Source organism: Humulus lupulus, chromosome 2, assembly GCF_963169125.1.
Source record: "Humulus lupulus chromosome 2, drHumLupu1.1, whole genome shotgun sequence".
NCBI lineage: Eukaryota > Viridiplantae > Streptophyta > Magnoliopsida > Rosales > Cannabaceae > Humulus > Humulus lupulus.
Window position 1 is genome coordinate 178983270 of NC_084794.1, and position 72089 is coordinate 179055358.

Sequence of the window (72089 nt, forward strand, 5' to 3'; positions counted from 1 at the left end):
CGTCCCCATACATCTTCAAGACCCTCGTAATTTCTAGTGGAACAATCTCTTCCACTGTATCTTCGAACACAGTGGGTACCGCTACATAAGTGGGCTCCGATTTCTTCACACCTTTCTTGAACTGTAAAGTTGATAGAAGCTTCACACCAGGGGGTGGTATCACCTTTGCAGGCACCATTGAAGGAGTCTCTCCCATTATGACAAACTCCTAGTAGCAGGAATCGGGATGGCACCTTTCTCGGTTACGAAGTCCATTCCCAAAACTACATCAAAGTCGTCCATATGGACCACCACTAAGTCAGTGTACCCCTCCCACGTGTCGATCTTAACTTTTACGCCCTTAGCCACTCCAGTTGTGGCCAAGGCCTTTGAGTTGACCGCTTTCATGCGGCCTACATCTTTCTCCAGCTTTTGTCCCAATCGCTTGGCTTCGAGTTCTGAGATGAAGTTGTGGGTGGCGCCAGTATAAATCATCACGCTCTTGGCCGGCTTGTCGTTGATGGTGGCATCCACGAACATTAGCCCCTTTCCCAGGTTCTTCTTCCCTTTTTCTCCATGCTTCTTGAGAGCATTCAACAGGCGGACAATACCCATGTGTTCGTACTCTTCATCCTCCTCTTCTCCTTCGCGCTATTCTTCTTGACCAATGAGGGCATTCAACTTTCCCCTGTAAGGGAAAATTGTCGACTTATGTGGTCCTTTGCAGAGCCAACAAGTTAGTGACTTCCTCCCTGCAGCAGCATCTATACCGCTGGAAGAGCTAGACTCTACTATCCTCTTCTCTCCCCCACTCTTGCCCTGCCATGACTTCCTAGACTTCTTACTCCCGACGCTACTTGAGCTAGGTTGAGGGGTAGCCCTCTTCGACAGGCTGCTCTCCGGAGTGTATTCTATCAAGTGTTCGGCAGTAGCATGAGCGGTGGCTAGGTCAGACACACGTTGTCTCTGAAGTTCTTATTTGGCCCACAGTTTAATCCCTCGAGGAAGCAGAAGAGCCTGTCTACTTCAGACATGTCCTTTATACCGAGCATCAGTCCTGAAAACTTCTTCACATATTCTCGGACTGTCCTGACTTGTTTAAGCTCTCTCAACTGGCGTCGAGCCATGTAGGCAACATTTTCTGGCAGAAATTGTGTCTTCAGTTCTCTCTTCAAGTCTCCCTATGATGTGATGGTGCATCTACCATTCTCAATGTCGTCATACTTTGTCCTCCACCACACCTTGGCATCCCCAGACAAGTACATGGTAGCCATGGCGACCTTTCCTTCTTCAGAATTGGCCTGCATGGCTCTAAAATAGTGTTTCATCTCGAAGAGAAAATTTTCCAAGTCCTTGGTGTCTCTAGCCCCGTTATAGGGCCTCGGCTCAAGCACTTTAACTCGACCATATTCCTTATCTATCGGCCCCGTTGCAGGTGCATTCCCAATCGCTCGCATGGTTAGGTTTACCTTTACAGTTAGCTCAGTCATTTCTTCTCTGAGCACACCAACTGCCTCCCTGTAGTCTTCCGTGGTGTCATTTATGGAGACTTGTTGTTCCTTCAGCGTGCGCTCCACCGTTGTAATGCGCTCTTCCCACCGAGGGGTAACAAAAGTTCTTGTTGGAGTGTTTCTTTGCTCCAAAGAAATTATTTTGGATAGCAGAACATCGGTTTCCTTCTCTAGCACAGCTATGCAATTGCTTGCATCTAACAATCCAGAGTTATGGCTTGCAGAGGAAAGATCCTTGACCCTCTCCTCCAGTCCATCTAGTTCCCCCACGCGCTTCTCAAGCTCTTCGATCCTCTAAGTGTTGCTCACCATTTGTGTGTTATGCCAAGCTTTCTCTAACCTGGCTCTGATACCAACTCTCACGGGCCGGCTATTTGGGTACTCCAAGTAGACGAAACGTGCGGCACTTGCAGACACTCCAAGCTAGCAAGTCAGCCTACAACATACACCTGCGGGCAAAAAAACTCAGTGGTTAGCCACAAACACGTCTCGGACATGCAACAGGCAATAACGAAGTATGAGCAAGCACAAAGCAAGTCATTCCTTGGAACGTCCACACAACACAAAGCACACAACAAGGAAAATGGCACGCGATAGCCCAACGAAGACGACAAACAAATAACACATAGGCAAAAAGGAAGCATACAAGGGCAAGTATGGATAAACATCGTTTTATTAATATATGGACTTGATAGGGCAAGGGAGTACACAACTTTGGCCCCTATATCCTGGTGGCCATGGTGCTTCCCTAAGTCACCAGGCACCTCCCCCTAAGGAGCCTTCTAGGGATACAAGGTCTTCCCAGTAACATATATGATTTTTGTCTGGGAGACATGCATAATTACAAAATTTCCACTACCCTACCTATGAGGTTGCTTCGTGCAAGACTTGACTAATGATCAAGCATCAAGGCATGCTCACTTAACAAATGGCCCCATGTTGGTGTGCCAAAGGAGCAGCACACCACACGTAGTAGCGCCCCATGCCAGGTCCGGCAGACACCACCTCGGCTGCGCAGCAGCGCTACGTGCCAAGTCCCATAGACCCAACCTCGGCCACACAGAGTCCTGTGGACCCACCACCTCAACCACGCAGCAGTGCCTCATGCCAGGTCCTGCGGACCCACCACCTCGGCCGCGCAGGTCCTACGGACCCACCACCTCATTCGCGCAGCAGCGCCTCGTGCCATGTCCTGTAGAACCACACCCTCTGTCGCATAGCAGCGCCTCGCGCTAGGTCCCGCGGACCCACCACCTCGGTCGCGCAGCAATGCCAGGTCCCGCGGACCCACCACCTCGACCGCGCAGCAGCGCCTCATGCCAGGTCCCGCGGACCCACCACCTCGGCTACGCAGCAGCGCCTCATGCCACCTCGCGCTAGGTCCCATGGACCCACCACCTCGGCTGCGCACTAGCGCCTTGCACCAGGTCCCGCGAACCCACCACCTCGGCCGTGCAACAGTGCCTCACGCCAGGTCCCGCGACAAGCCTCGCCATGTCTTCCATGACAACCCATAAGTTCTACAACACTAATCCAAATGTAAGAAATCCTAGTGAAAAGGTGTATCTTTGAAATAGGGAAAAGAACCATTAGGTACAAGGCATGCCCACGAGTACAAGATGTACGATCTTGAGGAGGACAGAGGCGCAACTCTGACATCTGTACCCAACAAGTAATGGAGGTACGACACGTTACCAAAGCAAGAGTACTTTTGCATACCCTTGACATATACTGGAGCTAACCACCACTCCTCCAACACCACTACTACCTACATCCTGAATATGCAGCTCCTTGTCTCTTCGGAACCACAATGTACAATGAGCCATTATAGCTCACCTATAAATAGGACCCCACTTCATCATTGAAGGGGGTTGGAAAATTCATTGTATACAGAGGTTATTAAACATTATACGGGTTTTTACTCCATTGTTGATCTGCATTTATCCTTCCTCAAGTCTATTCTAAATTCTCATTTAATTATTATCTTACTAAACTTTGTGTTTTCCGACCTAACATCATTGACGAGTTCTCCTCGTCAACAGTTTGGTGAAAATGTATATCTTTGAAATTGGAAAAAGAACCATCAGGTACAAGGCATGCCCACTAGTACGGGATGTACGACCTTGAGGAGGATAGAGGCGTGACTCTGACATCCGTACCCAACAAGAAGTGGAGGTACAACACGGTACCAAGGCATGAGTACTTTTGCAAACCCCTAACATATACTGGAGCCGACCACCACTCCTCCAACAACAGCCTGAATATGCAGCTCCTTGCCTCTTTGGTACCACAATGTACCAAGAGCCATTAGAGCTCACTTATAAATAGGGCCTCACTTCATCATTAAAGGGGCTTGGAAAATTCATTGTATACAGAGGTTATTAAACAATATAAGGGTTTTTACTCCATTCTTGATATGCATTTATCCTTCCTCAAGTCTATTCTAAATTCTCATTTAGTTATTATCTTACTAAACTTTGTGTTTTCCAACCTAACATCGTTGAAAAGTTCTCACCGTCAATAGTTTGGTGAAAAGGTGTATCTTTGAAATAGGAAAAAATACCATCAGGTACAAGGCATGCCCACGAGTATGGGATGTACGACCTTGAGGAGGACAAAGGCGCGACTTTGTCATCCGTACCCAATAGGTGGTGGAGGTACGACACGGTACCAAGGCATGAGTACTTTTGCAGACCCCTAACATATACTTGAGTTGACCACCACTCATCCAACACCACTACCACCTACAGCCTGAATATGCAGCTCCTTGTCTCTTCGGGGCCACAATGTACCAAGAGCCATTAAAGCTCACCTATAAATAGGGTCTCACTTCATCATTGAAGAGGGTTGGAAAATTCATTGTATACAGAGGTTATTAAACATTATATGGGTTTTTATTCCATTTTTGATCTGCATTTGTCCTTCCTTAAGTCTATTCTAAATTCTCATTTAGTTATTATCTTACTAAACTTTGTGTTTTCTTACCGTCAATAGTTTGGCGCCGTCTGTGGGAAGGATGACTATCAAACCGTTGTTCTTCCATCAATTTTGACAAGAAAAAATGCCAAGGCGTTCTAAACACCTACGGGGATCTCAGGATGCTAAGATCCATCTTGATGGAGGCCAACCGAAAGCCTCCAGAAGAGACCCTACACCACCTAAGAATGGAGACATGCTAGCAGAACATTCAACCCCTGAAGAGGAGAAGGAGGCAACACTCCTGGCAGTCCAACCTAGGGGACGTCATCGTGAACCATCTACGACCCGTGTGTGTGGCCTGAGTGCGCACCCTCCTCCTCAACCACCGATTACACCACACTCCGGCCAACGGGACCCTTGCCCCTATTTGCACAGCCTGACAACAGTTTATGGGTGCACTCTGTGAGTCCCAGCTCCAGAACTCACTTTTACAAGGATGAGATACGCAAATTACACATAAAAAATCGAAGGCTAGAATTCGCAATAAAGAACATGCAGAGATGTTGAATTACCTACTTCAAGGAAGGTCAAGCATACCCCTTCCCTAGCATAGGAGAGAAAATAATGCACGAGGAGAAACCACCATACCCGTGGACGATGACAAAATCCAGCTCTCCACTTGTTATACCCCTCGCCCAGAACGCGAGGAATATTATACACCAGTGGCGAAACCTAACGCTTACCCCGCCTACGGGAGGTGCAGACCCAAGGTTACCCCCACAAAAGCCTCACCTGACTTGAGGGGGAAATTTAACCAGAGAGGGTCTTGGGTAAAAACTACACCCCCCGCAGCTCCCCCGAGGGACACAACCAAAGCAAGGGTTCAGTCTGAGAACCCGCAAGATTCCTTAAGAAAAAAGAAGAAGGAACTAGACACCGAAATACAAAGCCCTCAAGGAAAGATTATCACTGCACCTGGGGGGCACAGAGATGATGAAGAATTTGACCATGATTCTCCCTTCACAAGGGATATCCAAGTTGAGCAACTCCCCACCAGCTTCAAAGAGCCTCACATGTCTCCGTACAAGGGCACTACAGATCCAAAGTATCTCTTAGACTCCTTCAATAACTTGATGAGGTTAACGGGGGTCAACAATAGAGTAAAGTGCCATTGCTTTGTCATTACACTTAAAAGAGTTGCGTACAAGTGGTTCAAGAGGTTAAGGCCAGGAACCATCAAGTCATGGTAGTAATTCTCTGGCGAATTTCTTCAACAACACCGTGCAGTCTATGATTATGTTATGCCAATTTCCAATCTCGCTAACATTAAACAAGGTGAGAATGATAGTCAAAGGAGCTATATCCATAGGTTCAATATGGATGTAATAATGTTGGGAAGTTCAACTAAAGAGGAGCTCAAGATGGCTATTGCAGCCGGAGTTCGTCCAAGAAGCAGGTTATGGGGTAACATGCTCAAGAGAGAGGTTACAAACTTAGATGACTTCTTCGAAAGAGCACGGAAGTATATACATGTGGAAGAGGGCCATAAGAACTTGCATGTTGAGGAAAGTTAATCTTCCTCCAATCACCCTTCTACCAATATGTCTGAAGATTCGTGTAGAAGAGAACATTGTGATAGAGGAGTCACTGATCAAGTTGAAAATTGGAAAAGGACTAGAAAAAGGCTTCAAAGAAGAAGCTAGTATGATTCATCAAATCATTGCAATCGGCCCCCATAAAGTTCCAAAGGAGGCGCCTAGCTGATTCCAGAGATCTGGAATCGTTAAAGCATATCAGAGAGAATGAGAAACAAAGTACTTGGTAAGAAAAATCTAACAAACCACTTACAAGGTATTGGACCCGACCTCAACATGAACCTAGCCATGTACAAAATAGGTGCCTGGCCTCGCAAGCCTCAACAGGCATCTCGCCTTGCGCAAATTAGGTGTCCAACCTCGTGAACCTCCACAAGCACTTACCCATGTGCAAAGAAAGCACCTAGTATCACGGACCCCAATAGGTGCTTGGCCAAGTGCGAAACAGGCGTCTAGCATTCCGACATACATATATATATAAGTATTTATAATACATATATGTGAGAGCGGTGAACCTTATGAGATAACATTTGAATCTATAAGGACTAGCTACCCTTATAGAATCTAAAAAAGTCAAAAGGTCCCTCAAAAGTGACCTCGTCATAGACAAACCCATCATGTAAAGGGACCATGTCGCAGAAGACGAAAGGGGAACCCAAAGAGATCACCAAGTCTAGATCAACTGAGTCACCTTACCAAGGGAAAAAGGGCCTTGAAAATAGGTGTTCACAAGATTTCACAAGGACCATCTCCCTACAAGGGTCCTGACTCGAGGAAAGATTACCTCAAAATCCAAAAAAGGGTCTCAAAGAAGACGCTTATGAAAAGGGTCTCAAAGAAGACGCTTGCGAAAAGGCTCTCAAAGAAGATGCTTATGAAAATGGTCTCAAAGAAGACGCTTGCGAAAAAGGGTCTCACAGAAGACGCTTACAAAAAGGGTCTTGAATAAGAGGCTTGCAAAAATAGTACTATGCATAATGATGAGAAGGACGCTTCACACACAAAATAAAACGCGCGCGCGAAAATATATATAAGGATAGCGAGAACCCAAAGAGTCAACATATCCTTATGAGTAAGCAAGGTGCACCAATGGACACGAATCACACGCAGAAGAGGGGTCCCAAAGGGAACCCTTTCAAAATAAAGATATTGACCATAAGGACTTGCGAAAGTCTGTCACACAAAAGAGAGAGAGAGAGAGAGAGAGAAAGAGAATGGCTTGTCAGAGTCCTAGACTAAGGAAAACAAGGCGACAAGACACCTCACACCTTGCAAGAGGATCTCGCATAGCAAGGGCACCCTCCCTCGGCAAGACTACCCTCGACTTTATAGCTCAATCGAGCTCCATTCATTCTTTGGACATCTATGTAAATGCCACCTTCAGACATAAATGATGAATGAAGTCAGGGAAACACAAAAGAAGGTTAAGAGGCCTCGCATAGCGAGACCAACTATAGCCTATTACTTCCAAACACTCTTGTTTAAATGTTTAAAGTGCCCCTAAGCCTCGTATAAGCCTTTTCCTTGGAAGTAAGGTCGATGAAGGCCCCAGGATGTCAACGAATTAAGCATGAAGAAAAGGAGTTAAGCCTCACCATGTGAGAGGGTCTCGCTGTGCGAGACTATCTCGCATAGCAAGGTCCTCATCACCCAATAGTGCTGAAAGACATCCTGTTAGGAGTATGTCCTAAAAGCATGTAAAAGACATTTATTATTTCAATAAATAACTAAATACAATGGTTTATTATTGTTATATTTAGATTATTAAATTATTGTTTGAATAATTTTGTAAATATTAGAAAAATTCCATATTCATTATTGAGGATGTGATCTTAAGATCACATTAATGAATAAAAATAGTCAACAACAACAAATTAAAGTTATGTAATTCTTTAATTGGGGTTCTAAGCACGGTTTGCTGAGTATCATGTTGACACAAATAATCTAGATTCGGATTATTGATGTGGTAAGACATCTCGGTAAAAGTGCTTTATATAATATGATTATATATGACATGGACCGATATGAATAAAAGTCTTTATCCAAAAAACCATTTAATAATAAAGACTTGTAATTCATATCATAACTGATGATCATTTATAGATCAACCTAAATCCTGAGTGTTCATGAACTCCTGTTCATGTTTATTAAATCTTTTGATTCATTCGTTAAGGTCTCTTCATAGAATGAGGCTAATGACTTTTGTTTTGGAGATTTAATATCATGGATGGCTGGGAACATGTGTCAACAGTACAGAATCTAATCTTTCCTAACAGATCGTATATTAGTTCCCTTAAGAGTTAATTTTCGAACTGAATAATTTTGAGCTCAAATCTATAATTAGATTATAGATTGATTATTCACTAGTGAATTAATGGTAGTTAAGGAATAAGAAGTAAATTAGAAAGGTAAAATGGTAATTATTCCATTCTAATTTATGAACTAATTAATTAGAGGGTTAAACTATTGTAAGATGGTTATATCAATGGACAGCTTAGAATAATATTTCTGTAAAAGTATATCTATAACATAAAAAGTTCAATTTTGAATTTATAGTGGAGAAATATCAGAATTAATAAATTAACTATTATAATTAAAGAGTTTAATTATTTAGTTTCAATTTATTGGAGCTTAATGTTATAGGTCCATGGTCCCCGAAATAGCTCAAACAAACACTGACAAAGATAAATACAAAAATGGGCAAAAGGACTTATTTGATAAGTAAAATATTTTTCTATTCACTAAACATAATTATTGTATAATTATGTCTAATTAATTAATTGAGAATTAATTAATAATTTGATTTAAAAAATATATAATTAATTTTGAATTAATTTATTTTTGGATTTTTTGTATTTAAATAATAAGAAAAATTGGGAAAAATCACATGCCTTCCTTGGCATGTGGTACACATGTAGTACAGTCACACAAGAAGCTTCTAGAAGTTTCTTTGATCCACAATTTTAGTTATTTAAATATTAAATAAATAATGAGATATTGTAATATGATTAAAATATTATTATTTAAACAAAATATGATAATTGATTAGTTATTTTCAAATTGTTTTAAATAACTAATATTTTATTTTTTTAATAAATTGGATATATTAAATATAAGAGATCAGTTTTTCAGAGCGATACTTTTAGTGATAGAAAATATATCGTGAAATCTCCTTGAGAGAAATAGAACAGTGATACAAGCATAGGTCATTGTTCTTCAAAAACTTAGGTCCAAACTTTATCAGATCTCATGTGTTGAGAACATCTGATAAATAGATTTTGCCTATTGTTTTGTATAGCGAGCCCACACTCGTTCTTTATGTGTTGAGAACATTTTGGAAGATCCTGGTGTGAGATCTCAATGATTTTTGTCATACAAAAAGATAGTAGCAAGGAAGGACTTGAAGTAATTTTCTATTTGTATCTTTGATTCAATATATATATTTATATGTATGTGAAGAAGTAGATCTAGAAATCTTGTGGGATTAAATTAACAATTTTGATTGTTGTTCCGCTGTGTATAATCTCTGATTTGATCTATAAAAACCAACAAATGGTACCAGAGCCATCTTCACATATATATATATATATTGAATTTGTGTGGGCTTAGTTTTATGCATTTATTTATTTTTGATGAATGAATGAATGGATGGCTTAATATGATTGAATGCATGGGAATGATGAATCATTAATCGTATGGTATTTTTAGGTTAGGATTTGTTTATGTTTAGATCATTGTGTAAGCCACTAAAGGGCATAGGATTTATGTAATTTTATTTGGTTTATGACACCATAAAATTGTAATTTCGATCACACAAAGTCAAAAAGGAGCCCGAGATTCATAATTCAGCCACCGTTCCTTTGAGGCCACCCTCTGAGCCGCTGCCGGGGACGTCGTACGGACGTATGGACCATACAGACGAGTCCGTACGGTTCCATACAAATGGGCCCCGGCAGCACCGTTTGGTGCCATGTGTCCCCGTCTTGCTGGTCAATAATTTTTTTTTTCTGAAATTATTCTGTTATTTTTTAAAATTTTAAAATGTTAAATATCATATTTATTAGAAATTTGATAGTTAAATAATGAGATAATTTTGCTATCCTAACAAACTTTTTTGAATATATTATTTAAAATTTTATTTTTCTAAATAATAGATTTTAATTAAATTTATTTCAGTTTTTAATTAAAATTTGTTTTAATTAAAAAGGAAAATAAAATAATGATTATTTAAAAGTTTTGTTTTAATTAATCAAGATAATTAGAAAATTATTTTCTTATTATTATTCTGGACCAACGACACATATCCTACCGAAAGTAAAGTAAAGAAGCCCGATGGAGATCAAGGCAGTTTTATTTTATTTTATTTTAATTTTATAAAGAGGTTGTAAAATTAGAAATACCCAAAAGCACCCGGTTCAATATTTATTGTTTATTTATTAAAATATTTGTTTTCATGTGATTGACAATTGTTCATGCATTTTGTGCCATACATAAAAAAACCCACACAGTCATTATCATGCATCTCATTGGTAGAAACATGATTATTAGGATTGTCCTATATGTTTATATAAGTTGTTTTGCGAAACCAATTGCATATAAATTACTTAGTTTTATTCTTTGAAAACTTGGTAAAATATCATACCTGTTTCAAGTCTTTATGACTTAATTTCTTTAAACCAACTTTATTTTAAAATTGTTTTTTAGTAAAGTTTAGATGAACATAATTGGTAATTTAAAATTGAATGTGGACCTAGAAACTCGTTCTCTCTTCTAATTTTGATTATGTTCATAAAGTTTAAAGAATCTTTAATTAATTAGGTTAAAAACACTTATTTTAAAATAGTGAGTGGGAGAGGGTTGATATCTCAAACATAACCCGTGGTCTCCATTATTAATATAACACCGTGAGATGTGAATAGCGCCTCGTGACGGCTTTGTTTTCGTCCCCCCAAGGAAGGTGTCTAGACATGTCAATAGCAAGGTTATATTTCTTACAAAGATAGGAACTAATGATGTATTTTTAGGTTTGACCGATCCTAAGGCGACATGTCCTAAGTTAAGTCATGAACTCCAAAATAATGGGTTACACTCACAAAGTTATGATTAAGCTTTTGCAGTGGATAATCATAACTTGACCAAACTAAGTGATACTTTAATGTTTAAAAGATTAAATAATGAGTTATTTTACGTTTTAAACAATAAAGATAAGAATGTCTTATAAATTCTCTAAGATTAATTTGACCGACCCTAAGGCGGCACTTTAATTGTTAGAAAGTTTTATCGTGGAAATTAAACTTTATTTTATGTGTTTTAATTGTGCTCATGCATAACGTTTAATTTCTGAAACTTTGATATTTATTTTTCTAAATATAATTATAATATTTGTATTTTTTTTATTCCCAGCAAAAATATCTATTGGGGAATTACACACCGATGCTTTTCTCAAATCCTTGGTTTTTGAACCTGAAAATATGCAACATTGGTTTCGAGGCATGTTGACCATTTTTTCTTATAAAAAGATGATGTCAACAGTCTGTGAAAAACCTCCAACAGAACCACCTTTGGCTACTAGCTATGAAGTAGAAGAAAAATATGCAAATTGGATTAAATCTGATCGCTTGGCACGTTATTGCATGCTTTCAACCATGCCTGACGAAACAAAGGAAAAATATATACACTATAACTCAGCACATGAGATGTGGCGAGCAATGACAGAGGAAGTCTTTGCTGAGTGTCATCGTTTATATCAAACGAAAAAGGTAAATAAGATTTACATATATTTTTCAACTTTGAATAGTAGATTCAAATACTATGAATATCAGATTCAAAAAATTTTGGGTAGTAGATTCAAAAATATATGCCACTAATCTATTTTTCTTTTGTTTTTCCTTTCGCAGAATCAGAACCCTGAAAATGAGGAAGAGACTGATGAGGATTTTGATAGCAAGTAAAGAGCTAGAGGAGTTGGAGAATAGTTTTATTTAGTAATTTCATTGTTATTTGAACAATTTAAATTTCTTTATTTTGTTTTTAGAAATTTTAGATTTCTTTAATCAAAGAAAATTACAGTCTAGAAATTTAGTTTATTGTTAGTAATTTTGATTATTAATGTTTAGAAACTTATTTCTATTTTTGCATAACATTTATTTCTTTATTAATAAAGTAGTTATTATTGAAAAAAATTATCTATTTACTTGTTATGCAAATGCTTTGGGATAAACAAAGTTTACATACTTATAATGAATGACAAATTTTTATAATTCTGAATTATTTAAAACAGCTAATCCTAGATCTATTAAACTGATTCTGATAGTGAAACATATCTGTAGCACTTGAGATTGGGCCATATTGGTCTAGACAGAATAAATAGGCTTGTAAAGGATAGTCCTTTAAGAGAACTATCTATTGAATCTCTCCCTATTTGTGAGTCCTTAGAAATTCTAGAGATTATATGCTTGTATATTCGGGTAGTGACCTTGAACCTACTGGATACACTGACTTAGATTTTCAATCTAACAAGGATAGTAGACAGTCTACTTCTGGGTTAGTATTCACTCTTGGTGGTGGAGCAGTTGTTTGGAGAAGCATTAAGCAATCCAGTATAGTTGATTCAACCATGGAAGCTGAATACATAGCAGCTTGTGAAGCAGTTAAAGAAGCTGTTTGGCTGAAAAAGTTCTACACGGATCTGGAAGAGGTTCCAGAAGTGGAGAAACCATTTGTTCTTTACTGTGACAACAGTGGAGCACTGGCTAATTCTAAAGAACCAAGAAGCCACAAGAGGGGAAAGCATATAGAGTGCAAATACCACTTAGTCAGAGAAATCGTACATAGAGGAGATGTGTCCATTCTGAAAATCGCATCAAAACACAACCTGATCGACCCGTTTACGAAGACGCTTCCTACCAAGCAATTTGAGGGTCATGTACGTAATAAGGGATTTAGAGAAATGCCTTACTTGCTTTAAGTACAAGTGGGAGATTGTTAGGAGTATGTCCTAAAAGCATGTAAAAGACATTTATTATTTCGATAAATAAATAAATACAATGGTTTATTATTGTTATATTTAGATTATTAAATTATTGTTTGAATAATTTTGTAAATATCAAAAAAAATCCATATTCATTATTGAGGATGTGATCTTGTATTAGTACAAGAGAATTAAGATCACATGAATGAATAAAAATTGTCAACAACAACAAATTGAAGTTATGGAATTCTTCAATTGGGGTTGTAAGTACGGTTTGTTGAGTATCATGTTGATACAAATAATCTAGATTCGGATTATTGATGTGGTAAGACATCTCGTTAAAGGTGCTTTATATAATATGATTATATATGACATGGACCGATATGAATAAAAGTCTTTATCCAAAAAACCATTTAATAATAAAGACTTGTAATACATATCATAATTGATGACCATTTATAGATCAACCTAAATCTTGAGTGTTCATGAACTCCTGTTCATGTTTATTAACACTTTTGATTCATTCGTTAAGGTCTCTTTATAGAATGAGGCTAATGACTTTTGTTTTGGAGATTTAATATCATGGATGGCTGGGAACATGTATCAATTGAGAATTAATTAATTAATTATTTGATTTAACAAAAATATAATTAATTTTGAATTAATTTATTATTTTTATTTTTTGTATTTAAATAATAAGAAAAATTGGGAAAAATCACATGCCTTCCTTGGCATGTGGTACACGTGTAGCACAGTCACACAAGAAGCTTCAAGAAGTTTCTTTGTTCCATAATTTTAGTTATTTAAATATTAAATAAATAATGAGTTATTGTAATATGATTAAAATATTATTATTTAAACAAAATCTGATAACTGATTAGTTATTTTCAAATTGTTTAAAATAACTAATATTTTATTTTTTTTATTAAATTGGATATATTAAATATAGGAGATCAGTTTTTCAGAGCGATACTTTTAGTGATAGAAAATATATCGTGAAATCTCCCTAAGAGAAATAGAACAGTGATACAAGCATTCACTGATCTTCAAAAACTTTGGTCCAAACTTTATCAGATCTCATGTGTTGAGAACATCGGATAAATAGATTTTTCCTATTGTTTTGTATAGCGAGCCCACACTCGTTCTTTGTGTGTTGAGAATATTTTGGAAGATTCTGGTGTGAGATCTCAAGGATATTTTCCATACAAAAAGATAGCAGCAAGGAAGGACTTGAGGTAATTTTCTATTCGTATCTTTGATTCAATATATATATGTATGTGAAGAAGTAGATCTAGAAATCTTGTGGGGTTAAATTAACAATTTTGATTGTTGTTCCGCTGCGTATAATCTCTGATTCGATATATAAAAACCAACACATCCTTTGCTGCTTTATATGCCTCCAAGAATAATGCAAGTATTGCACTCATGAAAAATAAGTATAACATCATAATATGTCTATAAGGACGTCTAAGGACCTCCTCATAGATTGGGGGGCAAGTGTGGATGCCAAAAATCCACTAAGGAAAAAATCTCTGATCCCTGGTTGAAATACGTGGCTAATGGTCACTTAGTCATGCTATCGGGCTAGGGCCTATAGGTCTCATGAGACCACGTTCTACCCAACACTCCCAAGTGTGCCACAGGTCTCTGCCTTCCTGAAGATTCGACGGCTCACGACACCCTTGTGTGTCTCACGCCCCTGGGCCTTGCGAGGCCCCTCCTCGCGCCCATGTGTCAGGCGTCCATGTGCCTCGCAAGACCCTTGCATGGTTGGAGACCCAAGTGCCAAGCTATTAGGAGTCATGCTCCCATGCGGCTCACGAGGCCTCCGCCTCGCTGAAGACTAGAAACCCTCGCACCCAGGTGCCACGAACCCTAGTGCCAAGTTCGGCGGACCCCACCTCGACCACGCAGTAGCGCCTCGCGCCAGGTCCCGCGGACCCACCACCTCAGTCGCGTAGCAGCACTTCGCGCCAGGTCCCGTGGACCCAATACCTTGGTCGTGTAGTAGCACCTCGCGCCAGGTCCAACAAACCCACCACCTCGGCCGCACAGCAGCGCCTCGCGCCAGGTCCCGTGGACAAACCACCTAGGTCGTGCAGTAGCACCTCGCGCCAGGTCCTGTGAACCCACCACCTCGGTTGCGTAGCAGCGCCTCGCGCTAGGTCCTGCGGACCCACCACCTCGACCACGCAATAGCGCCTCGTGCCAGGTCCCGCGGAACCAACATCTCGGTTGCACAGCAATGCCTTGCGCCAAGTCCCACGGACCCACCACCTTGGTCGTGCAGCAATGCCTCGCGGGACCTAGCACCTCGGCCTCACAGCAGTGCCTCGCGCCAGGTCCTGCGGACTCACCACCTCGGTCGCGCAGCAATGCCTCATGCCAGATCCCACGGACGCACTACCTCGGCCGCACAGCAGCGCCTCACGTCAAGTCTTGCGGACACCACCTCAGCCGCAAGCAATACCCCGCGCCAGGTCCCGCAGACCCACCACCTCGGGCGCGCAGCAACACCTCGTACCAGGTCTTGCGACATGCCTCGCCATATCTTCCATGACAACCCATAAGTTCTACAACACTTAACCAAATGTAAGAAATCCTGGTGAAAAGGTTTATCTTTGAAATATGAAAAAGAACCATTAGGTACAAGGCATGCCCACGAGTACGGGATGTACGACCTTAAGGAGGACAGAGGCGCGACTCTGACATCCGTACCCAACAAGTAGTGAAGGTATGACATGGTACCAAGACAGGAGTACTTTTTGCAGACCCCATACATATACTAGAGTCAACCACCACTCCTCCGACACCACTATCACCTACAGCCTAAATATGCAGCTCCTTGTCTTTTCGGGACCACGATGTACTAAGAGCCATTAGAGCTCACCTATAAATAGGGCCTCACTTCATCATTGAAGGGGGTTGAAAAATTCATTGTATACAGAGGTTATTAAACAATATACGGGTTTTTACTCCATTGTTGATCTGCATTTGTCATTCCTCAAGTCTATTCTAAATTCTCATTTAGTTATTATCTTACTAAACTTTGTATTTTCTGACCTAACATCGTTGACGAGTTTTTACTGTCAACAATTATATTATTTAGGTAATTGGAAATTAATGGGATAAATAGTAATAATGGTAATTAAAGGTTTTGGTGAGATGACCATTTTACTTTTGGGGTTAGTATGGAGAGGAAATTAGTTGAATGATGTTTTAGTCTTTTGGGCGTATAGATAGTAATAATATGATCATTCCCTTATTCTTTGTTAATTTTTTTTACATTTCTCTCAAGAACACTCCCTGACAAAACTCTCTCAACCAAGCTCTTGAATTCCTCCAAATTATCTAGAGATTTGCAAGCATTAGAAGGGGATTTGAGGACACAATCACAAGAGAAACATAATAATTCTCTTCATGTTCTTCATTTTTGTTCTTGATGGAATTTGAGGACTTTAGTTGATTTTTTAAATTTGATGATGCTAGATTGTTTCTAAGGGTAGCTTGAGATAAGAAACTTATTTATGAACTATTTTAATGTCTGTATTTGAATTGAAAGCCATGACTTTGTTTAGTTTTAAAGATTGGGGAAATTGGGGATTTTAGCCATAATTCTTGAGTTTATGACTTAGAACTTGTACTTTGATGTTTGGTTGATGTTATATGATATATATTAAGTTGTATACTTGTTTTGGTGTCATTATTGTACTTAGAATTTGTTGGAAACAAGTTTGAGGTCGGATTTGTTAGGTTTGAGGAAATTGAAAAATGCAAAAAACTGGGCTTTGTGTAGAGTCGGTCAACCAGCCTATGCAAACCGGTCGATCAGCCTACTATATGTCTGCATGATACATATTTTGGGGTAGCTGGTGGACCAGCCTTGGGCAACTGGTCGACCAACCCATGCTGTTGACTTGGTTTCGGGTCCGATTTTGATGGTTTTTTATGGGTAGCCTTAGGGGAACTAAGGCTAAGGTTCCTAGGACGTAAATGTAGCGACTAAAAACTCCTAATAAGGATTAGTTTGTTGATTAGTGTGTCTAGAGGGCATAATTGGAAATTATGTGTTTATAATTATATATGTTATTGATTGTGTGAGTTATGTGATTTATTATTATGATTTGACTTGTTATTCATGTTTATGTGTATTAAATGTGCTTAAAGACCAGTTTTTGTTAAAAAAAAATGCATTTATGTAATTTTGACCCATTGAGGGTATAACTGTAATTTTATACGTTATGTGCTGGAGACCACATTATTATGTGGATATTTTTGTGATATTCAACAGGAGTCGATCCTTTCGAGCAATTTAGCGAAAAAGTCATACAGGGGATAAATACCCGGCTCGGGCTGAGTCTTGGTATTTTGGTAATTTTTCACTTTTTGGGATTTGTTGTTAAATGAGAGTATTTGATGGGAATTAAATTGTAGTTGATGAAATGGTTGATTAATTTGGAGATTAGGGGTATAATTTGAGGTTTGGTGGGAAATTAGGCTAAAGGACCAAAATGCCCTTGGGAGTTAATTAGTGGGGTATTTGAGGCAGGGGTAAAATGGTTAATTGTCCAAAAGCTAGGAAAATTCAACTAAGTTCCTTGAGCAACCTATCATTCATGTTACTCTCTCTCTCTCTCTCCCTTTCATTTCATTTATCTTGGTTTCCAATATTGTCTAGAGAAAGATACTTGAAGTTGAAAGAGGTTCTTTGGGAAATTGAGGGAACTTGGAAGGATTGAACAGAGGAAAGAACTACCAAAAGCTAGGAAACTTACTTTTGGCACAAAAATTTGGATTTACCACTCAGAGGTAAGCTTCTTTGGAATTGTTTTTCATTTTCATGGTATGTTCTTGAACTTTAGAGGATTTGATTTTAGATTACTAGTTCAAGGGATTCTAGGATGTTCGTGTGTGCTTATTGCTAATTGAAACTGTTTAAACTCTTAATCTAAGGTATGTATTAAGTCTGGATGACGGATTTGACTATTGAAATTCATCATTGGAGCAAGTTTGGAGTCTTGGACCGTAAGTGTGAATTTTGGGTATGGTTGGGTAATTGGGGATGTTTAATGACGTTTTGGTGTTGTTTGATGCTTGGGTAGTCTATTTGTGGTCGAAAAATTGTGTTTGAACTGATAGGGGTAAATTTTTGGGTTTGGAATTCAATTTGAAATGTAGAGGAAAACACAATTTCTTAGTTTGCGTAGTGGCACCGCGGTGATGGGTTTCTTCGACGGTGGCTTGCCCTCAGACCTCCATGGCGCTACGGCCCTTTAAAGGAGGCACCACGGCTCTATATGGGAAAAAATTATAGAGAGTGCTCTATTTGTTTGAGCACCATAACCCTTTAGTGGGGGGCATCGCGTTTCAAAATTCACAAGTTTTAGAAAGGGGCTTCTCTGTTTGTTTTAAAGCAGCGACGCTACAGGGGTGCATCATGGCGCTAGTGTAGCTTTAGGGTGCATTTTATTTAGGGTTTTGGGAGTTATCTTGGGAGTCTTAGGGGATAATTCTGCTATCTCGTTTAGTGATATTCTAGGTCCCGAGAGCTAGGGTTTTGTCATGAAGCTCATCATTTGAATTAGTTCCTGATAGATGTACCGTCTATGTTATGACTAGGGTATTCGCAAGGCTCAAAAAAGGGATTGCACTCATGATCGTAATACTACTTACATGGGACTCGAGGTAAGAAAAATGGCACTTGCACTAAGTGAAGGGCATGGACCCTGATTATTGAACATGGTTATGATCGTGCCTTAAACCTATTTAAAGCTAAGTGTTTGCTCTGTATATGCATTTGTTGATATAATTGTTTGTGATTGATCGGCTGGGAGACATTATCGGCGATATACAATCGTAATGTAGGCTGTTATGGCATGGCCATTGCAGGGTTTTGTTATACATCTATTCAGCATGAGTCGCTATACAGGTTAAATAATAACTGTGAATCTAATTGTGGTTATAAGGCATGCATTAGATTGTAATGTCTTTCTGGATATCTATTTTACTTGTTTGGGGTTTTCTTGCTGAGCCTTGGCTCACGGTTTCTTTGTGGTGCAGTTAAGGGTAAAGGAAAGTTGGACTATCCATGAGTTGAAAAGTTGTAGGGGCGGCGTGTACATACTCAGTCGGCTCGGCTGCCACGGTCGAGACACTTTTGAGGGACACGGTTTATTAGCTCAATTTTTCAGCTTAGGTCGGGTAGTTCTGCAATTTTGTTGTAACTATATTTTGATTTAAAACCTTTGGGATCCCTTGTAAATATTCAAACCCTTTTTAATGAAAAGTTTTACTTCATTGACCAAAAATTTTAATGCCTAACTTGTTGTTTACTTTAATTACACTTTTAAGTCCAAATGACTCGCTTAACGAGGTAATCACTATTTTTAACACACGATGTAATGGTCCTAGTTTAGTAGGGTATTACAACTTGGTATCAGAGCTACCAATGTTAATGGTTCCTGATGATAGGCTGAGTGTGTACGCTTGCTGCTAAAGATAATCTTGACTTGCGATTTGGTAACTTATCGATTAAATATGTGTTTAACTATTTGATTGGAATATATATTTACGTTCTCTGCATGCTAGAATAAGAAGCATGAAATATACTTATTGGGCCTAGCCCATGACTTCTAGGTGTATATGAAAATGCATGCTTAGTAGCATTATTATTGTATGTGAAAGCTATTGAAATTCTTATTAGCACTGTGGTTGCATGTGTTTGCTTATTTGTTTGGTTTTGAATTGTGTGTTGGTTCTTGAAACACGTTATCATTGTCTGATAAGTCAAGTCGTTGATTACATAAATACTTTAGTAATTATGCCAAGGCGATCAAGATGACTAGTTAGCGCAAGTATTGAGGCTAGAGATGATGACCAGGGTCAGAACCCTCCACCCTACCCTCGGAATTGGTAGCAGGTGCTTGTTTATATGCCAGCGAGCCTATAGAGATAAGAAGATGAGATGTGATTATTGAGACAGCAGGTTCCACCAAGGAACACTGCACCGGTTCTGCCACCTGTTACGGTACCGATTCCAAGACAACCGAAAATTGAGAACAAGTGGGAACTGATTTATGAGAGGTTTAGGAAACAACACCCTCCAACCTTTGAGAATAATGATAGAGAGGTGGCTCAACTTGAGTACGCAAGTTAGTTAGGGAGTCTAATGTACGTCGCACATTGCACAAGAGAGGATATTGGATATGCGGTTAGTAAACTAAGTAGGTTTACTAGCAATCCAAGTATGGAACATTGGAAAGTTATTAAGAGAGTTATAGGGTACCTTAAGAGGACCAAGTAGCTAGGCCTCCAATATTCAAAGTTCCCGAAGATACTTGAAGGATATTCTGATGCAAGTTGGATATCAAGTGTAGGAGATAATCTCTCCACAAGTGGTTGGGTGTTTATGCTCGGAGGAGGAGCGGTTTCTTGGGGTTCCAAGAAACAGACATGTATTTCACACTCAACCATGGAAGCTGATTTTATAGCTCTAGCGGCAACTGACAAAGAGGTGAAGTGGCTTAGGGATCTCATGTTGGATATCCCAATTTCCGCACATGAGGTATCAATGATCTCTATACATTGTGATAGTCAAGCCACATTAGCTAGAGCCTATAATGGCATATATAATGGGAAGTTTAGACATATAATTCTAAGACATGAGTATGTGAGACAATTGATTCAAGATGGAATCATATCAATCTCATATGTTAAGACAAGTGGGAACTTGGTAGATCCATTTACAAAACCTTTTGCGAAGAGGTTAGTAAGTTCCACTTCGAAAGGGATGGGACTGAAACTCCTAGAATAATATATTCATAAATGATGGCAACCCAACTCCTAACTTGTATACATCAAGGGCAAGAGTTCAATGGGTAAGAACAAGTTATTGAGTGAATAGTTTCAACACTAACATAGTCATGAGTTCCATCCAAGGATGGTTAGTGTTGTTTGCTACCGAGTGAGGGTTAAGCCTAGGGCTTTTAATGAAGTTTAGTTGTGTGCAACAAGCTTCTCTAAAGGTATCAAAGATGCGGTAAGAACTTCACCTATGTGAACTTAGAGATGGCGCGCCTCTCATGGGAGTTGGAGTTTCTCCCCGAAAAGTTCATGAAAAGGATGAGCACATGACCATATGAGTGCTAAGCGAGAAAAATGGGAAAATCAATTGTCAAGTGGAGGTGCTACCCGTTTTATCACTAAGGAGTACTTGGTTCAATCTTTAAGACACCAATGACTTCGATAAGACTTTGTAGTATTTTCACTAAGATTAAGGTCAAATCGAAAGGCACTTTACTTTATGCACCAAAATTGTTTGAGCTAGAGGTTGAGGCTTGTATTTAACCAAGTTGGAGAATGTTATGATTGGTTAAATACAAAGTATAAGTATTAATATATAAGCTATGTATAAACACTTAGTGAATTTCAAAAGCCGTAGATGTGAAATTTGAGTTTCAATTGTAGCTTTAAAAATGTGTTTTTTGCTTCAAAGTGATACATGGGGGTATCTAATGATCCCCAAAATGTTTGGTAGCATTTGGAGCAATTTTATGACCATTGTAAGTGTCAAAAGTCAGAGGGGGTGGCGATGCATCGCCTCCTAAGAGGTGTTGAAAGCCCCAGCATGTGATACATCGCCTACATGCAGGCGACATATCACCTGACGTGTTCGTACAAACAAGTAAAATAAGCTCCAAATGACGAGTTAATTATCTCTAATCCTATTGGTTAGACCTAATGACGGTGCCTAGACTATAAAAGGGTCTTCATAGAGTCTTGGAAGACTTGATCACCCTCTCCAATCGCTCTCTAACCTTTCTCTCTCTCTCTCAAAGACCAAAGTTTTCTCCAAGAAACTCATCAAGCATTGCTTGACTTGCATGAGTTTTATGGCTTGTTCAATCCCAAATCTCATTCTACGTGGTTGAAGCTTCAAGCAATTAGGGAAGGCTTGGAATAGAGATTTTGGACAATAATATTTTTATTGTGTATAAGCCTTATAAGTTCCTCAAGTTTGAGTAACTTTTTTTTGTGTTACTCTATTGTGTTTTCATTGTTAGTATTAATGATTAAATATTTATCAGTTCATCTTATCATCATTTAATCACTTAGTTTCTTATTTGCAAGATTGTCATTTATACCATGAATATATTTCTTTGATTATCAATATTTTTAATCATACTTTGAACAAGGTTCTTGATTAGCATCTAGGGTTTCTATTATTGAACTATTCCCATTATTAATTGTTGATTTAGAAAGTGTAAAGCCATTTATTCCTAGCACTATGTGACTTCTCCAATAACCAACCAAGTTTGGGAGAACAATTTTAGCCACGTGGAGCCTATTTTAAACACTTACACTCAAGGAACAAGAGAGGAATACTTGTTGAATTTTCAAGAAATATCTTCAAGTGAGGAAACACAACTAAGTTCATTGGAAGATTTGATAAGAGACCACATGACAAATATGAATGCATGTATGATAAAAAGTGAGGTACTAATTAAAATCCATGCTACATCTTTTAGGAAACTAGACCATCAAGTTGAGGAATTGGCCAATGAGTTGTGTAATAGACCCCACTCTGTTGTGCATAGTGATATGAAAAATTCAAGTGGGTAAGAACAAAGTGAAGAGGTCATTTTGAGAAGTGGTGAAGATTTGGAGATGCTTTGGGAAAAATTTTAGAGGCAAAAGGAGCTCACTTCAATCCAAAGCAGCGAAGAAAATGGAGAGAAAATGCATTTCCAAAATAAATAGGTCTTTGGTCTCTAATATAATAAGTTGTTGGTCATGGAAGAGTATGCATATGAAGATCATTTCTGGCCACCACCCTCTCCACCACCATTGGCATTGTTCTTGGGCATCCATCACTCTCATTCTTCGAAAGAAAGTTGAACATTTATGCTCATCAATTCCTAATCTAGCCAAGCTTGAGGGAGTTCACAATATAAACCTAGATGTGAAGGCATATGTCATTCTCTATGGGCAAAAGCCGCTCTTCGATGAGCAATTTTCCCCAAAGTCAAGTCGATGACTTTAAATCAAGCGCTTCTTTGGAAGCAACCTAAGTTTCTAAATTTATTTTATTATTCTATTTAGTTTTAGTTCTTTTCTTTTATTGGGTCTTATTATGTTTATGTTTATCTTGATTTATGCTTTCACTTGGTTTGTCTTGGTCTTGTTTTTAAAGTTGTTGTTTCGGATTAGGTGAAGCAAAAGAAAGTGGATTTGGGGTTAAAAATTTGAGTTCTGGGTGCTCATGGATTGTTTGCTAAGAAAAAATGGAGTGAAAATCTTTATTGAGTTCGTAATTTTTATGCAGCAAAGGTGGGGTTGATGCTACAACAAAGTTTGTGGGTGGGGGGTGGGGGGGGGGGGGGGGGGACAAGTTTTATGTATTAATATTTGGAATAATACTCATATGGTACCCTTTAATTTGAAAAATAGTTAAAAATAGTACCCTTCTCTCCAATTTGGTTGACAAACCTTTTGAAAATGACTAAATTACCCTCCACGAATTAACTAATAATTAAATTATGTTAACTGCCTTTTTTCGCTATCAACCCAAAGATTAGAGATTAAAGAAAGGAACAAATAAGAGCACAACTATTTTTAAGTGGTTCAGGCTATAAAAGAGCCCTAGTCCATGAGTCTCTGGTACTAAGGAGATTAGAAGCTTGTTAGGGCAAGCTCCGATGGAGTTTTCTCAGGCATTGTTTATATTGCTCTGAATACAAGACTATCTCTCTCTCTAAAAAGCCAACCCCTTACCCTAGCCCTATTTATAGAGGTTGGGTCATCAATGCTAATCATCTCTCATTAATATTAGGGTATTAATGTTAACTTAATACATAAAGGGTTGTGTTACAATAAAGGCTATGGCCCACACGAATTTTACAGGGCCCAATGCAGAATTCCACACACCAACTTTATGGGGAACATATCTGCATCCGTCACGGTGCGACACACTTTTTCTCGTGTCAGGTGGCATTGTGGGAAATGTCAATTGTCGAGTGTACGAACTTGACACCACTAACCGAGGATCACCAAAAGCTGTCAGTTGATCCTCTCAAAACCCACACCTGCAATAGATCGATACCTGGCAATATTCCTTGGCCCGAGGACCGGAATCCTAACCTGAGGCAAGGTTAAGTTAGAAGGACCCCTCGGGGCATAACATCACTTGGAGACATCTTCTCCCCAAGGAGAGACCTCGAGTCACAAGCTCGTGTGGTTATTCACGCCTCAAAGGTTGGCTTGGAACAATGTCTCAATGGGAGACATTCTCGCCTGAGAGAGGGCCTCGGGATGTAACCTCACCTAGGGGCACTCTCGCCTCAGCCAAATTTTAAATACATGAACGAACTCGCATCCCAAGGAATCCATGGCCTATCGCTGATTACTCTCAATTTCCACGTGTCAGATGGTCAAAACACGGACAATATTTGCCCCACAAGTCTTCACTTGTCCTCAGATAGTGGAGACTTAGATCGAGGAGTAATTCAACAAGGTCTTCAGGAGGTGACGTTTGGGCTACTTCTAACTTCTCTAAATGTTTGTGCCAACTTGACTCCCTATTGCAGGTCTCTTCAATCCATGCTATTAATAAGAAGTTGATTCCTCTACTCAAAATGTCCACTCTATACTCTAGGCGTCTTTTCACTCCATACCCAAGATGTCATCTCCCAAGGCCAATGATCACGATCTGTGCCTTTTTGAATCTGGTCATTGGATCATTCTCGAGTTCTTACGTCGAAGGTAATCTGAGGATCGGGGTGTAGCTGCTTCCTCTCCAAGTCTTTAGTATAAAACTTGATAACCTCCTCTCCACAAACAAACTTTCCATTCGAAATTTGAAAACCCCCACACTATCTCTTCATCCTTAACTCCTCAGCCCCTCAAACGTTCTAGAATCCCTTCTGTAAGTCTGGATGATTGGCAAGAGTTATCGTACTTCTGGACGAACAGCAGGCAATTCTTTAGAGTCAAGACTCGCTTCAGCACTTATCGTTGCTTTGTAAGCATTTACTGGTTTCGTGTTTTTGCTAGATTTAATTTTGTGAGTTTTAGATGCATGCTTAGGAGGGGGATGCTTGCGATACATTGGGGGGAAGTTTTGGCCCCCTACCAATCTTTTTAGGCACATTTTGGCATTAAGATTGGCCAAAATGGCCTATTGCGCGCCTTGGGTAATTTTTGCCTTTCTGGGCACTCAACCAGAATCTGGAAAATTCCTAGATTGTGGAAGTGTTCATAAGTTCAAGTGGTGTTCTTCGGTGTTAAATTTTTGGCCCTAAGGACATCCCAAGCCTTTAGAGATTATTTCTTCTCTTTCCCAAGCAGTAGTCTTAGGGATTCTTGCTTTCACAGATCTTTCTTTGGGACAAGGTGTTGACTGCTTGGTTTGTTGTTTCAGATGTTTGAGGAGCTTCACCAACTACACCAACAGGGATTTTACTCCTTCGACGTCGAGATCCTCCAGATGGCCCGAGAAGCTGGTAGCAGCCAAACCCTTGTGGTACAAGAGAGCTCTGACCCAGTTGCGATGAGACCTCTCAGAGCTTGCCTCTCGGAGGAAGAGGCCAATGCAGGCCCTACGCCGTTGGACACCCCTACCCTACCAAAGGGTTCGAGGTAGTAGACATCCCGAGTAGACTATGGCACCGAGGTGCCTTGCAGAAGATCCTCGAAAACTACGGGGTGGATGATGGCAAGATAGTAGTATGCCTTTCTCGGGAGAATGAGAGGGCGCACGAGAGAATTCACGGGCTCAGGCACTAGAGTGCCTCTCATCTCCAAGCTGGTGCAACCCTTCCACTGCACCAGTACTATGTCGGCTTCCTCAAATTTGTCGGCATGGCTCCCTTCAAGTTGTCCCCAAATGGATATCGGGTACTGGCAGGGCTCTACATCTTGTATAAGAGGCAAAATTGGCAAACCCCATCCCCTGCTGAAATATTGTACATCTGTAGCTTTCAGCAATGCTCAAAGAAGGGGGAAAAGGGGGATATTATACCCTGATGAAGCACACGATCCCAAGGAGAGGCTACAAATCCCCAGCGGCAACGAGAATCATGCTCGGGCCTAAAAGGGCCAATTCTTTTGGGCGGATGGGTTCCCAACGAGGACCAATCCTACCCTACTCCTAGACTTTGCTACAATTGGTAAGTACTTTTTTCCTCGTGTAAGTTAGTATGATAGTATTTATCTCGCAACTTATCCCTATCCATGTCATCTTAATCAGGTCCATATTGTCGCACTCCCTTTGTTGACTCCTTTGACGAAAGGCTTCAAGCGATGGACTCCATTCGTAACAAGGAGTTAGAACTCCCCTTCCTCGTCACTAATGCCAATCTCTGAAAGTATGACTTGATGCAGGCGAGACAGAGTGTAAATTTGATGGTTCTAACCAAATTCCAAGACTCAAAGCAATCTTGGAGTAGGGCGAGGCTCCACACGGAGTATATGGTTGCCAAGGCGCATCTTCAATACACACAGCGCCTTCGTGAGGAGGACGCGGAGAGCGTCCTTGCCATCAAGGCAGCCGCAGAGGCGAAGGAAGATGAGGAGCTCGAGGTGGGGATTGAGTCATCTTCCATTCCTCAAGGTAAATCTCCAATCATTCTTTATTATGCTAGGCGTGTAGGGGATGGAACTAGTCCTGACCATTCATCATTTTCTCCCTCCTTCTTGAATGCGGCCAAATCTTGAGGCGTCATTGGTCTGAGGAGGAGTATCAAGATTACCAAGGCCTCATCAACATGTTCCTCCGCTATCTAAGGAGGAATAGGCATCCTCAAGGCTTCGTTCCTCTTGGCGAGATGACGGCCATGCATACCTCTTGGTTTTGTCAATACGAGACCAATCTAACATAGGAGATGTGTAATGCCCCGAATTCTCCGATGTATTTAACGGCGTGAACAGTAGGCCGGGAGGGCCATACTTGCTTAATTATGGTGTTAATTGATTAAATGCATGTATATGTTGATTATATTATGATATGATGTGAAATGCATGCATATGTGTCCATATTTCTTTATACAGGGGTGTGATGGTAATTTGACCCGTTGAGGGTAAATTGATTATTTGTTCACATGTTGGTGATATAATTTGACACCACATTATGATGTGGGTTTGTTCGAGCCATTTGGCATGAGACGATCAAGGAATGTTAAATATCGGTTTGGTCATAACGGGCTTAAGCTCGGGGCTCGGGGTGAGTCTCGGGGTGCTTTTAATGTTTAGAGTGTTACCGGGTATTAAAGGGTAACGGGAGGTGAAATATTGGTGTTTGAGAATATTGAGACTAGCGGGAATTGGGAAACGTTAATTATGATTAACGGTGTAGGTGGAAAATGTCAAAATTGCCCTTGAGTGGTTTTAGAAGCTTTATTATGCCTAGGGGTATAATGGTCTTTTGGTATTTGGATATATATGATGTATGGATGGCTGTGAAATAGAACCCAAAACAGAGTTTGCTTCATCTTCTCCTTCCCGTACCTTCCCTTCCCTTCACTTTCTTTGCTTCTCCTTTGGAGATTTTGGGCTCAAGGGGTGGAACTAAGCTAGGAAATCAAGGGGTTTAAGCTATAGACTTGGTTCAGCCATTGGAGAGGGTTCAATACCAAGTTTGAGGTAAGCTTTGATCATTACTTTTCTGGTTTTGCCCTGTTTTAATGATAAGTTTCAGTTTGTGTTTTTATGGAGGATTGTTGGAATTTATGGAGGTTTTAGGGGGTTGTCTTGAATTATGATGAGGGAGAGTTTTGAGTGTTGTTTAGGGGTTTAAATGGGTGTTTGAAAGAGGTTTGGGTGGTGTTTAAGTTGGGTTTGAAGGGTTGGTTCTAAGTGAAATCGTAGAGGAAGAAAAATAGGGGTTTTGGCTGAACTGGGCGTTGCGTCGCGGCATGGCCAGGGTGAGCCGCGGCCCTTGGTGAAGGCTGGGTTTAGGTGCCTCTGTTTGAGGGGCGGGCCGCGGCATGGCCAAGGAGGGCCGCGGCCCTTAAGGCATTGTTGGGCAAAGTGAGCTTTTAAGCATGGGGATTCAAGTCTAAGGCCTCGGGATTGAACCTACTACCCGGTTGAGTAGTGTTTGAGGTCCCGGAGGTTAGGTTTTGGTTTGGGAACCTTTTATTATTCATTTTATTGATGGAATCCCATAATCTGGTTATGACCAGGTAACCGCTAAAGGACCAAAAAGTCGATCGTTCTCAGGGTCACTCTTTTATTTGTTCTTGCTCGAACAGGAGGTAAGAAAACTGCACCCAAAGTGTGACATGCATGGATATTTGTGAGGCATGTTGATTGTATAAATATGGACATGGATTGAATACAGAATCGACAGAAGTGTTAGTATCAGCTGTGAGGCTGTGACTTATTTGTCAGGCTCGGCAGTGTTACTGGACACAGGTCAGGAAGCGCTGACTTACTTGTCAGAACGGCCTTAGTGTGAATCACGCAAGCCAACAGAGATTAGATCTAATCGACCATTAGCATTGAATGACTCAAGGAGCATTAATGCCTGACCGACCCTGAGGGTCGATGAACAAACAGAGCTTGAAGGCTAGTGGCTTACCTATCAGCCACTCTCTTGCTAGAAAACAGAGCTTGGAGGCTAGTGGCTTACTTAACAGCCACTCTCCCGCTTGAAAAGAGAGCTTGGAGGCTAGTGGCTTACTTAACAGCCACTCTCCCGCTAAAATCATGTGATGTTCATTTGCTTGTTGAAAGCTTTATGTTTAGTATGATTATAATGATAATCATTTGATAATGTTATTAAAAAGTGTTATGTTTTCTTGCTGGGCCTTGGCTCATGGGTGCTATGTGGTGCAGGTAAAGGGAAAGAGAAGCTCACCTAGCCTTGAGTGGAGAGCTGAAGTGGTGGTGTGTACATATGCGGCCGCTTGACCGCCACGGTCATGGTGTTCTCAGAGGAACTAGGGGGTTTACCCTATTTTTGCCGCTTAGGTCGGCGGGATTGTAAATTTGAAACTGTAATGACCATTTTGTACTGGGAACCACTTGTAAATGTTTTGTTTAGCTCTGCAGAGCAGTTTGTAATAAAATCTCCATTTCTTTTTTAATGGTTTTGTACCTTAACCTGTTAATCACACTTAGAGCACGTTTTTTACCAAAGGACTCAGGCAATGAGTAAAATTTCCGGTCCACCGTTCACCGTAACTGTTCTGGGGTAGCCAAGGCGTTACAAGATGGGTCAACTCATACGCGAATTTTCCCATTCTATCCTCCATTCCGAGGAGCCTAAAGGTGGTGGGGCCCCCGAGGAGTTTTATACTTGGTCTTACGTTTTTATCTATTTTGGTATCTCTTTCTTTCCTAGAGACTAACTAGTTTGTTTCCTTTGTGCAAAAATCATGGGCCTCTCTGATCTAGTTCGGTTGAAGCGTCATAGGGTATCGGGGCCTTCTGAGATAGGCACCTAGACAACTCCAACCGTAGTGCCCTCATCCATGTCTGTGGTGGCATCTGACCTAGTTGCCCAAGCATCCTCTGCGGCTGCTCCATCGGTCCTTGCCCCAAGCATGATGGCTACCGGTGAGGTCATTGACCTCAAGGCGTCCTCCCCCCAAGATGTGGGATTCTCAAGGAAGGGTAAGGAAATCCCTTCCAACTCACCCCAAGTTAGGGTACCTCAGTTGGTTATCTTCCCAGAACACTATAAAGGGGAGGAATCATAGGTGAACAGGGAGGTCATCGAGTACTACAACACCCGCATCGAGGAGGGCAACAAGGACTCTCGACTCCTTGCCGAATTTCTACACAAGGACTGGCCAAAGGACCTCGTCATCCCCCCTCACCGCGAAGAGCTGGAACCTCTCCTTACGGTGAGAACAGAATATAGGGCCATACCACTCGGCACGGAGCCCATGCAAGGACTAGCGACGTCCTTATGCAAGATGTGTGCCAGCAACATCGCCCGCTGTGGTAGCGACAACGAAGTTGCGCTAGTGGCTACCAGCCGTCACTCTTCCTTGAAGGAAAGTCTCCTAATTTCTGCCTAAGTTCAGTGTATATTTCTCTATCTTATTGGCTGGCTTGATATTATGATGTGACAGACTATGACCCTAAATCAACAGCTCAAGGACCTTATGCTAACGCGGTCCCTTGAGCTGAAGAAAACTCGGGAGGGGCTAGCTTGGGCCCAGGTAGAACTGGCTCAACTCCAGGAGACCGCCCCCTAGTGGAACATTTGTGGCTCCAGAAAGAAGTGGAGGACACGAGGGCCTGTGTCCTCAAGGTGGAGGACTTACTAGCCACCAAGCGGTCGAAGTTGTCTACTCTAGAGGAAACACCCTCTAAGTTACTGGAAGATGTTTTAAGCCGCAACCAGACCGTGGAGGAGGATCTGGCCAAAGCCCGGGAAGAGCTCTGGTTGAGTCGGGCGGAGTCCCTAGCCCATGCTGATGAGCTGGAGAAAACTAGGAGAATCGTCGAAGAACTGGAAAAGGGCCTCGATGTGATGGCTGAGGATATGCTCTTTGTTGCGTGACAGAGCAATGATGACATCGATCTCGCGTTCACAGAGGATCCTGACATGAAGTCAAAGCTCGAGGCACATCTCAAGGTAGAAACTATCCATCCAGCTTAAGAGATTGAGGCCTCAGTGTTGGGCCGCGTTCCTGAAGGTGATCCTATGATCGAGGTGGTGGTTGAGGAGCCTCTAGGCCTAGGGCCTCAAGAATCTAGTCTCGTATAAAAAAATTTCTTTTTAAACTAAGTAGACCTGCGTGCCATATTTTATTGGGGTATAGACAAACAACGCTCGAGCCCCTGAGCACAGTTGTAACTATTTTCCGTTTAAAACTATGCAGCTTGCACAACTTGCCATGACTACATCATTATTTCCAAATCCACTTTTTATCAACTTATTTGAGTACTTAGGCAATTTCCATGTGTTTAGTGTTGCCCAGTAGGTTCGTGGTCCTTGAGAGTAACTTTAACGTTGTCGAGGGGTCACTCGACACGGCCCTATCTCCCCAAGTTCCAATGACTCAGGATGAGGCCTGCCTGTCAATGTTCGGACATGCGCATCTAGTGTTGCCTTCTAGGCACAATGTCCATGAAAGTAATTTTAATGTTGTCGAGGGGTCACTCGACACGGCCCTATGTCTCTGAGCTCCAATGACTCATGATGAGGCATGCCTGTCAGTGTTTAGATGTGCGCATCTAGTGTTTCATCTTAGGCTCGAGGTCGTAATAGTTACTTTGACATGGTGTCAAGTGAGGGCACTCGACTATCCTACACCTTCGGGTTCCAATGACTCGGGCTTTAGGAGGTCTAGTACTATAGGTTTATGTGTTAGTGCTCGACGCTTAAGACATTTAGTGTTGCCTTCCATGATCAATGTCCTTGAGAATAACTTTAATGTCATCCTGTGTCCCCGAGACCTGATGACTCGGGGATTTAGGGGGGCCATCCACACTAAGCTATCTGCCCCCGAGAACGTAGTCTTTGGTTTATCAACTCATCATCCCAAGCTTAGGGAGATGAATTCACGTCCATGGACTAGGTATATGGTGACACCTCAATTTTGAGCGCTCGAGGTCTGGCCTCTAGTTTTAATGACTTGGGCTTACGTTCGCGTTTTGAGATTATAGGACTGAGTCCATGCTCCTCGAGCGCAGTGTCCTTGGGAGGTAACTTCAGTCCATACTCATGCTACTTGGGCTTTATCTTGCTCTTAGGGTCAATATCTCGTAGAACACTCTGCCCATGTCCTAAGGCGACTTAATGCTAGTGTCTAAGTCCTGGCAACTCGGTATTCCATTCACATATCGAGGATTGGGATTTGTTCACTGCCCCCCAGACGCACGTTGTCCTTGGGAGAGAGTTAAATCCAACCTCGTGTTACTTGGAACTTTTCGACACTACGTTTCTGTCAGGCCTTTTATTTATGGGATCCCACGACACTAGGGGTGCTTCACTCATCGACTAGCCAAGCTCCCAATGTCATGGATTATTAACGCTATAATATTGAAGGCTTTTGAAGGACTTGGGCATAACTCCTCGGGCACAGTGTCCACAGGAGGCATCGTAAGTCTGCCCTGGGACCAAGTACGGAGTACTCGGTGTTAGAGAATATATGTTATTGCCTCAATGGAAAAGGTAAGATCATACAACTCTATGCAAAATATTACAAATAAATAATGATTGATTAAAAAGAGTGTTACAACTCTATAACTGAAAATACAAACAAACAAAGAAAGGAAGAGGAAGAAGGAGAAGAAAAGAATGGTGAAAGATACAACTCTAAACAAAAGATTACAAGTAAAGGAAAGGTGTTTGAAACAAAAGAAAAGAAGATTACAACTCTAAACAAAAGTTACAAGTAAATAGAAAATGAAAATAAGAATAAAAGAAATAGAGAAAAAATGCAAGAACAAAACAATAGTAAACTCTCACTTACACAACCTGAGTGAAGAGGATTGGGGATAACCAACTTGAACAAAGTTTAAAACCTTTGTCCAAAAGCTTATTTCCCCCTAACTCAAGCACTAAGGGATCTCTCACAGATTTTTGAAAATGCTTTCTAGATTAATCAAGCCTCAAGGTGTATTTTCCAGCCAAGTGCTTTATGGATGGAAAAAGGTGTGTCATACAAGTGAGCATTAGCCTCCTATTTATAGAGTTTGAGATACTCCTTTGAATTTTAAATTCCACCAACACTCATGGCTGTTACCAATGTTTAATTGAATGTTTATGGAATAAAAATGAAGACTTAGGAGTTATTTGGGATGTTAGAAGCGTTCAATTTGGAAAAAACTGAAAAGCCATATAGGCTGCCAGCCTCACTGGCCACGGCCAGGGAAAGATAGTGGCCGCGGCCACAGCCTAGTTTCAGCACAAAAATTGTCATTTTCCAAATCGTTCCAAAACGTCCCAAATCCTTTCCCACATGATTTTGTAACCTCCAAACACCTACTGGGAGTTTAAAACATGTCTCCAACAGCCATATTTCATTATGGCTTTATGAAATCCAATCTCAAATGTGTAACATATAATATACACATTATTGGGTAATATTTTGGAGTTACAAATTTGTAACTGATTTTGTAACTCCAAAATATGTCACATTTGGGCACACACATGTGTCCAATTTTGTGACTCAATAATATGTTCCAAGGTGTGACAAATCACATTTTGTCACATTATTTAATCTAATATTATATTATATGAAATAATATAACATTCCCCCACTAGATTAAATAATCACTTTTTGTAACACTTATTTAATCAATCAAACATTATATTAAAATATAATATTCCCCCACTAGATTAAATAATCACTTTTTGTAACACTTATTTAATCAATCAAACATTATATTAAAATATAATATTCCCTCACTTGATTAAATAATCACTCTCTATAGAAACCTTTGCATTGGTGCATAAAGTAAAATGCCTTTCGACTTGAATTTTACCTTAGTATAACTATCACAAAGTTTGTTAAAATTTTGGTTGCCGAAGCATTGAACCACTATCCCTTGATAACAAACCGGTGATAACACACACACCTTTGTTGTGTTCACTTGAGACCTCAATGTCTCGCTTTTGCACCGTTAATGGCCATGTGCACATTCCATTCATAGACTTTTCTTGAGAATGACTCCCAATTCTCATGAGGGGCAGCACCACCCCTAGGTCTATATAGGTAGAACTCTTACAGTATTTTGTTACCCTAAAATACTTGTCTTTTCAAGACTGAGTTCTATTAAAAAAACCTTTCGGTTTTAACCCTCATTTTGGTAACACACTAGTACTCATATCTCATATGAGACAAAATTTAACCTAATACTAGTTTGGTGACTAGTATTAAGATAGGTTACCATCAACCGTGAATCTCTTTAGGGAGTCTAAGTCCCACCCCTTGAGATGTAGAAATGATTCCATTTGAATCATTTATTTTCTCATGTATGCATACTTAGACACTCTCATTATTTTATTTAAACTTTGTCGCTAGCCATAGTTTGATTAAAATAGTTACCCCTTTAAAATAGTGATTTGGACCATAGTCAACACCCCCACTATTTTATAGTTTTATATCCAAGATAAACATTTTCCTTGAATATTAATTCTAGAAACCTCTTTGTTTCTAAAATTCTCCTTTATGTTTTAAATTGATGCATTCTTGAATCAAAATATTACAAACAATGACTTTAGACACCAAACATGTCTAGATTTGTTCATTCTATACATATATAGCCAATGTGATTTAGAATGTGGAATTCCAAATCACCTATTTGATAGAATGACCAAATTAATCAATTAATTAACAACCAAATAAATTGATTAACTTTGAAACATCACCCCCACATTTCTCACATAGTGACAATAAAATATCACTTTAAAATAGAAATCTCTTCATTTCTAATAAGTCATTTATCGTCCAAGATAAATATAGACCTATGATTCTCAAAGGTCATCATGAGTCCTTAAGCTACATGATAAACACTCAATAGATCAAGATAAAAAAACCTCAATGTTTATCTTGATTCATTTACTTGCTAAAGCAAGACACACTTCTTTCAAAGCAACTTTTACTTAGTCTCTTTCTTTTATGTATTTCACAAAATAAAAATGTGAACACAAATATAATGTGAGAATTTCTCAAACAAATAATCACATTATGAAATATGTTGACGGTGAGAACTCGTCAACTAAGTTGAGTTGGAAAAATTATCAAGTTAGGGTCTCTAATGGAAAAGTTGTAGAAACTTAAGCAAACACTCAAGAACAATGATAGAACTATAATGGAGAATTCAATCTTTCATTCACACTCAAGCCTTTGCTACAGTAAAATTTCCAACCCCCTTTCAGGTGGTCTTAGAGTTCATTTTATAGTAGGCTCTAATGGCCTTAGGTACATAGTGGTCCAGGAGACCATGGGGTACATAAGTACTATGTCAGGGGAGTGGCTTCAGAGGTTGTGGTCGTACATCCAGTACAGGAGCAGGTGTCAGGAGAATGCCTCCACTACTTGTCTGTACCCATGTCTGATGAGTGGTGGCAGGTGTAGTGGCGCAGGAGGTAGTGGTGTCGGCTCTGACCTTTGGCCGTAGACGTACGGACCATGACTCTTACCCCAGCAGTCTCACTGGCACTGGTATCCGTACTCAATACTTGGTCATACGAGTATGTCCCATTCGACTCGTACTGGAACCTCTAAGCATGGAGGTCTCAAGGTGTAAGGAATGGGACCCTTGGTGCATGGCTCTACTCATGTGGCCACTAGGTGACGTAGCTCTCATTCCTTTGCGAGGCCCCCTCGGAAGGCTTATTGATGGTGCGGCTCTCTTGGCTGTTCACGGGACCAAATGTGTTCCGAATGTGACCCCTATGAGGCTATGTGCGAGGCCGCCACCATGGGGCCTATTTGGCGAGGCCACTCCGTGGGGGCCATGGGCGAGGCCACATTGAGCCTAAGTGGAGAGGCTACCTTGGGGCCGTGGGCGAGGCCACCTTGAGCCTAAGTGGCGAGGCCACCTTGGGGCCGTGGGCGAGGCCACTCGAGCCCTTGGAGATGTGCGCGCGGTGGCCGAGCGACGCCAGGGATGCACGTGCGCGGTGGCCGAGCGACGCCAGGGAGGCACGCGCGTGGTGGCCGAGTGACGTCAGGGAGTGCGCGCGCGAGGAGGGCTTTGCTCATGGGGCATGGCCGAGTGAGGCCATGGCGACGGGGCTGGGATCTCACATAAATCTCATATTTTGCCCTGGTGGAATTTGGGCGTCCACAAAATAATATGTCTACACTCTTACCTATTATTTTAACACGTTCATTTTGAAACTTTGTTAATGTCTCTCACAAATGTCTCATAGCAAAATAAAGAATTATCATAGGATAATACTTTAATTTTATTGATAGCTTTCAAGAGTACAAGATTTATTACAAAATAAAAAATTTCCCAACAAGGCACATAAACATGGTAATCATGCTAAGATCTCTTCTTCCTTTTATATAGCATTTACCTCATTCTCATGTGGGTCCTTTCGGTACCTACATACTCTAGCATAGTGCCCAGGTTTTCCACAAACAAAACAATGACCTCTCACGTCTTTGAATTGTCCATGATCTTTCTTTGGACCTAAAGGGTTCCCACTACCATTTTTGTTGTTGTTGTTGCCCTTTGGATGCTTGTGTGAAACCGCATTGGCCTTGGAAGTCTCATCTTTAGACTCATTCACACCCTTGTCTCTTATTCTTGATTCCTCTTCAATTCTAATGTATTTTTGGATCTCTTCCAAAGTGTAATCCTCATTCTTATGGAGGATTCTTTTCATATAGCTCCTCCAAGTTGGTGGTAATTTTGCCACTATTGCACCAACTTGGAAGGCCTCGGGAAGCTCAATCTTCAGAACTTTCAACTTGTTTACAATCACTTGTAACTCATGAATTTGAGGTAAAAGAGTTTTCTTATCAATGAAAGAAAATTCAAAACATTGAGAAATTAAGAACTTTCTTGTACCTTCTTCCTCTGCCTTGTACTTACTCTCCAAGGCATCCCAAATTTCCTTTGCAAATTTGGTATTGTTATAGAGGTCATATAGCCTATTGAATAGGGTATTAAGGATATGACCCCTATAAAGAAGGTTGTCCTCTTCTCTCTTCCTTCTTTTCTCCACTTCCTCGGGAGTATTTTTGTTGGATGGCTCGGCTAAAGGTGCCAAGGATGACTCAAGGATGTAGGCTATCTTGAGTGTTGTCAAAAGGAATTTCACCTTGTCTTGCCACCTAGTGAAATTGGATCCATCAAACCTATCCAATCTCACTAAGTCTTGGTTCATGATCTTGATGGTCTCCCCTTCCATTGAAACAAAAAAGGGATAAGCTTTTGATTGTTAGAGAATATATGTTATTGCCTCAATGGAAAAGGTAAGATCATACAACTCTATGCAAAATATTACAAATAAATAATGATTGATTAAAAAGAGTGTTACAACTCTATAACTGAAAATACAAACAAACAAAGAAAGGGAGAGGAAGAAGGAGAAGAAGAGAATGGTGAAAGATACAACTCTAAACAAAAGATTACAAGTAAAGGAAAGGTGTTTGAAACAAAAGAAAAGAAGATTACAACTCTAAACATAAGTTACAAGTAAATAGAAAATGAAAATAAGAATAAAAGAAATAGAGAAAAAATACAAGAACAAAACAATAGACTCTCACTTACACAACCTAAGTGAAGAGGGTTGGGGATCACCAACTTGAACAAAGTTTAAAACCTTTGTCCAAAAGCTTATTTCCCCCTAACTCAAGCACTAAGGGATCTCTCACAGATTTTTGGAAATGCCTTCTGGAATAATCAAGCCTCAAGGTGTATTTTCCAGCCAAGTGCTTTGTGGATGGAAAAAGGTGTGTCATACAAGTGAGCATTAGCCTCCTATTTATAGAGTTTGAGATACCCCTTTGAATTTCAAATTCCACCAACCCCCATGGCTGTTACCAATGTTTAACTGGATGTTTATGGAATTAAAATGAAGATTTGGGAGTTATTTGGGATGTTAGAACCATTCAATTTGGAAAAAACTGAAAAACCATATAGGTTGTCAGCCTCACTGGCCGCGGCCAGGATCATCAGTGGCCGTGGCCACTGGCCTCTGTCCCCCAGGCCGCGGCCAGGGAAAGATAGTGGCCGCAGCCACAGCCTAGTTTCAGCACAAAAATTGTCATTTTCCAAATCGTTCCAAAACATCCCAAATCCTTTCCCACATGATTTTGTAACCTCCAAACACTTATTGGGAGTTAAAAACATGTCTCCAACAACCATATTTCATTATGGCTTTATGAAATCCAATCTCAAATGTGTAACATATAATATACACATTATTGGGTAATATTTGGGAGTTACAAATGTGTAACTGATTTTGTAACTCCAAAATATGTCACATTTGGGCACACACATGTGTCCAATTTTGTGTCTCTCAATAATATGTTACAAGGTGTGACAAAACACATTTTTTCACATTATTTAATATAATATTATATTATATGAAATAATATAACACTCAGTCTTTCGTTCGCATCTTGAGATCAAAGACTTGATCAGAGCTCCTTGGGCACAATGTCCACAATAGGTGATGTATTTCTGTACTCACGCTACTAAAATTTTTCTAGTTTCTAGGTGCTAAGCCATCTTCTGCTTGGAACAACCGTAGTCTACTAGGCCAGACTCGATTAGTTCCCTAGGTTTTTCTATTCTTGTGGTGGCGACACTAGGCTTACTCAGCTTGACAAGCTTAGTTTCCTAGGTCGTTCCCTGTGAGGCATGACGCTTCCCTAACTCTATGCCCCCTAAGTGATTGGAAACTAGTCTGCGTTCACTTGTTCAGGCCAGCGAATGTGTTTCTTATACATAGCATTGATAGAATAAAGAAAACCAAATGTATATATAAGCAAACAATAAATTTCTTTCTAACCGTGTTTTATATACATAGTTTCCATTAAATATGCCCGAAGGATACAAGGGATACTATAGAAATTAACAAGGTTCACTACTCATGCTACTGGTAATACTAGCAAAGATGCTCGACATTCCAGGCGTGGGGAATCAACTCCCCACTTAGTTGGGCCAATTTGTATGTCCCCGGGCATACAATGTTCTTGACTTGGTATGGGCCTTCCCAATTAGGTCACAGCACTCCTGCACCGGGGTCTCGGATGGCTAAGAAGACTCTTTGCAACACCAAATCTTCGACCCCAAACTTTATATCCTTCACTTTAGAGTTGAAGTACCTGGCTTGCAGTAAAGCATGGTTCGGGGTCGGGTCATACGTATCCCTTCGGTGCGTGGAGATTGCTGCCTCAACTAGGAGCATAACTTCATATCCATAAGCCATGGAGAACGGGGAGTGGTCGGTGGAAGTCCTGGCAGTGGTGTGATTGCTCCACAATTCCCTAGGCAACTCATCGGGCCAAGCTTCTTTTGCATGTTCCAATCTTTTCTTCAAAGTGGACTTGAGTGTCTCGTTAGCTGCTTCGACTTGGTCGTTGGCCTACGAATAGGCCACGGAGGAAAAGCTTTTGATAATTCCTTGATGTTGACAGAAGTCCATGAATACTTCACTATCAAACTGCAACACATTGTCAGAGACTATCTTCCTCGGGAGCCCATATCGGCAAACGATGTTTTTAAAGACAAAGTCCAAGTCCTTTTTAGAGGTGATCGCTGTGAGTGGCTCAACCTCGACCCACTTCATGAAGTAGTCAACGGCCACTATGGCATATTTCACCCCTCCTTTTCCTGTAGGCAGAGACCCGATAAGGTCGATACCACAGACAGCTAAAGCCATGGACTAGTCATCTGCGTAAGCTCATTTGGAGGTGCTCGGGGGATATTAGCGAAGTACTGGCACTTGTCATACTTCTTGATATAATCCATCGCATCTCCATTCATGGTGGGCCAAAAGTACCCTTGCCTCAAGATCTTTTTGGAAATAATTTTTACCCTAGCGTGGTCCTCGCAAAAGCCCTAGTGTACCTCACGGAGTATTAGACTAGCTTATTTCTTGGACACACATCAGAGCGAAGGCAAAGAATAACCTTGCCGATATAGCTTACTATCCATGATTACGTACTAAGGTGCCTAATAGAGTAGTTTCTTAGCTGCCTTCTTATCTAGCGGCAGCTCCCCGAAGACAAGATATTTCACTATTGGCTCCATCCACCCATCTTGGGGTTGTATAGCCTCCACCTCGTCAGGAGCTCAGATGCTCAGAGTAGCCAAGTAGTCAATGGGGACCACATTGATCAACTCAGTGTCTTTGGTGGTGGGCAACTTATCCAAGTCGTCAGCATTGGAATTCTGCTCTAGCGGCACCTGCTGAATAGTGAATCTTCTAAAGTTATGCAGCATTTCTTGATCCTTTGCAAAATTCGCTGCCATTTTTGTTCCCCAGGCCTGGTACTCTCTGAGTACTTGGTTTACCATGAGTTGAGAAGCACTAAAAATCTCGAGGCCCTCGGCCTTAAGCTCAAGTGCCACTCAGAGCCCAACGATTAAGGCTTCATATTCAGCTTCATTGTTAGAAACATTGAAACCAAAACAGAGTGCACTGTACACCCTGTGCCCCTCGGGGGAAACCAAAATGAGTCAAGCTCCAGCACCATTTTCATTTGAAGACCCGTCCACATACAACTTCCAAGCTTGTCCGATCACTGGGATACTTTCAGGCTTCTCATGATTCCTCATGTACTCGGCAATGAAATCGACTAGTACCTGACCTTTTATAGTAGTCCTCAGATGGTAAGTGATGTCGAACTAACTTAACTCCATGAACCATTTCAAGAGTCTTCTTGATGACTCTGGCTTTTGGAGGACTTTCCTGAGGGGATGGTTTATGAGGACCTTAATTGGATGCACCTAGAAGTAGGGTCTTAGTATTTTAGAAGCCACCATTAGACAAAAAAGTTAACTTCTCTATCAGTGGGTACCTAGATTCTATAGGATCTCATTTATATAAGGCTATATGCATGCTCCCTATTGCACAAAATAACATACAATAGAAAAACACGAATACATGCATAGAAGTGATTTTCATATAGAGATTCGTAAATACAACAATAAAACCATTAGAGTACTTACGAGATGCATAGCGGAACAATGAATACACCCTTTGGATTCCCTAACCTCTTGTCCTTGTTGAGTGCTAGGTATTGCAAGGAATCCAAACCGCTTTGAAACAAGACCACAGTCTTCCAAGTCTTTCTCTAAAACAACCTAGTGTTTGTGTGGGCAAGTCTCAACACATGAGAAGAGAATTCCTAGAGAGAAAACTAAGAGACAGTGGACGGGTAGGAATAGAATATTAGTAGTAATTTTTATCTTGCCAAATTCATCTTACCTAATGCATTCTATAACATTAGTATATGTAGGCAATTAGTGTAACGACCCAAATCTACTAATAGGGCTTAAGGGCCTTGATTAGTGTGTCGGGAGGACATAACTGGATTATATGTGATTTAATGATTAAAATCATGTTTATATGACTATTTGAATATATGTGATGCATGACTATGTGTATTAGTATGCATGTAGGCCCTGATTAGGTTAGGATGGCATATTCATAATTTTGGCCAGTTCATGGCATAACTGTAAATATCTGTGATAAATTGTTGAGACCACATTATTATGTGGATATATTTGTAGCTTGTGACTTGAGGCGATCTTAATGAGCGGTTTAGCGAAAAAGTCACGACGGGGATTTATACCCAGTTCGGGACGAGCCTGAGGTTACTTCTGGGATCTTATGAAGTATATTGGAGTCTATTTTGATATTGAGGAATATAATTGGTAATTAGTTAGGTGTCGGGAAGTAAGCGGTAAATATTAGATACATTCGAGGAACTAGCGGGAATTGGGTGTAATGACTAAAATGCCCTTTGGAGGTTTAAAAGCTTAGTCTTAAATGGGAGGGCAAATTGGTCATTTGAGTTAAAAGCAAGGATAAGTATTATAATGATTTATGCCTAAGTGGAATGTGTAGAAGGCAGGGATAAGTATTGATAGACTTTGTAGACCTAGTGAGTATTGTACTTCAGGGTTTGGGACTATTTTGCCTACAGGAGAACTAATAGCTTCTAGGAGGTGGATTAGAAGCCAGTAATGGTTGATGGTAGGGAGTTTTTAGTAGACTTGATTGAGTTGAGTATGGAGGACTTTGATAAGATTTTAGGTATGGATTGGCTGGTTAGATATGGAGCTACTATTGACTGCAGGAAGAAGATGGTGACCTTTGAGCCGGAGGGCGAGGATCCCTTTGTTTTTGTGGGAGCAGTGCATGGACCCCGCATACCCAGGATTTCAGCGTTGAGAGCTAGGGACCTATTACAGGGAGGGTGAATAGGTTTCCTAGCTAGTGTGGTGGATACCATTAGGGTTTTCCCAAGAAGACCAGAGGAGACCAGGATGGTTTGCGAGTTCTTGGATGTGTTTCCCAAGGACTTGCCTAGGTTGCCACCACGTAGGGAGATTCAGTTTGTTATTGAGTTGGCGTCGGGGATAGATCCAGTGTCAAGGGCACCATATAGAATGGCACCAGAAGAACTAAAGGAATTGAAGATACAGTTACAGGAGCTTCTGGATCTGGGGTTCATCAGGCCTAGTTACTCGCCATGGGGTGCTCCAGTTTTGTTTGTGAAGAAGAAGGACGGGACTCTGAGAATGTGTATAGACTACTGGGAATTGAACAAGTTGACTATCAAGAATAAGTATCCCCTACCAAGGATTGACAATTTGTTCGATCAGTTGCAGGGTAAGACGGTGTTCTTGAAGATTGATCTTCAATTTGGTTATCACCAGCTGAGGATCAAGGACGAGGACATACCGAAGACGGCCTTCCGAACGAGGTATGGGCACTATGAGTTTTTGGTCATGTCGTTTGGTTTGACAAATGCCCCAGCAGCCTTTATGGACTTAATGAATAGAGTGTTCAAGGACTTTCTGGATCAGTTCGTTATTGTCTTCATCGACGACATCCTAGTGTACTCTAGTTTAGAGGTAGAGCACGAGATTCATCTTCGACAATTTTTGCAGAGGTTGAGGGAGCATCAGTTGTACGCCAAGTTTAAGAAATGTGAATTTTGGTTACCAGAAGTGACATTCCTTGGACATATTGTTGGTGCAGATGGGATTAAGGTGGATCCATCTAAGGTGGAGGCAGTTAGGGATTAGCCAAGGCCAAGGAACGCCTAGGAGGTGCAGTGTTTTCATGGCCTAGCAGGTTACTACTGACGATTTGTGGAAGGCTTCTCGAAGATAGCGGCACCGATGACAGAATTGACAAGGAAGAATTTGAAGTTTATCTAGTCAGACAAGTGTGAGAATAGTTTCCAAGAGTTGAAGCGGTGACTTATTACCGTGCCTGTGTTGAGCCTTCCTTCGGGGGAAGGGAAGTTTATTGTCTACTGCGATGCGTCGAGGTTGGGTTTAGGCTGTGTGTTGATGCAGAATGAGAAGGTTGTAGCTTATGCATCACGGCAGCTGAAGGGGTATGAGCAGCGGTATCCTACCCATGATTTGGATTTTTCAGTGGTGGTATTCACACTGAAGGTTTGGCGACATTATCTGTATGGGGACAAGTGCGAGATATACACTGATCATAAGAGCTTGAAGTACTTCTTCACACAGAAGGACCTAAACATGAGGTAGAGATGTTGGCTAGAGTTGGTGAAAGACTATGATTGAGATATTCTTTACCATACGGGGAAAGCCAATGTAGTGGCGGATGCATTGAGTCGGAGAGGCCCAAGTCAGTTGTATAGTTCCACCCAGATCTTGAGAGAGTTAGCTGAAGAGATGGTTAGAGCAGGGATAGAATTGGTGGTGGGCCGGTTAGCCAATATTACTCTACAGTCGACCCTGCTAGAGCGAATTAAAGAAGGGAAATTGATAGACGCTCAGTTACAAGAGGTTAGAGAGAATATCTTAGTGGGAGTAGCTAAGGACTATTCTATTTCTGAGGTTGGTTTGTTTCTGTATCAGGGACGAATTTGTGTTCCAGCTAATGAGGGGATCAGACAAGAGATACTAGATGAGTCACATACGATGCCGTACTCACTTCATCCGGGTACCACGAAGATGTACCAGGATCTACGGACGTTATATTGGTGGCCCAGGATGAAGAAAGATATGGTGGAGTACGTAGCTAAATGTTTAACCTATCAGCAGGTGAAGGCTGAGCATCAGCGACCAGCAGGGTTGCTTCAGCCTTTGGGTATCCCCGAGTGGAAATGGGAGGATATTACGATGGATTTTGTGGGAGGTTTACCTAGAACAGTAGGGCTTCATGACTCAGTGTGGGTGATAGTGGACAGATACACCAAGTCAGCCCATTTTCTTCCAGTGAGGTCGACATATATTGTGGATCAGTATGCAGAGTTGTATGTGAGGGAGATTGTACGTCTCCATGGGGTTCCTAAGTCTATAGTGTCGGATCGGGATCCTATCTTTACATCCAAGTTTTGGGGTAGTTTGCAGAAGGCTATGGGAACTCAATTGAAGTTCAGCACAGCCTTTCATCCTCAGACTGATGGACAGTCTGAGAGGACGATTCAGGTGTTGGAGGATATGCTCAAAGCGTGTGTGATCGACTTTGAGGGATCGTGGAGTAAGTATCTCCCGTTGATTGAATTTTCATATAACAATAGTTTCCAATCGACGATTGGAGTGGCTCCCTATGAGATGTTGTATGGGAGGAGATGTAGGTCACCCATTCATTGGGATGAGATGGGTGAGAGGAAGTATTTGGGGCCGAATATGGTTCAGAAGATGAACGAAGCTATAGAGAAGATCCGAGCTAGGATGCTCGCCTCACAGAGCAGGCAGAAGAGCTACGCTGATCCCAACCGTAGGGACGTGGAGTTCCAGGTTGGGGACCACGTATTTCTCCGAGTTTCACCATTGCGAGAGGTGACGAGGTTCGGAAAGAAAGGCAAACTAAGCCTTAGATTCATCGGACCTTTTGAGATCCTAGAAAGGGTCGGTCATGTGGCTTACAGGTTAGCCTTGCCACCATCGTTGTCAGGAGTCCGTGACGTATTCCATGTTATTATGCTCCGGAAGTACGTCTCAGATGCGACACATGTGTTGAGGTATGAAGACTTAGAATTGCAGACAAATTTAGCTTATGAGGAGCAACCGATTCAAATTTTGGATCGAAAGGACAAAGTATTACAGAATAAGATGATTCCTCTTGTTAAGGTGTTATGGAGGAATAGTAGGGTCGAGGAGGCGACCTGGGAGCTTGAGACAGCGATGCGGGATCAGTATTCTGAATTATTCAGGTAAATTTTGAGGATGAAATTCTCATTAGGAGGGGATAGTTGTAATGACCCACTACAAGAAAAAAATGTTTTTAATAACACCAAAAATGTGTTATCAAAACATACGATAACACTTTCTGATGTGTTAAGACAGAGTATGTTATCGTAGGTCAGGGTTCTTTACATAACACTTTATCAGTGTTATACAGATGTGTTATTGTACTGTCAACGATAACACAATTTCTGTGTTATTTTAATATATAGATAAGTGTTGAATTATGTTATTTATAGTCAATACTATAACACTTTTTTTGTGTTATACTACACTTTAGTATAACACTTTTTTTGTGTTATACTACACTTTAGTATAACATTTTTTTTGTGTTATCCTACACTTTAGTATAACACTTTTTTTGTGTTATACTATACTTTAGTATAACACGTGTTATATTAGCTTAGAGAAACATAATCTTTTTTTACTTACACAAAACTAGGAAAACAAATATAAAAGTTGAGGCCAAATAAGGTAACATAAATAGATTTTTATTAATTACTCAAATAATTACAATATTTAGTCTGCTAGTCTAGGCTTAAGAAATCATATTACAACATAATTTATGCCCAATTCAGATTTCTTTATCACTAAATACAAAACAAGAAATGTATACAAAAATTAGTGAAATACATTCTTCCATTCTAAAGGCCTCAACTACAAATGTTGTCAAAAATTGCTCCAAAGAAATCATCTCAATATACGTGCACATTGTAAAAGAAAAATTCATTTTATTATTAAGAACATAAGTAACCATCAGGGCATCAAGTATGGCATCCAAATTAACATAAGTTTGGAAACTTCTTGGTTGTTTATATCAAAACATTAAGTATTTAAGTAACATTAGTAAGTGGGACCAACAAGAAAAACAATTTAGGTTTGTCACTGTAAATGATGGCCACTAGAAAGATAAATATATAAATATATATAAATAAAGGATCAATAAATAAGGTCAAATTCGTACTTTGAGTTTAAATGATGAGCAACAGCAAAGCCGATCCAATTCATACGATGATTTGATTTTAGAGACAAGAGCTGTTGTTTTGTCTCGACAAACCCTGCCAAATCTCGCATTTGCGCCTGTACCACAATAGATAAAGAGCCATCATTAACCAAAACAAATTAAGGATTTAAATCAAGAAAAAGGCACTACTCACAAAAAATGATGTAATAAAAAAGCATGATACTAGCAGCTATATTTAACAGTGAGGAATGGCCAAATGGAACATCAAAAAGTCTTCCAAATATCCATTTTATCGGTATTGCACTTTAAATAAAGGCACCTTTAACAAACATAATAATTATGCAATTTAAACCTAATTGAATATTTACTTCTATAAAATAATAATATTGTCTCAATAATCAGATGTTACTGTAATCCCCACAGTTCTTTACCATTGTTTCTAATAGCTACAGAACTCGAATTAATTCAACAAACCAGTTAGAAAAGATTGAACACAAAAAAAGGGGTCTTTAGGTAGAATATACATATATAAATATATATACATATTTATACATATAAAAATACCAGATTTAATTCAAAGAAGAAAGAACTCAAAATATGTAGTAAAGCTTTAGCTTACCATCTTAATACTGTGTCTATGGTTTTTGCTGGCTCTCTGCTGCGGATAGTTCATCTTCCAAAGCTCCCTATATATAGAAAATTTACAGTTGCAGAGCACAAGTATTAAAAATAAAGGTTGAAAATTTTAATGAAAGCCCAAGAGCCTAATTAGTCTCACTAGGAGTCCTAATCCTGATGCTAACTAATTAGACTCCTTAACTACATATAAAACTATCTTGAGTGGTCTTATGAAGTAATGCATTGACTATGCAGTCGGTAGACACAATTTAACCATGTAAGAGAATTTACTAAAAACTATCAGAAACAACATGAATAAAAGCAGTATAAACTCCAACTAAAAAATTGATTTTTATCGGATTAAATTATGAAAACTCATTAACAAGATATGAATCAAAATGCTGCATTAATAAATGGAAATTCACATAAATATAAGTTCAGAGGCAATAAATTTAACTTCAATTACATAAGAGATCAATAACCCAGAAAAAAAAAACCATATTAAGCAATTATGGTTAAGGACCTTAAAATTGGTTGAATCACAATATTAAACAATTTAGAATGGCTTATTAGATGACTAGAGTTCAAAACTTTTCCATGTTCAAATAAACAACTGGGATTATCTGGAGAAGGAAAGTCAGCAACAAACAAATTTTCGTTTGAAAAACCATTCTCTACATAATTATATAATCTGAATCTTTTCTTTAAAACCGATACGTTTAGCAAGAAGAGTAATACTTTATCTTCTCAGTCATCCTACAAAATTTAAAAAAGAACTACAAAGAGCAGTTGTGGGGGTCTAAAGCAATCGCATAAAATAGAGTACAGGGGTCTCTTTACATACAACAGGTTAAACTTTGAAAGACAGTGTTACTTATTAACAGGTATATAGATAAGTTCATAAAGAGCAAGACCAATCACCTGAAATCCATGTACTAAGAGTAACTGAATTACTTCAGTCCCAATTCTTTTAACAGCGCTTTTTGTGCCGGTGATATCTGAAAAGCACTTCAATGCTCCACTAAATGTTGTATCATCTACAGAACCATTAGACCTACGAGTACGGACAGAAGGCTGCAATATCGAATGATACAAGGTAAATAAGAATATTAGCAATGAGTAAAAAAATTGCTTTATCATTACAACAAAATAACACTTTAGGACAACAATAACAAACTACAGCAATGACCATGGAAGAAAGTTCTTTGGTCAATATATGTGAAGTCTTATCATTGGTTGACTACTTTGTTCTTTCAACATTCCAAGGAGTCACTTACCTTTCCCACATATTTCCAAAAGTACTGCACAACAATTTCAAGCTTCCATTTAGGTTCATCGTATACCTGCAAAACATCCTCAGGATTGGCTGAGTGACCATGTTTTTGGCAAATTATATATTTTTACACAGAAAAATAACTACAAATTCATCATATATAAAACCATAAAACAGGGGATCCCTGCAGTAGAAGATTAGCTTCAAACATAAGAGCCATGCTGCAGTAAAAATCACTTTGAAAATAGCACATCAACAAGAATAAATCCCTTCATTATTCTTTTCTTAAGATAGTACATACCAAAAGCATGTTAAGCAAAGACTCTTTTAAATGCACCCAGCTCATGAGACCTACAAACAACAGTGATTTACAGCTTAAGAATGTAGCCATGGAGTTAAATCCATAAAACCATACATACAATCATATGAACTACCTTCATATGCACTATTGCGCGGTACAAAATCACTTTCAAGAATGTTGACAATATATTGAAATAATTACAGGTTTCTCAGGGACTGCACAAAAAAAAAAGGACTGTAATAAACAACATAGAATTAAAGAAACATGCTAGTATTTAGATGAATTGCCCCTTACAATTACAAATATTGAAATATACTTCAAACATGCAGAAACTAATTAAAAATGTCAGAAAATTAATTATAACTTTAGAAAGTCTAAAAAAAAAAGAAACAGCATTATTTATGCATCTCACTTGACAAGTTCAAAGCAGAGCCAATCACCAAGTATTGTCTAAAGCATTACAAGAAGGGCAAGGATACCATGAAAAAGTGAAAATATTTGGACAGACGGTATGTATTAATAATCTCCAGAAGTAAAGGCTTTATAGCCATGAACAGTAACGAGCAAGGTATTGTAATTAATTGAGCAGCAGTGGGATTCAAGAAATGGAGTACGAAAAACAACAACAGCAATAATAATAATAATAAAGACAAACCATAAACACAATCATATGAACTACCTTCACATGCACTATTGCATGGTGCAAAATCAGAGAACTAGAAAGTTTAGAAAATATCAATAATTATAAAACTATAAAAATTAGTGTAATTATCAGTAACCTGTATATTTCTACAGCTTTCCCTAGTTACAGTCATACTCCATACATTTGTAAGCTCCAAATTTGTTCTTGCTGTTTTTCACACTGAGCCTCATCTAAAAACCCCTCACTTGTAACAGAAACATCCTGTCAAAGTTGAATTACCACTGCATCAGCATACTCTATCCAATTATGTAATATCTAATGTAGCTACCTATTAAGCTATTTCCCGTAAACATTTCTATTTCAATATTCAAAATAATTGTGAAGATTTTCTGAAGTAACATCTTGATAAGATCTCCACCCTTTATTCACTTTTGAAACCAAAAATTTTACCAAGCAAGGCATTAGTGTAATATAGTAGCAATAGTTTTGTTATTAGTTATAGTAATAACAAAACAATAACATAACTCAAACAAAAACCATAAGCAGTGTTACTTTTTAAAATATATGCAACAAATTGAAATCAGAAATAAGAACAGAACATAAATATTGCAAAACCTTTGCTATAATTGCACAAGTTCTTTAGAAGGTATAATCAATGTCTTTGCGGGAGGCTTGCTAACTGACTCCGCGGGAGACTTTTGTCCTCGAGAGCTACCATCTTTTGTCAAGCGAGCCATCTTCAATATAATTCCTGAATGTAACAAACAGGTGAATGTGATAAAGCTCATCTAAAATACAGGATTAGAACTGTCAGCTGACTAAAGTAATACTAAACGCCAGAAAAAATGCAAAATACTCAATTGAAGACTAAGATATTAAAGATTGGATCTTTAATAAATAAAAAAGGTTGAAACCTGTAAAACATAAGCTCTTCAACAAAAATAGAAAAAGTGAAACCTACCAAAATCTTTTTCGTTTGCTGCATGAAATATTCCAGAATATATGGATCCATTTTTCACATGGACATCCACATGCTGACCAACAAAACAAGTAGTTATATATACTAAGCGATCATGCGAAGGACTCCCATGGCCACCAGTTTTGCTCCATGTCATAGAATTTATACTCTTTAACAATGGAAAATAAATCCTAACAAGAAACAACAGAAATTGTAAGCGAATTTCACCAGTAGATGTTAATCTGTTATTGGAATTTGACTTCCCACTCTGTGACCTGTTCTCCAGCCTGGTCCCCACATCTCTTTCGCCTCTGCGACAGCCAAATCCATTGGCAGATGATCTGGAATGGACAGCCGGTTGCATATTCATCCTTCACAGAACCCTTTAACCTATGACAAAGAACTTGGCATCTGTTTAAGCCACTCTATTGCATTAACATACATTGAATGAATGATCAATGTTATAAAAACCATGTTCAGATTATGCTAATAAACCAAGGTGAAAGTAAACACTGCAATTCTTATCCAGAGATCATTTTTATTACAAAAATCTATTGACTTGTGTTCCTTCAGCATATAACATAGTGCAAAGAAAACACAAAAAGTGTTGACCAAAATTGGAATAGCAATAACAATTTTCAAGATATGCCACTGCCAAAATATCTCAAAATAATGTCCTGATCCAGATAACCATATTTAATAATGTTGAAATTTTGAGAAGATTATAACATTAATCAAATCAAAGTCTCACCTTACCCACTAAAGCTCCTGTAGTCCCAATGAACCTACCCAAACAGAACGAATGAGGAATCAAGCCAAATGCACAGTATAATTTCAAAAATAAGAAAGATCATATTATTCTAAGCATCTGTTAAGTGCCCGTGAATTGAAGTTTTATCACTTGCATTATCGTCAAGGCTCTAATACTGATTGAATTCATCCTATAACTGTCAATGATATCAAATCAATGACAGAAATAAATTAGCCAATCACCAAGCCCATTTAAAACAAATACTACATTTTCTTTATTATTTGTCTTATAATGCAAAACCATTAAACTGCTTCTGAAAATTACATTTTCCATCACAGGGAAAATAAGCATGCAAAGAAAGTGAAAACTAACCAAAAAAAAATGACAATATCTTCATATTATTACATAAGGCAATAAAATATATATTTTGTAGCTGTAAAAAGAGACCATTTTAATATATAAATACCTTCAGAGATTAATGTTATAAATTTCATGAACATTGAAAATTAGTAACAAGCATCAAAACCAGAAAGCAATTGTGTTGCCTAATTATCATCTAAAGTTAGCCAAACGTGCAAAGGAAAATTGATTTAATTGACAAGTAAAAAAATAAAAAAATAAAAAGGAAGGCAGCTGGCAATTTATCCAATATCACTAGAAGAAACGAACGATTAAACATATTAAAAACGAGTGAGTTTGGAAAGAATACCAAGGAAGCAACATCATTGGGATAGCATTGTAAGACGCATTCCAGAAGCTAAAAACAAAGCTGCAACAATGCTTTGACGTTAAATTTTGTAAAAGGGCAGTGGCTATACATGAAGGCAAGTAGTTCTTTTTTTTTCTTGATTAAAATTCATGCATTTGGATTCTTACCTTCCTGTCATGCTGACCTAAAGACTGCACCTGTAGGGTCTTTAAGTACACCTCAGCAACTGCTTTTGCATCAGTGGAAGAGACTACACCAACATCACTTTTTCTCCTCAGTAATGCTAAGCACCCAACAAGAGCCCCACATAATGCTCTCCAATCTGCCTAATATCACTACAAAATAATACATTAACAACAAAAGTTAAGAGTTAATCAAAGAATTAGCTCTTGTGACAATGTGCTTCACCATCAAACCGACTTAAAACAAACAAATTGCATAGGGGAAAGAGCACTAACTCACCAGCCTATCTGTGAAGAATCCAATTAAGCTATGAATGATAGCATTTCCTAGTGGCTTTGAAGCAAGACGTCCAAGAACTTCCGCAAGAAGAAGGGTACCTGAAGATGAGGACATAATCTATGAGATTTTCAGATTAAATTAAATAGATAAAAACTTATGGGAAAAAAGAAAGAAAGTGGTTAACTGCCAGGAATAAATTGAAGCACCTGTTGTACAATGCAGATATTCCAAGGAAAAATAACAATGCTACTCAAAAAGAAGCACAAACAGAACAGTAGTTTCCAAAACAGTAAGAAGAATGAACTTTTAAAGTTTAGAGTAAAAATTCACTAGTATAGTCTAAACTAAAAGTAGAATCTATGGGGCCATATTAACCAAAATCACTATGCAATACAAAATGTGACCACTATGTTTCCAACTTTGTAATAGTTGTGGAGTGAACACCATTTAAACAAAAATCCAAATCTTTGTTAATTTTTAATGAATTCAACTTCAACTTACCTCTAGCTCGAATGAGATTATCTGTAGTGGTCAGATACATTTCCATCTCTTTGACCTAAATTACAGAAAACCAGATATAAGAACATAAATCAATTAATTATAGCTGACAAAAAGGTAATTTATTCTTACCAGTGTTTCAATAGTTATCAAGTCATTCTTAACGAGTGAAGTGATAGAATCCAAACTTGCAGCCTACAGTAACACACAAATAATAGAACTGAGTATACTTATCCTTGAGTAAAATATATAAAGCACCACGAAGATAAGTATCAAAACGCATAAAGCAATTGCCTCAGCCCTCAATACAATTTTTATTTACTTATTTGTAGGTGAAATCTTACAAGTTAAAGTTGCACATTAGATTAAGTAATTCTCAATTGTATAAAAATGCTTTGGCATACATCTCAGACTTAAATTGTTATTGAAGATAAAACTGCTTACAGTTTACAGCAAAAAAATAAAATAACGAAGATATAAATATTTTTCGAAAGAACTTGACCTAAATCACTTGCAGAAAAAAAAAAAAGACGACATTAGTAGCAGAGCCAACATTCCCATCAAAGAAGCAGAGGCAACTAGAAAAATAGCAGTGATCAAATTACTTTCTCAATAAAATTAAAATAAATACTAATCACACAAAATTTAAACCATTATTATCACCAACGGCAACGTTTTGTTTCTACTCCCAGCTCAATTAATCAAATAATGTCACATACTAGCCAGAGTTCTGGTTTTTGCATAGTGCTTTTCTCACTTCCACAAAAAATTTGAGCACACCATCGTTCAAGTTTTTAAAACTCCAAAGAAATACCAACCTTTGCTCTTTTTGCGCTGGGGATCTACCAATTTCCCCTGTAAAGAAATTTCAGCCTCACGGGGCTGCTCATAGATGACACACTACAAGCATTAGTAAAATATAGAAGCACTTTCTACTTGAGTGAGAATTTGTGTCTGCATACAATCAAAACCCAGTGAAGTAAACTACCCAATGAGCTCAAGGTCAAAACAATGAAGGAAATCAACCCTGAAAAGCAAGAGCAGAAACAACACAAACTAGGGATCCAAATGCATATTCATCTGATGCTAACAAATGATGCATTGCATGATAGCCTTGGTTGAGGATCAAAATGCTGGATAAGCCTACACAGTTTTAGGAATGTAAAAGGCTCAAGGGTAGAAAACTACTTATGGAACCATCGGTTGACATCTAATGCAGTGAATACATACTTGAGCAGAATACCAATATTTTCCACAAAAAAGAAAAATAAAACGTCGTAAGGAAAATGAAAAGAACCTTTCATCTTCTCCTCAATGGCATAAGCTTGGTGGTGGCCCACAAATGGAATTCGCACTGGGTCGAAGGCACGCAGAGGTGGGCTCGCACCTGGGGTCACTTGGTTCGGGGGTTGGGTTCATGGGTGCCTGAGATTTGGAGCTTGGCTCGGAGAAAAACGGGTGTGAGGATGGTGGTTAGGTGGTCGGAGCTGAGGATGATGGTGGTTACGGGAGTGTGGCTAGGGCGAAGGGAAGAGAGAGACGAGAAGGAGAAGGGGAAAAAAAGGAAAATGAGAAAGAGAAAAGACTTCGGTCCGAGATAGTGAAAATGAGAAAAATTTGCCTCTTTTTTTTTCACTTGGCGCTTTATTTTTAATTTGTCGCGCGTGTGACTTTACTCAATAACTTTATATATACAATAACTCTTTTCAAATAGTATTATAATCATGTGTTATGGTAATGGGTGTTTGGTGTAGTGACCCAAAACTACTAATAGGGCTTAAGGGCCTTGATTAGTGTGTCGGAAGGGCATAACTGGATTATATATGATTTAATGATTAAAAGCATGTTTATATGACTATTTGAATATATGTGATGCATGACTATGTGTATTAGTATGCATGTAGGCCCTGATTAGGTTAGGAGGGCATATTCGTAATTTTGGCCCGTTCAGGGCATAACTGTAAATATATGTGATAAATTGTTGAGACCACATTATTATGTGGATATATTTGTAGCTTGTGCCTCGAGGCAATCTTAGTGAGCGATTTAGCGAAAAAGTCACGACGGGGATTTATTCCTTGTTCGGGGCGAGCCTAGGTTACTTCTGGGAATTTATGAAGTATATTGGAGTCTATTTTGATATTGAGGAATATAATTGGTAATCAGTTAGGTGTCGGGAAGTAAGCAGTAAATATTAGAGACATTCGAGGAATTAGCGAGAATTGGGTGTAATGACTAAAATGCCCTTAGGAGGTTTAAAAGCTTAGTCTTAAATGGGAGGGCAAATTGGTCATTTGAGTTAAAAGCAGGGATAAGTATTATAATGCTTTATGCCTTAGTGGAATGTGTAGAAGGCAGTAGAGGTCTGAAAAAGGATTAAGACAAAAGAAAAGAAGGAGAAAAGAAAGAAAGGAAAACAGGGCATTACTCTCTTGTACGGTTTGGGCTTTTCTTCACCAATTCTTCTGGAAATTTGGAGCTAAAATTCAGAAAAGGCTTAGGCTAAGACTCAACACTAGGATCCTTGATTTGGCTTGGGGAATTAGCAGAGGTTATTCATCATTTGAGGTAAGGTTTTGAGGTTGTTATTCAGTTCTTGGTTTTGGTGTGGATTTGGTTTTCTAAGCTGGGTATCTGTGGGAATTATAGGGAACTAAGCCTAAGGATTTGAGGAGGTGAAGGCTAAGGAAGTGTGGAAGATAACCTAGGTCGAGTTCATCCATCAAAGGTAAGAAGTTCTAGCTTAAGTTCTGAGATTTCTGTTACACTGCTGAGTTTTGAGCTTTAAGCTCAACTATGGTGATTTCTTTGGTTTGGGGTGCATGTGATTGAGTTTTGTATGGTTGGGTCTTATGGGGTGAGATATAGATATTGGTAGGTTTCTTTTGGAGTTTGGTTGAGGTTTGGAAGGATTTTGGAAGGTTTTGGCTCGAGGAAGTTCGAAGAGGAGAAGTCTGGGTATTGTCTGGCTGTGACTAGTGCTGTAGTGCTAGCCTTAGGGCGCTACAGCGCTAGGCTTGGGTGTTAGGGAGCCTATTGGCTCTATTTGTAGCACTGTAGCGCTACCCTGTTCCCAGAAGGGGCTTTTTGGGTTATTTCTTAGGGTTTTTGGCCGGGGGCTCGGGGTTTGATTCCACCACCCCGTTTGGTGGAATTAGGGCTTTCCGAGGGCTTGGGATTGATCCCGAGGCTAGGTTTTGGAATTGAAGTTTGGAGTTGATTCTAACTTGTGACCGTGACTAGGTGTACACTAGGTCCTGGACAAGATCATGCTTAAGGGTTGAATTGAACAAAGCTATTGGAATCTAAAGGTAAGAAACTGCACCCGGCTATGTGTTAATGATGGGACTAAGAGCTCCCTATACATGAATTGTGTCATAGATGGTATTATGCCATGGGACATGTGATAATCGGCCTAAGAGTGCTGGAATAAATATTTGCGCACAGGGCACGGCTCGGCCACTAGTAGCTAAGGACAGCTTAACATTCATTGAGCTCGGTTTAAGCATGTTGGAGTCAGTGGGATAAATAGAGGGTGCGGCCTAAGGGAGTTAACCCTGGTTATCATATGTGAATTGCTTATTAGTATGAAATGATGAACTTGGTATTCTGAATACTTGGGTTGTTGAGTATATGATTATACTGTATGAGTTTTTTGGTTGTTTTGTTAGATGATTATGCTCTGTTATTGAGTTTTCCTGCTGGGCTTTGGCTCACAGGTGCTACGTGGTGCAGGTAAAGGCAAAGGCAAAGTGAACCAGTCCTGAGATGGAGAGCTTTGGGGCTGAATGTACATAGTCAGCTAATCGATCGCCACGGCCGAGGAGTGGTACAGGACGAGAAAAGCCTAACTGTCTGTTTTGCCCTTAGAGTGGCTAGCAACTGTACTTTTATCCAGAAATTTTGTAAAGTGTCTTTTAACGCTTCTACATTTGGGATCCCATGTAAAACGGTTTGATTATAAGAAATGAAACTTTTAGGACCGAAATCTTTTAACCCTAGCTCGACTTTAGTCACTGTAACACGTTTCCAACTAAATGGCTTGATTAGCAAGTCTCACACATTTGTAAACACAGTGTAACGGTCTTGGCTATCCAGAGCGTTACAATTAGTTAGGACATAAAATAAGTTTTAGTTGCCCATTTTGTTTAATTATTTAATAATTATAATTAATTAAATACTTGTCAAAATTAACCAATTATAATTTTGACATTTATTTAATTCATTTTATTAATATTAATACCAATTTATCAATATTAACAGAATTGTCCCAATTGGCAATAATACTCTCTTTTTGAGACTTTGCAATAAAAACCTCAAAGTTTCTTCTATTTATTTTCTCACAAAATATCAATAAATAATTTAACGTTATTTATTTTCATTGACCTAGTCAATATGATATTTTTATAATTATTAATTATTCAAGACTACTAAGTTCATTTTGATAAGAGATAACATGGGAACCATGGATCCATGAACTCAAGCTCCAATAAGTTATCATGAGCTTATTTATAACAAATAATCACACTACCTTATTAATTCCTCAAGACTCCACTATAGACTCAGAAATGCACTCTTGAATTCATAGAACGTCTTACACCAAATGTAAATATGTTATCCATTGTTATAACCATAACCGTCATTCAATCCTCTATAAATGATCTACTAATGAGACGGGTGAAAATTACCATTTTACCCCTCATTAGTATTTTATCCTTAACTCCCACTAAGTTCCTTGTAAATGATATTTTCGTAAATTTAATTACAGAAATGAGTACTCTATCATTTAACACTTGAACCAAGCTATAAGGAAATCATTGTTTCACTTCTTAAATAAAAGCTATAGATTTCATATCTATGATAAATACTCTCACTCAATTATACTACCAAATCTCCACTATGTAAGTATGAGCTAGTCCGTAGGGTAAGCTGGTAACGAACAAATCAAAAGACTTGAATAATACAGTTAGCAGAACATTAATCACTCAGAATTAAGATTGAATTGACCTATGATCAATGTTGTGATATGATTAGATTAGATAATAATGATACTTGCTTATCTTGTCAATAATCAATATCGATCCAGTCCAATGTAACAAAATACATCCGATCTTATCTACTTGCTTAATGTCTTTGATATGAGATTACACCAAATGTGTAAGTAGATCTTATCATCGATTACCCAATCAGTAAAAATCCAGTGTACTGATTTAATCTTCAGACAAAATTCTTTTGAACATATAATTACAATTATAATCCACAGTGATCGAGTCATTATAATTGGAACTATACATATGTTCGAGATTTTATAAATGTTTGTATTAATAATAATTAATCATATAATAAAATATGTAAACAACACAATTTGATTAAACAAAATGATTTTGACTACTTTATTGATAATGAATGAATTACATATGAAATGTGGTTTAATAAGGGCATAAAATCCAATAGATTCTGCGCCGAGGAGTCTTTTGCCAACATAATAGACAGGGTGCTAAACACTTCCTTCCTCTCATACCGAGGCAGCACTGATAGCATTCTTTGAGACATCCATATAGAGTTGGAGGGATTCTCCGTCTATAGGCTTGGACAGAATCGGAGGATTCGCCATGTGCGCCTTGAGCTATTGGAATGCTTGTTCACTCTTCCAACCACTCGAATCTCTGACTTCCTCAGAGCACATTAAAGAAAGGGATGCACTTGTTTGTTGGCATGGAGACAAAATGACTCAAAGCTATGATCCTTCCTGTTAGGCTCTTAACGTCTTTATGCTTCCAAGGAGATGGCATTTAAATGAGCGCCTTGATCTTTTCGAGGTTTGCCTCAATTCCCCGAGCACAGACGATGAAACCTAGGTACTTTCTAAAGGCAACTCCAAATGTGCACTTTTGGGGATGTAATTTCATCCCGAACCGGTGGAGCACCGAGAAAACCTCCACCAAGTCGCTCGCATGGTCTGGAGCTGTCCTAGATTTGACCAGCATGTCGTCCATGTAAACTTCCATGTTTCGCCCTAGCTAGTTCTTGAACATCTGGTTTACCAGTCTCTGGTAGGTGGCACCATCATTCTTCAGTCTGAAAGGCATCACAATGTAACAGTAGACACCTTTGTCGAACCGAAAACTAGTGTGCTCCTAGTCCATGACATGCATGGATATCTGGTTATAGCACGAGTGCGGGTCCATGAATGACAATAGATCATAATCGAGGTGGCGTCGACCATCTGATCTATCTTGGGGAGCGGAAAGCAGTCTTTCGGAAAAGCCTTGTTAAAGAATGAGAAATCAATGCATGTCCTCCATGTGCCATTTGGCTTTGGCACGAGAACATGATTGGATAGCCACCTGGGGTATTGGGATTCTTGGATAAATTCGTTGGTGAGGAGCTTGTCTACCTCGGCCTTGAGAGCCTCTTTCCAATTTTGATCAAACGTCCTTTGCTTTTGCTGGACGAGAACAAAGTTGGGATCAAAATTCAAGGTGTGGTAGATGATGTTTCGATCAATGTCAATCATGTCAAAATGCGAACATATGAACACGTCTTGGTTTTCTCAGAGGAAGTCCACCAATGCTTCTCGAACTTCTGTCTTCAAGCTTCCCCCAACTTTTACTTTTCTATTGAGGTTGAGGTATCAAGAACTACCTCCTCCACCTCCTCTATTAGTTCAATGGCCCTCTCCTCTTGAACTCTTGGGTCCAATTCATCGAGCCCGGTCTCCTGGACCGCCTGTACTTCCAATGCCTTAGGCTGCTTGGGAATGTTGCCTCCACTACCATCACGGGGGTCTTGAAAGACACATGTAACACTGCCTCGCCTTTTTCTAGTCTCCGAAAATGGTACCAATTCCTGCCTCCGTGGGGAACTTCATGCACAGGTGGCGGATGGAAGTGATGGCTCCAAACTCTACTAGGGCAAGCCGTCCCAGGGTAGCGTTATATGCAGAGGAGTAGTCTTCCACCACAAAGGTTCAGTATTTGAAGGTCTGGCAAGGCACTTCTCCAATTGTTACAGGGAGATTTATCTTCCCCATCGGGATGAGGGCTTCTCTCGAGAATCTGTAAAGATTCGAGGCGCACGAGGACAAATCTGTAGTGGTCAGTTCTATTTTCTCGAAGGTTGACTTAAACACGATGTTCACCGAACTCCCGTCATCCACCAAAATTTGTGCCATCATTTTGTTGGATACTTGGCTCTCAATTACCAGCGGAATGTGGTATGGGAAGTGTACTCTCTGAGCGTTGCCTTCAGAGAATGTTATGACTTGGTCAATCATTTGGGGCATTTGGGTAGGCAACTAAGCCAAAGCCATCACCTCATTGTCATGATTTATAGCTTACGCATACCTTTTCTACGAGCCTCGGGAGGTACCCCCAAGTTGGGGCCCTCCTTAAATGGTTCCTACTTGCCCGTTCACCGAGGGAGGTCCTTGGACCACTAGATGTTGCGGGGCTACGGGAGCGACTACTGGGATCTATGGAGCAACAGGCGGCATGGGCGTTCCTGCTGTGGGGAGTTATGCCTAGCGCACTCCGCCCTTAGCATATTGATGGAGATGTCCTAACTTGATGAGGTTTTCGATCTCATCCTTGAGCTGGAGACACTCATTGGTGTTGTGCCCTATGTCGTTATGAAAACAACAAAACTTGTCGAGATCTCGCCTTTCCCTATCCCTCCGGATGGGTTGTGGCTTCTGATAGTGAACATGTTGTTCTGTGACCACGAAGATATTCTCTCGGGAGTCTACCATATCCGTATACTCGCAGTACTGCAAGACATACTTTTTGCCAGAGGTAGTTCCCTGCTCGGCCTGTGCGATTCCATTTCCATTAGGCTTTCGGCCCTTGCCCTTACCCCCACATCTATTGTCACCGGGGTTAGACTAGGTGCAGCAGCCTGTGATGGAGCAGTAACTCCAACACTGAATGCAGGTTAAAAAGCATTGTATCCAGTGGGCGCCACTCCGTATCTTGACAGATTTGCACTGAATCCAAGGTTCGGCACGGCACTAAAACCTGTGGGTGGGACACTCATGCTAGGTTGGACTCCCCCCAAGTCTGGTCGGATAGGAGCATAAGGGGAATACTGGATCCCCGAAGCCACAGGGGAAGGTGTGGTCGGAGCGGGGAAGGTGACAGGTCCTTTGAATGCTCCAATCTGGGCATCCTCCCAGCAGATATACTCTTGTGCCCGATGAATGAAGTCATCGAGCTGTCGGCATCCCCTCGGCTGGAGGTCATCCCAAAGCAGGGACCCCGCATAAATGCTAGCCTGCAAGGCCATCAACTGCTGGCCATTGTCAACCATTTTTGTTCTCGTTGCCTCCTTCTTGAAGCATTTAATGTATGCCTTAAGGGTCTCGAAGGGCCCTTGTTTATGTTGGCCAAAGCATTGACCTTGAAGCTCACCTTCCAAGATCCTATGAATTTTCTTCGGAAGGCAGACGATAGTTGGTCCCATGATTGAATGGATCCTAATCGGTGCTTCTTGAACCACTCATCTGTCGGTCACGTTAGAGTGATCAAGAACACATCAAATTTAGCATCCTTGGAGACACGGTGCTCCAACATCAATCTGTTGAACTTACAAAGGTTTTCGGTGGGGTCCCAGTCGCCATCATAGGGCGAGATGGCCAGCATCTTGAAGCCCTGCGATAGAGGGGCCTCCACAATGTGAGGAGCACAGGGCTCCCCTTCTTCGTCCTCCGAGTCTGAGTGTGGCCTTGCCATCTGGCCATTCTTAGCAGGATCCTCTTCAAACTTTCTAATTCCGCTCGGAGTGGGTCTTGGTTGATACTCTGCATTGGGTTATCTATTCTTTGAGCATTGAGATTGTCCAGTAGGTCTAACAAACCTTTCTTAGAAGGCTCGCGCCCGTTAGTCTTATTTCACCTACGAGCATTAAGGTTGTCCCATAGGTCAGCTTGACCTCGAAACGCGTCGTTTTCCTAGGGATGAGCCACCTCAGTTTCGCCACCAAACTCAATATTCTCATTATTTACTGGGATACTGATGCCACAATCATAGAGACGTTTTACGGGTGGATCCCTGGACCATTGTTTGTACGAGGTTGGTGAGGTGCCGAGGGGACACCACCTCTAGGCCTCGCACGATCTGTATGGGCGCGTCGGGGTAGAACGCCCTGAGCTCCACGGGCGCTGACAGCCTAGCAATGTCCTCGGGCTCCTGAGCCATTACCCTTTCCAACCTACTTGGGAATCTAGTTTTTCTCGAGATCCAGCCTGCAGGACTATTGCCAATTTTTCCTTTGCCACAATTATATGGTGGCACTGGGGTTCCAAGTCCAGCAGGATGCTTGGTGGGCACTTCAACTGGTGGATCTCGCGCCTCTTCAGTCGGGTGCTCTGGGAGCACCCCAACTGCATTGACAGGTGGCACTACAACAGGGTGCGCAGGTGGCACGCACATTGGGTGCCCAGCTGGCACATTACCATTGGAGTCCACTCGTAGCCCTTGGGCTACGAGAGTGGCCTTCATGGCAAGTACCATCTCCTGTAGAGCGACGATATTACCCTCTTGGGCATCAATCACTTGCAGCTTGGTGGCCACCTGTTCACAAAGCACCACCACTTTTAGTGTCTCTTCTGTTGGAAAAACAATAAAAGTGCATAGCGAAAATGGCGTGGTGGGCCCAGTTTATAAACACAAAAATATTTCCATCTCTCATATAAACAATTTATATGTTTAACAAAATATCATAACAGAAACATTAATGTACAATATTATTAATCATGCAACAAATATAGAAATAGACACATACTTATATTTATCATATGCACACGTATACAAATATTCAAGAATAGAAATATTTACCTCTTGAATCCTATCAAGTGTCTTCGAGTCTTTTTTGTATATATATATACATATATATATTGATCTTCCTATCCAATGTTTTGAGTACTCAAACCACAATCTTCTTTAGTGTTCTCTACACCTCAAGATGTGTGTGGGCACATAGAGAACATAAGTTTGTAATTTAGAAATCACAAGTATATCTCATCACATGAGAACTTGGATTATGGGTGGAGAAGTGTTATAATAAAAGAAGAAGATGAGGACAGTTTCTTGTCGGACAAATTTTGAAACTTTTTTTGAATCTCCACTCTCTTGTTTTCTTCTTGTTATTATATAATATATATAGAGAGAGATTATATATTACCTTATTATTCCTAATAATAATAGTAATATATTAATAATATCATAATGATGATAGGAATAGATTTAGGTATATATCTAACTTATCAAATTTGAAAATATCTATTTTCAATTTATTAAATAAATAAATAAAATAAAAATAATACTAATACTGATACTTTATCAATACACTGCTACACGCATGGCACAGTCCCTGGACTGTGGCATGCGTGTATAGCTGTATTCCCTTTCAGGGATATTGTATTTTTCTTTTATTTATTTATTTAATTAAAATCAATCCTTCCACAAAATATGATATTATCTTTTTAAGGAAAAAATCACAACCATATTTCAAAATTTAAATTTTAAATTCAAATACAAATTGATGATCATCATTATCATCATCTTTTTAAAATTTAATAAATCAAAAACTATTTTGACTTACCAATTTTATTTTCTCCCACTCAAATAAAATAATTAATTTCAAAATTTTATTTATTTATTTATATATATATTTAGAAATTATATATTTAAATTAATAAACATATTTTCTAAAATTTAATAATTAATTCTAAATTAACTATTCAACTTCAATTATCATATAATTGTATAGTTGACCCGAAGAATAAAATTCTTCTCCAATTTCCAAATTATAGTTTTACCCTTGTATCAACTCTTACCTTGATATGGTGTTACCCTGGGGACCTATGGACCTATAGTATCAAGCTCCAATAAATATTGGATTATTAATCAAAGCTCTTTGATTAAATAATCATATTTATTAATCTCATGATTACCCCACTATAAATAGGAGATTGAGCTCTCGATAATTATAGACATATATTTACAGAGCACTTTACTAAAGAATAAAGTGTCCATCGATATAATCATTACATACAATGTTAATCCTCTATTAATGGTTCATAATTAAAAGGGAATAAAATTATTGTTTTACCCTTTTAATTATATCTTGTTCTTAGTGTACCATTGACTTTACAAGTGAAGGTTGTGTCACAACAAGTTTACGATGTGAGCGCTCATAACATTTTCTGTTCCAAAATTCAACCCAATAGGGAACCATTATTCAATCTATAAGAAGGTATAGATTCCATATCTGTTAAACTATGTTCCCAGCCATATATATCATTAAATCCCCAAAATAATTATTCTTAACCTGATTATTCTGACAAACATTAATGCATGAATCAAAGGATCATATGACATATATAGGAGTTCATTGTAACCTCAGGATTAAGATCATCGTGTATATGATCATCGTTTGATGTGTTTGATTAATACTATTAAATTGTGTTTAAACAAGTATTAACAAATCACATCTGGTCCAGTTCTATATATCACTATATATAAAGTACATTCACTAAAGTGTCCTACTACACTAGTGACCCGGATCTAGGTTACTTGTATTCATAATACTAGCAAACCGTACTAGCAGTAATTAATCTAAAGATTCCATAACTTTATTTTACTGCGAACTATTTCAAGTTTATTATCTTAATCTAGATCCACTTATACCAATATGAGATTAAGACCACATAGATAAACTTTGGAATTTTTTGATATTTACTTAATATTATCAACATAATATCAGGCATAGTCTATATATATAATAATTCAATTCAATTATTTATTTCATTTAAAATATTTTTCAACTACAACTGCTTTCAAGGCACAACTCCCAACAACTCCCACTTGCCCTAAAGCAAATTGAGGCATCTTTCTCAATGTGTCAATCACATTATCCTGAACAAATTTTTCTAACAAAGTCTTTGTTAACAGTTTTGTAAGAAATTGTTTTGAAACTATCCTCAAGATCATTACATCAATTATGTAAAATTGTCTTGAGTTAAATGATATTTCATTTCATGTGCTTTACCCTCTCATGATTTCAAGTTCTTCTAGAATAGTTGTATCTCCATTGCTTTCCCATTGAGATACTAGTAGTTTATTCAAGTCTGAAACCTTTTCCAGAATGGTAAGGAATTTAACTAAACCAAATAGCCTATTTAACTGCTCGTAGCCGTTACGTTTCAGCTTCTATGGTGAAACATACAAATCTGAAATGTCCAATACATTTACAGATTAATGTGTCTCCTCCACAGTTATGGAAACTGTTGACACGGTTTTTTGCCAACAGTAGATTTAGAAATCTGATAAGAGTATTAGTGCTTATTTGCAAACTGTAATGAACTTATATGAACCATTTCGTACACAATTTTACGTGGTTCAGTGGTTAAAATCCACCTAGTCCACGAGACAATATTATTGCTCTTCTCTCACAATTTCTAAGAGTTTCAGTATTACAAAAAGGCAGTCCCCTTCCCTGTCCATTATCCCTGATATTTATAGTGGAATTTCCTGGACAGGTTTGGGTAACCGTGTGCATAAATATTGTATACATTTAATACAGATAATTCTCATTTACATAGGGATATGATTTTCTATCATAATATATTCATGTTATCTTGGATAATAAATAATAAATGTGCAATACAGCCTAGGCATTAATGAGCGTATTGAGTGACTCCGAGTCTCTTGGGATCCTTCAGTGTGCATCATGACTAGGTTTCAATGAGTTGAACATATTCAAAGCACCCTAAAAGGGATCCGGCCACTATATGTCTCGAACTGGACCGTCATCCTAAGAGGTGACTTGCCAATTACCTGAATTTGTGCCGCCAAGTCCTAACTCGAGCTGCTCACATCATCATTAGCTAGATGTTCTTCTCATCATTTTTTTCCATATATTCATTTGCCAACCATACCCCTAGCTGAGTGATTAAACTCATGTTAATTTTTAGGGTACAATATTTTCCCCCCAAGCTAATGCTCTCGCTAGACGTCATCACTTTCTGACACGCACAGATGGGGCTTTAAGGCTTATGTTATGTAAAATCGTGTTTGCCTACCACTTGAGTGTTGAACACGTGGTCGTTAGTAATTGGCGTATGTTCAGGTTTCGAGGACTATGACAACTGTCCTGACAACTTTTTGTCACCGCACGGGTCATTTAATCTTAGCCTTTGGATCTCAAGCTGACCCAATCGGATGGTCTGAATTAATTCCCAAAGTTTACGTATATATAGGGAGATCAAATTTTTACCTCATTCAAAAAAATAATTCCCCTTTTTCTCTCAAATTTTTTCCATAAACCTTCATCACCCTTCAGTTTCTCAGAAGTTCTCAAGCTCCTCCCTGTAGACTCATCAATCATTCTCATCGAACAAATGTATAAACTATAAGTATGTCCTCATCTAACTTGAATCTTTCACTGCTTTATTTTCTAATGAGCTTTTTACTTTAAAAAACATTTTTTGTTCAGTATTGTTTCATGTTCTGGCCATATCTGAGTTTAATTGGGGTTCACTTTAGGCTAAAAGAACGATTCTAGACTTGTTTAGGAATAAGGTATTCAAAAATTGGGCAAATTTTTTGGGTTTTGTAAGAAAAATGTCATTGATGAATAGATTAGGATACCTATTTAGATGTAGAAGTTGAGAGGTTTTTAAGTTTTGCCCCGAGTAGCATAAGGGTCACAATTCCTTAAGTTGTTTTGCATTAAACCACTTTAAATAGAAAAGTAGTGGGTCTGAAGGATTTCACACTCGAATCCCGAAGTATCAGAGAATTTCCCGAATTCATAGCACATGGCCTAGGACTACGGGTGGAACCATGCGTTGATGTTAGGACATATCTTAGCTCATGTAAATTTTGAATCACCAAAAGTAAGCTACTTAAACCCTCGGGTCACCGTACCTTTATCTTCGTAGCTAGTAATTGTCTTAGGTCGCCACTAATAGGCCACTTTGTCATCAGGCGAGCTAGATCATGGCCCCACCAAAGAAAAACGCTGCGAGCTCCTCTACCCAAGACCATAATAAATACAAGTAGATCGTGTTTGAATCTCCAATTCCTCACTTCGGCCCAGTGGTGGAGAGGGAGAATGTTGTCGACCTTGACTCTTTTTTTGAGGCCAAGCACATCGTGTCCCAAATAACATCGCAGGGGAAAGTGAACAGAATTCTGCTAAGCCACGGGATCGAGAAGGGAATTGATGGCCTCCTCGCCCGACCCTCATTGGAAGGAAAGCGGAGCTATGGCCCCCTTCAAGATGACTTTGGGGCATGGAGTGATGAGCGCCTGAAGGCAGGTGCTTTCCTCCCATTAGACCAGTACTTCGTGAATTTTTTGAACTACGTCAGACTGGCTCCATTCTAGCTCCCCACAAACTCATATCGAATTTTGGCGTGGTTAAAATATCTATTTTTTAGGCACGAGTTGGAGGTCCCCACCCTGGTAGATATTATGTACTTCTTCTGCCTTAAGACCAGTCCTGATCAGAAGGGGCAAGGTGACAGGTTTTACTACCTTACTCGCTTCCCTGCCGGGCATCTGTCATTGACCTCCCCAGCCACCCAAATGACTGTAAAGACTAGTTTTTTACTTCAAATGGGTTCAAGAATTACGATCATCGATACATCAACTGCCCTCGTAAGTCTCCTAACTTTATGAATTATGTACGCAAACTCTCTTATCATTTTCATTTTTTTTGTTTAATCCTTCTAACTGAGTTCGTTCCTTCTGCAGCTATATTTAAGAGGACAGAGTGGTCTGAGACCCTTGGGGGTCAATACGAGATGATGTCTCGTCTTCCTTCGAAGGAGAAGGACTTCCGTCAAGTAGTTAATGATGCTACCATGGTGGCCTGCAACCTAATCAGCAAAGGCCAGAAGTTGGCTATCAATACTTGAGGTCCACCTCCTGTACTTCCTGAGCTTCCTCCTCCTCGAGAAGTCCTGCCCTCCATTGAAGACACCAAGGAGGAAGAGGATGTGGCAGCACCAGTGTGCAAGAGGAGAGCTCCTAAAGATGATTAGGGTCCTGATCTAGAGCGAGTTGCGTCTGAGGCAGCAGCCGACACTTCCGACCAAGCTAGCCCATATAGAGAGCTAGATCGGACTACTGCCAATTTTAAGCTAATTTGCTTGAACCCCCATCAGCTCGTTAGCAAACATCCTGCTGACTCGGACTTGACCACAACACTCCTCCAATGTGTGGATCATCTAGTGTTACACTATGATCGTAGCTACCTCAGATGCACCATTATGGTTGACAACACCCTACACTTTAGGTCCTCCATTTTTTAGGAATATGGGACAAATCGTAGGACATGGCCTTACTTACGTCATGGTGTATTCTCCCCCGACTTTAGGTAGTATGTAGATGAGTCCAGCTCAAAAGAAAAGCCTGAGCCCTTTAGGATCCAAGATGTAATAATTCTAGACTCTCCCCGACCTCTGGTAGTCTAGGAGTTAGAGGTTACACTTAGTTACTTTGCTAACTATCTTTCCCCTAGCTCAGAGAGTAGGGTTCTTGATCTTGTTCTTTTCTTTGAGTTACTTTGCTAACTATCCCTTGTATCTGAATCTTCTGCTCGTTCCTTTTCAGGTGAAAAGATGGACTTGCCCAACGCCTCGAGTTTAAGGGGTGCCTTTAAGGCTGGCAGGGCTGGAGCTAGCCCGTGGTGAAGAGGCCTAGATTGTCAAAGAAACACACCTCCAAGACTAGAACTTCCACCGAGTCTCCAATCAAAGACAAAGGTACCAGCTCCACTGGGGAATAGCAACAACAAACTCAACCCCCAGCTCCGGTGACAATAGTCACAGTTCTCGAGGCTCTGCCTCCTCTTCCTCGACATGTACCTCCTTCAGTTCCTCAAGTGATCCAAGGCAAAGCTCCCTCCATTCAGATCTTAGTAAAGCCACTCGAGTTGGTAAGGTTCCCCGAAACATTTCGGGGGACTGTATACGAGATGGCGAGCCATATGGTGGGCCATGCTTATAAAGCCAATGTCAAGGATCTAACAGCCATGGAGGAGCATACTCCTAAGGATGTTCTTGAGTCTGCTATGGGGATGAACCTCACTGTGAGCCCCTTTCATTCTTCTAGCATTTCTTTTTCTTTTCTTCTATTTTTTTAACTAACCTTGACTTGCCTTTTACTTTTGTAGTTTGTCCTGGCTCAACTACGAGGAATTGCTCGGGTTCGAGCTAGGAGTGATGAGCTCCAAGCCACCCTGATCACTACCCAAGAGAGCGAGCGGTCCGCCAAAGCTGCCCTGGTTTCCTCCCAGGAGAGCGAGCAGTGTGCAAAGGCCTCCCTAACTGCTTCCCAGGAAGGCGAGCGGATTGCTAAGAATCAGGTTGTGGAGGTGAGCTGTCGACTGGACCAGCTATAGGCTGAGAATGATGGCCTCAAAAGGAGCTTGTGGAGTCATTGAACTCAATGGAGGAGATGCTTTATAGGTGTTAGGCTTTCAACCAAGACGAGAATTTCACTTTCATGTAGCCAGGGTTTTGGGAGCCTTTTCTTGCCAAATTCAAGATTTGATTCTCACAGAAACCCTCTGAATTCATCGAGGCTTCCGATGTTGCTGAAGGGGATGGCGAGGAAATGACATCCTCCGAGCAAGTCGACAAACCTCAGTGATTTCTTTCCTTTATTCTATATTTTGTAACTAAGTCCCTAGAGACTAAAACAATTTCCTTCGGGCTCAGACCAAGGTTTTTTCCTCCTCAAGATAACTATATGTTTTTTAATACATATTTAATTTGTGATCTATTTGTGTTCCCCTTAGTCTATTGTTTTCTCATGTTCGTGAATTCTTGGATTCTTGTACACTCGAAATCTTAGGGGTTGTCTTTAGATCAGGGTAGATTTTTTATGGTTCGACTAACTAATTTTAGCCGATATCTTAGTTGTATCCAAGATTTTTCTCGCCTAATTGCGTTATACCTGTTAGGAATAAGGTCTCAGGCCTGGTTGTATCCATAGGTTTTAGTCTGCTTAATAGCATTGTACATGTTAGGAATCAGGCCTTGGACCTGGTTATTTCCAGGGGTTTTGGTCTGCTTAATAGCATTGTACCTATTAGGAATCAGGCCTCAGACCTGGTTATTTCTAGGGGTTTTGTTTTAGAAATTTCTCAATCTTTGTTCGTGTTCGGAATTTGAAAATTCGAGCTTTAAAAAGCTGTTGAATGATCAATTTTTCCAAACTCTATGTTTTAGATTTCATCCGAATACGCCGGACTCTTTTAAGAGCTCTCTTCGATTATGTGCCCCCCAAGCAACCATAACTTATAAATGTTCTAGATTGCTTTTACAAAGTGAGCCCACGATAATAAAACAACAAAATTGATTACGTAATAATCCAACTGTTATTAAAATGAAATGGATTTTATAGATAAGCCTCAGATAAACAATAATTCTAAAAACATTGAAGACAACAAAATTATTGATAGTACTTTTTGACGTGTAGGGCATTCCAGGTCTGTGGAATTATTTCTCCACTTAACCAAGCTAGCTTGAAGGACCCTAACACACCATCGTTTGGATCTTTACTTTCCAAAAACACTCTCTGGAGGACAAAATCACATAATCCGAGTCTGCGTCCTTTTACCTTCGAGTTGAAGTAACGAGTGATTTTTTGTTGATAATGGGAGAGCTGCAATTGTGACGCTTCTTGTTTTTCCTCAATTAGATCAAGGGATGCACTGAGTAGCTCATCATTCTGATCTTGATCAAATGTCTTCTGTCTGTTGGCCATCACTAGCGCCTCAATCGGTAGCATCACCTCGCTTTTCAGAGAAAAAGGGGTATGTTCCGTGGAGGTTTGATGTGAGGTTCTATAGGCCTAGAGTACTTGCAGGAGCTACTCGGGCCATAGTCCCTTGGCCTCATCTAATCACTTCTTTAAGCTCGCCTTTAGGGTCTTGTTTATGGCCTTGACCTGCCCATTAGCCTGCAGGTATGCTACCGACGAAAAACTCTTGGTTATGCCATATTTTTCACAAAATTTTGTGAAGAGATCGCTATCGGACTTAGTTCAGTTGTCAGACACAATCTTTTTCAAGAGCCCAAATCAACATATGATATTTTTTACAACAAAATCTAGGACTCTCTTCAAGGTGATGGTTGCTTGAGGTTCAGCCTACACCCACTTTGTGAAGTAATCGATGGAGACAACAGCATAACAGACTCCTCCTTTTCCTATTGGAAAAGAACCAATCAAGTCAATTCCCCATACTGCAAATGACCAAGGGGATGAGATCATGGATAGCTCAATGGGAGTTAATCAAGAAACTATGGCGAAGCGCTGGCATTTGTCACATTTCTGCACATACGAGATCGAGTCCTTTGTCAGCGTGGGCCAAATATAGCCCTGTCTCACTACCTTCAGAGCCAAGTTCCCCCCTCCCCCCCAGCATGGTCTCTGCAGAAGCCTTTGTGTATTTCTTGCAAGATAGTTTGCACTTCCTTGGGCAAAACACACCGTAAGAGAGGTAGCGAATGCCCTCATTGATATAGAATCCCTTTAGCCAAAACATATGGTGGAGCTTGATATAGCAGCTTTCTTGCACCCTTTCGATCGTCAGGTAACTTTCCAGTTGTGAGATACTCCACTATGGGGGTCATCCATGTCGGTTTTATGTCAATCATTCCAACCTCAACCATTTCTACTATTATGTTTGATCTTTCCAAGAATTCCACCGAAACGACATTCAATGTATCCACCTCTTTGGTGGTAGCAAGTCGAGACAAAGCATCAGAATTAGAATTCTACTCGCGGGGTACTTGTTCAACAGAGCTAAACTCAAATTCAGACAACTAGCCCTTAACCTTGGCTAAGGAGGCTACCATCTTGATACTGCGAGCTTGGTATTCTCCCAATATATGATTGAATACGAGTTGGGAATCACTATAACATTAGATCGCCTTTGCTTTTAACTCTTTCGCCACCCTTAGCTCTGCCAATAAGGCCTCATATTCAGCTTCGGTGTTGGATGCTTCAAATCCGAACATGAGATTGGTATGGAATCGATGCCCTTCAGGTGAGATTAAAATTACCCCAGCTCTCGATCCGTTTTTATTAAAGGATCCATCAACAAAGATTTTCCACTATTTCTGCACCGGTTCTCTTATCGGCTCGTCATGAAAACCTGTGCACTCAACCACAAAGTCAGTGAGGGCTCTACTCTTGATTGTTGTGCATGGCATATATAATATTTCAAACTGGCTAAGTTCGATGGCCCATTTTAGTAGATGTCCTGACGTTTCAGGTTTTCGTAAAACCTACCTTAAAGGTTGGTCGATTAACACGTGGATAGTATGGGACTGAAAATATGGTTTGAGCTTCCTTGAAGCCAAACTAAGACAGAGCGCAAACTTTTCAATTAATGGATATCGGGACTCAGCTCCGAGAAGTCTTTTACTTACATAATATACTAGTTTATGCGCCCGATTTTCCTCTCGAACAAACACAGCATTGACCGCATTTTCCATCATGACCAGATACAGAAACAAACATTCCCTGGACGCCGGTTTTGATAGTACGGGGGGTTAAGCCAAATGAGCTTTCAGGTCGTGAAATGCCTGTTCGCATTCTTCGATCCACTCGAACCACTTGTTTCCTCTGAGTAGGTTGTAAAATGGGAGACACTTTTCATTGGATTTTGAAACAAAGCAGTTTAAGGCCGCCACCTTTCCAGTTAAACTTTGTACTTCCTTGCGCGACCTAGGCAAAGGCATTTCCAACAATGATCTTATTTTCTCAGGATTTTCCTCTATCCCCCTTGTGTTGACTATAAAATCCAGAAACTTTCCTAACGAAACTCTTAAAGTGCACTTCTGGGGATTTAACTTCATGTCATACCTCCTTATTACGCCAAAACATTCTTCCAGGTCGGATACATGGTTACTGGCAGTCTTTGATTTAACAAGCATATCGTTGGCATACACCTCCATGTTTCTCCTGGTCTGGTTAGCGAATATTCTGTTGACTAATCATTGGTACGTAGCACCGGAATTATTCAGCTCGAATGGCATAGCTTTGTAGTAGTATACGTTATGCTCAGTCATGAAGCTGGTATGC

General features: G+C 39.8%; 2 protein-coding genes across 2 annotated transcripts; both read right to left on the reverse strand.

Annotated features, from left to right (window-relative positions):
- Positions 1-45685: 45685 nt before the first annotated feature.
- Positions 45686-48643, reverse strand: LOC133816436 (negative regulator of systemic acquired resistance SNI1-like). Its single transcript, XM_062248932.1, has 5 exons — positions 47964-48643; positions 47667-47732; positions 47311-47463; positions 46391-46457; positions 45686-45887 (listed from the first exon to the last, which is right to left on the reverse strand). Exons 1-4 carry the CDS (start codon positions 48051-48053, stop codon positions 46407-46409), a joined length of 360 nt encoding a protein of 119 aa, XP_062104916.1. The 5' UTR covers positions 48054-48643; the 3' UTR covers positions 45686-45887; positions 46391-46406.
- LOC133814958 (polyadenylate-binding protein-interacting protein 4-like) lies at positions 48132-50395 on the reverse strand. Its single transcript, XM_062247859.1, has 5 exons — positions 49568-50395; positions 49239-49357; positions 48781-48867; positions 48619-48679; positions 48132-48178 (listed from the first exon to the last, which is right to left on the reverse strand). Exons 1-5 carry the CDS (start codon positions 49932-49934, stop codon positions 48132-48134), a joined length of 681 nt encoding a protein of 226 aa, XP_062103843.1. The 5' UTR covers positions 49935-50395.
- Positions 50396-72089: the final 21694 nt, after the last annotated feature.

Coding starts and splice junctions, on each gene's coding strand:
- LOC133814958 (XM_062247859.1), bottom strand. CDS start 49,934: ATGAATATGCAACCGGCTGTCCATTCCAGATCATCTGCCAATGGATTT. Junction 49,358..49,567: donor AGCAAACGAAAAAGATTTTG/GTAGGTTTCACT, acceptor TGTTACATTCAG/GAATTATATTGAAGATGGCT. Junction 48,868..49,238: donor TTATACCTTCTAAAGAACTT/GTGCAATTATAG, acceptor CAACTTTGACAG/GATGTTTCTGTTACAAGTGA.
- LOC133816436 (XM_062248932.1), bottom strand. CDS start 48,053: ATGGCTACATTCTTAAGCTGTAAATCACTGTTGTTTGTAGGTCTCATG. Junction 47,464..47,666: donor TTTGGAAATATGTGGGAAAG/GTAAGTGACTCC, acceptor TCGATATTGCAG/CCTTCTGTCCGTACTCGTAG. Junction 46,458..47,310: donor TCTTAGTACATGGATTTCAG/GTGATTGGTCTT, acceptor TTCTATATATAG/GGAGCTTTGGAAGATGAACT.